This window comes from Uloborus diversus, chromosome 3 (genome assembly GCF_026930045.1).
Source record: "Uloborus diversus isolate 005 chromosome 3, Udiv.v.3.1, whole genome shotgun sequence".
Taxonomy (NCBI): domain Eukaryota; kingdom Metazoa; phylum Arthropoda; class Arachnida; order Araneae; family Uloboridae; genus Uloborus; species Uloborus diversus.
In genome coordinates, this window is record NC_072733.1 from 108088204 (window position 1) to 108160292 (window position 72089).

Consider the following 72089-nt stretch of genomic DNA (forward strand, 5'->3'; position numbering starts at 1 on the left):
TTTATGTGCACTTAAAAAGTGACAGCACAACATTTAAACACAATAAAATTGTAGCAGATATATCAATATGTAGATCAACTCACTATCAGTGCCACTCGGTAAACTACAAAAATAGATTACCTCTATTAATAACGAGGCTTGCAAACTTGTTAAACGGTGATTCTTCTAGAAGAAAGCTTGTTTTGACAATGATTGATTTGATTAGCCAGGATTAATTTCATTTTTAATTACTTTTTAAGTAGATTTGCCTACAGAAAAATTCCAACAATTGTGACATGGACTGTACTAAGAAATATATTTTCACAGGTTTCAAAAAATGGGATGTTTTGTTTCCAGTTTTCAGGTTCTTCCAGCCAATCAATCCTAAATCAAATTCTCTCTGAAGCAATAGCAAAGAACATTTTCTAATTTCTACTCCAATTTTATCCATAGCACTGTGATGCCGAAATAATTGATTAGCAAGTTACCAATATGACAGATAATTTTGTTTATTAAATCTGCCAATAATGATAAACCAGCTAGTTTTGAAAGGAACAAGTGTGATACTTGAATTAAATCTTCTGCAAAAATGACAAGAACAGAGTCGACGAAATTCTTTTTGTCCACATAGTTCTGCATTTGCTTGCCAATGCACCAGGGTCCTTTAACTTGAATACAATAACTATAAACTTTCTTGTTGTTACATCACTCTACGAGGGTCCCCTCTTTCTATCACTGAAGTGATTTCCCGATGTATGGGGCCCACGGATCTTGTTGTTACAGTGGCCGCCGCTTATATGAATCAACTTTCTTCTAAACAGCTTCAATAAAGCTGAATTTTGTTATTTTCGACAATTTGATATTATCAATGCAGTTTATTCAATTAACCGGTATACACTGTATTAGCCTTACTTTAGTCATCTTTTGAATCACAGAAAAAAACCACAACATGAAAATTTTACTATGATTAAAATATAAAGTATGTAATAATAAATATACTCTTTTGAGCTCATTTGCAACTTATAGATATCAAAAGTCTCCAACTAAGAGTACTTTTAAACCCTACAAATCTATGTACACTGAAATCTCCCTACCACAAACTTCAAGGAGCTTCACATTTTGTACATTGCACCGGGAATTTTGTTGCAATGGAATTTAAGCAATGCATTGAAACTCAGACCAGGAATCAAATTAATTTTTTTACGTTGAAAAGAATATTTCATTGAAAGTTCGTCACAACGGGATTTCATTCCCTGTATTCTTTTCAATCAAACCACTTGAGACTTTTGTAAAAAGTTTTCAATACATCACAAACTGAATACAAGGATGTAGCAATAGAGTAGAGGACATACCCCTCCCCAAAACTTAGAAATTTCCCCTTTTTTGACTAAAAACAAACCATCTATCTTTCCGTGTTTGTTTATCCAACTAAACATGCATATATGTATGGAAGTTTTTTAGAATTCAATTTTTATATCTCAAGACCATTTTTAAAACATTAATATTTCTCATAAGATATTTGGACATTGGATAATTTTTAACGTTCGATATATAAGGGGAGACAAAATTTATCTATCATGTGTAGTATTTTCAAAGTTTTTGTTTTTACCTATGCATTATCAAATGCTAAAATTAGTCTGAGACTGTTAGATGTTTGCACTTTAGTTTTACATTTCAAATACCACTCATTGAGTATAAACAAAGCCACTATCGCAATGTGTACTTCTGATAAAATTTTTAAAGAAAGTGCATGGAAATGAAGAGAAATTAACTTGAAATAAGTAAAAATGAGCAGTGAACAAAAGCGTATTGCAGTATCATTTGATTTTCAAAACATTCCGCTGTAACGAATCTCTTCTGCCAGAAAATGTTTAAAATAAAAAAAGCACAGGGGGTACAATTATCTTTTTGCAATTAAGAGATAAAAAACACTCGAAACATGCAATGCGGAGTCAAACGCTATATCAGTAACATTATAAATTCACACCGATAACGTAAACATAACAAGGAAGCTATGTTAGTACTACTTGACATTAATGACAGTTGTACAGATATTATACTACAACACTGGACGAAACTATACATAATACCCCCCTAATACTGAAATATATAAAAATACTGCACAAATAAGAGATTATTATGTAAAAAGAAATGCGAAATAGGCTAGAGCTCGCAACAAATGGGAAAATCAACAAAGCTTGCTATGTAAAATGCGATTACGGCCACGGTTAGTTACAGGTTTCGGTCCGACATTGATCATCCGGGCAACGCCCACTTTTTCTCATTGGAATCGCCAATAAAACCGCGAGTGAACCGAACTACGAAATCGAAAGAAAGACGACATTCATCCGGAAATTGACGTCATTCCTCACAGAGAAGATTTCACCGGAAGAGGGAAAATCCCATTCGGTCACGTGACTTGACTGAAGTCTCTTGGTTACGTCGTTTGTTTACATTCTGTACAATAAAAAGACGCTGTCGGCGTTTCTCATCCTTGATAAAATTATTCTAGTGTTACAAGACAAGTGCTTTCACCTTTTTGTCTACTGAATTATGAGTTCTGAATCGGAAAACAGAGTGCACCGTAAGTTAGGTTCATTCTTCAATGTTCTAAAATGTATTTTCTTTTCAACTGTGATGTTGTTTACTTGAATGGCTGACATTGGAAATGTCTCGAAGAGTATATAAATTATTAAGTGTAGCAAATATCATTCAAAATGTTATTGATGCTGATAGAAGTGATCAGAAAAATTTCAATTTATTATCTACTATTTCACTTGAAAACCAGCTATTGCATGTGTGTTAGATTGCAGACTTTGTCTTGAAATCCATCAAAGTACAATCGAACTCATTTATAACGAGTGCGAAGAACCGTGATATTGCTCGTCATAACCAAATGCTAGTAAAAAACCGGCTCGTAAATGAAATCACAAAAAATAATTTACTTGATTTGTTAGCTTTTTTATTTCTGTACAATAAGTTGGTTAATTTACTTTTAACAGTTATTGTCTCTTTCTTGTTGTATCTCGAGAAATACGCATGACCCAGAAAATATCGCCGTTTGTATCCCTGGCTTTGAAAAGTTTTAAGTTTTTCTGTACATCAAAAGCAGGGTTGGCAAAAACCCGGGTTTTTTTAAAAAAGCCCATGGACCCAGGGTTTTTTGGTTTTTTTTAAATAAAACCCAAAAAAACCCAACTAAAGCTGGGTTTTTTAAAAGAAATGTGGGTTTTTTTGTATTTTTTTAAGGAAAATGTGGGGTACTTGTAGCATATAGTAGCGTAAGTATATGGACAAAGCACAAAAAATGTCTTGGGGTAAAAAAAGCTGGAAAACTATTTAAAATTGAGCGTTTTCTGAAGATAAGTATAAAAGACGATGAAACCCAAGAATGGTGAAGTTTCAGATTTTTTTGTTTCCCTGCTTATTAACAGTTAAGGCAAAAATACTTCTTGAGTGATAAAATCTATTGTTCATTTTCAATTACTACATTTTTTTTTTTTTTTTTTTTTGCGTTTTGCTTTATTGTATTTCATTTTGTTATGCAAAACTACTGTAGAACCTCAAGCAGGGTTGGCAAAAATCCGGGTTGTTTTTAAAAAGCCCATGGATCCAGGTTATTTTTAAAAATAAAACTCAACTAAAGCTGGGTTTTTAAAAGAAATGTGGGTTTTTTGTCTTTTTTTAGGGAAAATATAGATACTTGTAACATATTGTAGCGAAAGTATATGAACAAAGCACAAAAATTGTCTTGGGGAGAAAAAAGCTCGAAAATTCAGCATTTTCTGAAAAAAGTATGAAAGACGACAAAACCCAAGAATGGTGAAGTTTCAGATTTTTTAGTTTCCATGATTATCAGCAGTTAAGGCAAAGTTACTTCTCGAGTGATAAAATCTATTGTTCGTAGTTTGTTTTTCATTACTACGCTTTTTTTTTTTTTTTGAATTCTACTTAATTGTATTTCATTTTGTTATGCAAAACTACTGTAGAACCTCAAGTAGTTTAAATCCCTTTCTACTGAATTCCCGCTTAATCAAGACATTTCTCTGAATTTTATTTGCCCGTTTTTCTATTTCTGTGTACAGAGTAAGAAATATTAAACTTTTTCGTAAGATAATGAAAATACTGTACATCCTATTCTGTTTTCTCTCCGACCGTTTGTAACACCTGTTAAAAAAATATACCTTGTTTATTCGAAATTTGTGACGTGTTGGCTTGCAGAAAAGAATTCAAATGAAAGCCTTTTAGCTAGAGTGGTTTCCTCTGTACAATCTACAAATATTGAGAAAACTAGACGTGACAGGATTTAGTCAAGATAATTTGATTTATTTATTGACCAGTTAAAGAAAAAAGTTAAATATATTTATTTAAAATTTTTGAAATATTTTTTTAATGTCATTAAGAGTTAAGAAATACTATTAAAGTTCAAAATTCATTTTTTATGTCCATTGTCTGTGGTGAAGAACAAATAAAAAAGAAGTTTAAATTGTGAAAGTATTTAAATTAATTAATTTTTTTGGAAACTTCTCGGAAAATTTAAAAAAACCCAAAAGTGGGCTAAATAATGGGTTTTTTTAAATGGGTTTTTTCAAAAAAACCCTTTGGGTCCAACCCAATTGGTCCAATCTGGCCAACCCTGATCAAAAGCCATTGATTATGTTGAGGGTGGTGCAGTTTGAAATTCTTCATTTTTGTCGTTTTCATTATTTTATTCATTTGCTTTAGCTTGAGTTTAAGCTACAATATCCTTGGAAGAAAGCAGACTCAGATAATATAGACGAACACTGGAACGCCATTTGCAGAAAAATTTTGAAGTTTACTGACAATTTTGATGTTATTGTATTTTGTAGTACAGTCGAACTCGCTTATCATGTGCAAAGGGACCACGATATTTGCTCATTATAAACAAGGCCTCATAAAGAATGGGTTTATGAAAAAAAAATCATAGTTATTTTGATATTTGTGTACAGTACCAAAGAAGTTGTTTTTTTGCTTTGAGCTGTCTGACTGTCTCTTTTTTGTTGTTTTTGAGGAACGTGTGTAGCCCGAAAAACATTGTCATTTGCGTTCGTGGCTTGAAAATAGTGTGAAGTTTTTCTGTACTTTAGAAGCCATTGTGTATGTCAAGGACTGTTGGATTGTTCACGGGATTTTTGTCTTACTTATAACTTTCAAATAAATTTAAAATGTTTATGGAATTTTTCCAAAAGTAGGACAATCTTTTCTGAGGTGGAAATCAGCGGAAATTTTATGAAATGGTTGTTATGAATGTTTTTGCTCGTTAACAGCGAGTTATGTTCCCATAGACTTAACATTAAACCAACCAAATCTGTTTAATTTCCTCGCTGAATCCGAGTTCTGATATCAGGGCTCATTATGCAAGTTTGACTGTATCCTTTTTTTTTTTTTGGCGAGCTACAAATGTTTTTTGCAAATTTTGAGTGACTCTCAATTAGTAATACTGAAAAAAGATAAAATATAATTGAACAAACATACTGATTGTGTAGTGGTACTGTGCTAGTTTATAATTTTAGTTTTACCATTGGCAGTGACATAAGACTTGGGAGAAGTACAGTAGTTTTTTGCAGAAAATTTTAAAGAAGTTATTTCAGTTCGTATACAGTTTAAATTTTATCTAGGTCTGGATGAAAGTATCTTTGAAGTGATAACACTGGCGTAAACAAATATATAATTTTCAAATCCTTCTATCTACTCTACAAAGTAGAAAAAGAGGGCTGTCATCACTTGTTCTCAGGATTTATGAATCACTACTAACTTCGGTTAACTTTGGAATGTTAAACCAGAGCTGGAAGTCAATGGAAGTTGGGTCAATAAAAGTTAGTCAATAGACTTTAGGCAGGGTGTGCTTGTTAAAAGCAAATTACACTCCATAGACTTAACATATTGTGGACCGGTGAAATATGAATGGGTGTTCTTGATGGGCAACATACTTTCACATGGTATGACACATATGAAATTCACATGCAACATACAAGACAGCCAGGTTATCACATCCAGAGACTACAACTTCATTCTTATTAGAACTCATCAGTCTGGATTAGTGAATAACCGATCTGGAGGTAGATGTCATCTCATTGAAGCTGAGAGCACCAACAAACTGGTAGATAAAGGAAATTTATCTGACCAGTGAATCTCAGCAGCATGGTCCGGTTTGACTCAAAAATTGAAGGCGAAGCTTGGGGATTTGACCCTCCTTGTAAGTTACCTCCCCTTACTAAATACTCAAGCTTCGCCTTTAATTTTCGAGTTAAGCCGCACTATGCTGCGGAAATTCACTGGTTAGATAAATTTCCTTTATCTACCAGTTTGTTGGGCCCTCTCAGCTTCAATAAGATGACATCTGCCTCCAGCTTGGTGATTCACTAATCCAGACTGATGAGTTCTATTAATAATGGAGCTGCTGTCTCTGAATATCATTACCAAGCTGTTTGGTATATTGCTTGTGGTTCTGCCTTAGCCCTGGCTTAGGGCTACATATGACTGCTACATATACTTACTGCTACATATGAAATTTTTTAGAGACGTTTAAGTCAACGGGCTATATGAGCATTTAGAACCAATAAGAAATTCCCTAAAAAATATAAGAGATGGTATAAAAATTACTGTTGTACATTGACACCTAATGATGCTCATCACTGGTCATTTTTTAAAACTAGAAAATCACAAAAATTATTGTGACCGGTTCACAATGTGTTTTGAACCAACCAAGTATTGCCGACCTCTTTGTTAAATCAGAGCGTGTTGTTTGTGAGTTCGACTGTATTTACTATTTTAAAAGTAACCTATCTCTAGGTAATGCTGTGGTATTAACATTGCATTTTGCACTACTATAGTTTTCACAGAAACACCAGCATTTTAGTCATATCAGTTTTTATAAGTTTCACTGAAAATTCCCGGAAAATAAAATGCTGAACTTAAATGTTGAGTAACAAGCTAAAAAGTTTTAAAATAAAATGGAAAACTAAGATTCAGGCTTAATAAATTTTTATTAAAATATTGTAAAACTTAGATAAATGGCAATTTAGCACTTCTTCATAATCAAAACAATGCACTTTATTTGGCAATAAGCTTTTGCGGTTTAGTCCTTGAGTGGTAATAAAATGTATACAAGTGCAAGCTGCCTTGTGGGGAGTATGGCTAATAATTAAAAAGCAGTAAACTTCAGATAATCCGCTGAATAGGATGGCATGGTAACAGCGGATAAGCTGCAAAATTGCTAAAAAAAAGTAAGACTAGCTTAAGCAACAGCTTGAAAAAATTAATAATACTGGTTTGCACTAAACTCTAGGTTAAAATAGTAACTGGGTACTGTAAAAAATATATGCAAATGCTAAAAAAGGGACTACTAATTATTTCAAATGCATTACAGACATATGCAAGCAAATTCTACAACCAGATGACCTGAAACAGATCGAGTTAGGTTATACCAAAAAGGTATAAACTAGGGGAGGGATTTTTTCAAATGAAATTGATCTGGTAATTCATTTATGCGTGTAAGTAGTGTAGATCTAAAGCAGTAATGTAGATAAAGCAGAAGATAAACAAGTGCACTAATAATGTCTTCATCAGAGGTCAAAAACTTCATCCCTCATGACCTGGATTTTCCTTTCTGTTCTATTCTAAACTTTATCATTTACTTTAAATTCAACAGACTTATACAGAAAGCGAAATGTTTTTTTTTTCTTTGTTTTATGAAAAACCTTTCCAGTGTAGAAATAGTCTGCAGACTCAAAGCTGCAATGCACATCATGGCATTGCACACAGTTTCTGCTACTGGAATTTGAATTATCACAATATATACACATCATGTATATACAATTTCAGTAAAACCTCAATTAACCGAGCTTCATTTAACATATGTTTCTGTTAACTGAATCGAAAGTAAAGTCTATTTAAAAAAAATAATGTAAATTTAATAAAATGTTGGTTTCTGTTCCAGTTTATTGTATAGCTATTAAAGCAGAAAACAACACTGGTCATAATGTTTTTAAATTTGTTTGCATACCTGTAGGGGGAGGTGGGGTACCTTGGACCGGTTTCAATTTTAATATTCTATTAATATTTTATTTTATTTTTTATGACCAACAAATAGCACCTATGGTTCTACAAATCCTTTAATGAAATCACATGGTAGGGTCAGATGGGGTAAAATGGGTATAAATAGCCTACTTTTGGATTTTGACTCAAATATTTTTGTCAAAATATTTTGTAACTAAATTTTTTTTTGTTTTATGTATACATTACATATGTTGAGAGTAGAACTAAATGATTTTCACACATAATTTGATACAAATTTATTTTTGAGAGGAGTGTTTATGACTATATGTTTTCTATACCCATTTTACCCCACGCAGGTGAAAATGGTAGCCTGTGGGGAAAATGGGTATTGAAGTCTAAGAAGTGATAAAAAAGCATACTATTTGTTCAATGCAGTGTGATAATATAGACTTAAGAGTCAGTTAACAAAATTTTACAATTTAATTTAAAAAAATAGTGCAAACAGTAACTTTGACAAAATATTAATGAGGTTTCTTTCAATGCATGATATCCATACTTGTCATTCTTTGAAAAAAGTAATGGCCTCTATTGTTAAATTGTGGCTCATTAATTATTTCTATTATTTGATGTTTTGCAATGAAATCCATGTCGTCTATATCAGGAAAAATAAGAAAAATCCCCCATCTTGGATTTTTTAAAAATATTTCATCGCATAATATTTCCCTCAACAGCCAGATATTTGCCAATAAATTCTTTCTTGCTTGTTTCCTCTAAGTATAATATTTATACCCAGGCACCTGTGGTTAAACTTTGCTTCATAAAAGCATATTTTTAGCCGTTTCTATTCAGATACTTCCTCTGAATGGGAACTTTCTTTTTCCACTATTTTTTATTTTCTTGTTTTTTAATTCATTATTTTTTTCACTTTCAACTCTTCGCCTTTCTGAAACATTTTTGTCAATACTTCCTGTATTTGCCAGCATACATTTAATTTGTTTTAAATAACTCATGCAGGTAGTTGTCAAATCTGAAGCTCTTGTTGAAATTGCGGACGATATTGCACTTTTCAAATCTATATAAGGTGACGAAATCGTGCTTTGTGACGTATAATTTTCGGATTGAAATGAGGATGTGTTCTGAGAATTTAAAGGTATATTAGAGAAATTTGTAGCATCTGATTGCAATCAAATACAACTGTGACGACCAGCAACAGGCTGGGCCCAGCATATTCTGAGGAAATAGTTATTTTGTGCGAAGTGCACGAAAACTCTAGAATAAGTATACCACTGGCTTCTTATTATTTGTTATGATGGAGCGAAGTTTATTTTATAAAGTCATGGCATTGCATACTTTTATGTTTCAATCATTTTAAATTAACCACAAATGAAATAATATTCATTTAAAGGAAAATATGCTGTTGTATCTTTTAAATCAAAAGCCTAACCATATACCCATTTTACCCCATTTTTAAAATATAAGATTAAAAATTGAAAAAAATCTTTTTTTTTCTTCCTTGTAAGTTGAAGCAGCAACAAAAATGTCCAACTAAAGATATTATGACACAGTAATAAAAATTTCTCAAAAATCAGGAGCTAGAGATAGAAGTTTAAGCAGACAACATGCGACTTGAATTTATCTACTTCAATTTAAAGAGTTACCTCTCACTAAAAAATAATCTATTGGAAAAATATATTTTGTGAAACAGAATTCAGAACAGCCAAGTATAATGTCCCCTCAAAAAAATGCAAATTTAATTTAAAATAATTTGTTTTTAAAACCATATATTTTGACTACCCATTTTACCCCACCTGACCCTACAGTTCTATTGAACAAAAATTATTCCATAAAAAGTTATTTCAGTTGTCCTGAGTAGTTTTCAAAAAACTATAACTTTATTTTTTTTAATGGTTTTCATCAAGATTGCGGAAAAAAAAATTGAACTTTTTTCTTAAAGTAAGTTCTTTTAGTTCACAATAATTGGCATTTTTTTCATTTTTTGTCAAAAAGAAAAAGCAAATTATTACATCACTTTTTTCAGACCAAGAATGTGGGGTAAGTTGGTCCGCTTTTTCTGGGTCACGTTGGACCGGACCAACTTATCCCCCCCCCCCCCATAATTTCAAAAAAAAAATTTATTATAACAATATTCTAAGTGTTTGTATATTATACATTTATTTCATTTCATGTTACACATGTTTCAAAATAATAATAATAAAATCTTAGATCAAAAAAGGCTAAGATATATTTTATAACTATTTAACACAAATTATACTAAATTAATTTTACCCAAAGGTTTATTTCATATCTGTACTTTTTTACTATTTATATTTTAAAATATACTTCTAAATTTTTGCAGACAATTGTTTTCTAGGAGTAAAATATGCGATGCATGCTATAATAAAGTTCCCATATTAAACGTTTTTTTTTTTTTTTTTTTTTTTTTGGCTACACAAGCATTCTACATTGAAACAAAATAAAACAAATTATTGATTAAAAGAATAAAAAAGTTACTTTAACTTTAGATTATCTAATTTCATTTTTTATATTTGATTTTAGAACACAAAGCTATACTTACTAAAAGCTGTCAATTTTATTGTTCATTTCCTTTGAAATATATGGTATTATTATAGCAGGATTCTTTTCTTTTTGGAGTTTTTTCATGCAATGCAATGAAGAAAAAAAGAGCTCCCCCCCTTAGCAAATATTGATGCAACTTTACATGAAAGTGACATATGACTTAGGGCCGGGCGATGTAGGAATTTCTACATCGTGATGCATCGCCAACCTTACATCGCGATGCATCACGATTCAAGGTTTCTTACTTTATTTTAAATAAACTTGTTTTTGATTTACAAAATATATGCAAGGTATAAAATTATATATCATGTCAGATACGAATTAACAGATTTCAGCACCAGAAAGAAATTCATTTTTTTTTAAATATAAAGCAGTGCTAAAAGCGCAAGTTAATGAAAAATATGGAAAACAAGTTTTGAGAATACAATGAGCCTGTTTTTTCAATGCAAAAAGATGTAAGTAAATGGATGTAAAGTCATGCATTCCATTGAAAAGCTCACATATTCTTCATTTAAAAAAGGATCCTTGTAATCAGTAACGAGATAGGAGGGCCGGACCGGGTGACACTCAAAGACGACTGTAAAAAAAAAATATAAATACTTTAATTCTGAAAATGTACACCAGTATATCTTAAATTATATTTAATCTAACAAATTTAACAAAAATAGAGTGCCCAATATTGCAGGGGGAGGAGGAGGTTTCATATAGCATCTAGGATTTTGCATAAAATGTATTCCCAAATAATATTTGTTTTCCAAACTTTTGTTGTGCCACAAAAATAGAACTGAGTTGTTATTGAAAATTATATAAATTTCATATTTACATAATACCTTTATATATATATATATATTATATATATATATATATATATATATATATATATATATATATATATATATATATATATATATATATATATATATATATATATTGGGGGGGGGGTGACGCTGCGGAGTTACCGATCCGTATGACATCTGTGCTAGGAACTCTGTTTCTTGTAACACCAAAATACATGTTGTATTTTTTGTTGCTATTTTGCTCTTTAAATTTTGTTTTTTTTTCAAGCAAGTGACTATATGATAAACTACTAATTCATCTACTTATCTTTCGTCTATAACTAACCAGGGAACTATACGACTTCAGTAATCATGGAAAAGGTTCAAAATGGTCGCATTCGAAAGAGCATATTCAGACAATTTTTTGACCCATAAATTGTGTGCCCTTGTCTCTTCGTTTTGTAGATATAGGGGCTTAAAAGTCTGCCGAAATCTCAAGAAAAGTCGCCAGATTTAAAGACTTGGCAAGAAATTTAAAACACCGCGCGATTCCATGGTCTACATCTTGCAAGGCATCTCATTTCCATTTTGGGAGATTTGCAAAGCGTGTGAAAGATGTGTTGCATTAATCCCTTACTTGTGCGTGTTAAATTAAAGGAATTACCATCAAGGCCTATGAAATGAAAAGTAGTAAGCTTTATCCAGAGGACAGGCACGTAGCTAGAACTTTGTTAAGGGAGGGGTCCAAGGTTGCACGAACTTCAAAAGAGGAGGCATGCTAAAGCAGAATTAGTAGCTGATAATTACACAAGACTAAGATGAATCCAATTAAAACTGATCATTAAAATATGATAATTAACTAAAATTAATTAAATAATTGAAATTAATAGAGTCATTAGTTAAAACTAGTTAACAAAAAGTTTATGTTAAGTGGTAAATTAATTATTATCAGTTTGTAAATTAACATTAAACTGAAAGTTATCACATACAAATTTCCAAATATGGGTGAACCTCTGTCCTCCTGAAAATAAGTGATATATTTTCTATTAATAAAAAGGGCACAATAAAAGAAAAACGGAAAACGAAAACTGTTCTAGAAATTACTTGGAAAATGCATGCGATAATTTAATAAAATATTAAAGCTTTGTAATATATTTCAACAAAATATGTACATTTGTACTTATGCCATTTTATTTGAAAACTAGAAAGTCACCCGTCAAGGCATAACGGGTGGAAATTGCTTCAACTCTTCTTCATTTGAACGAAGCAATTGCCTGTTTGGTGATATTTTGATAGTTGAAATTTTAACTCTAACACCAGTGGATTAACCCTAAACTCCAGTAGATAGCGTTCATTGTTTTCGTTTCTTCACTACTCTGATATGACACAGTCTTACCAGTATAACTGTTCAAGTTACCCGATCGAGTTCAGCCTTGTCACAATAAAGCCTTTCCTTGCATGTTTAACATTACCAAAACATATTATCGAATTACATATCATGCCGTGGTGCGAATTCATTGTTGAAACACGCGGGTTACTCGATCATCGGCATTATTTATATGAGGATAAATAAATCTATATCTATGGAGTCGAATGTATAACTATATGAATGTTACATAACGTAACTCTGTCCGATTTGAACAACATTTCAGGCAAAATCCCACAACTCTCTCAACGAAAATATTAACAAGGTTTCATTAAAAAAGCTTGAATTAGTTTTTATTTATTTACATTTATTTATAATATTCATTATTTATAATATTTATATTATAAATAATGAATTATTCATAATATTATTATTATATTTCATTTATTTATAATATTTATTTACATTTATTTATAATTATATGTAAAAGAATATTATAAAGGAATATTTTTATAATATTCTTTTGATAACACGAAATAGAATGATATTTCCAATCTTATCCGTTTTCTAAGTATCATTCCTAATCATCAATTAAAAGCTTGAACAAACTATTAAATCTTTGAGGGACGGAGGCTTCCTTTGTTGCAACCATTTTTTATATATATATTTTTTCTTTCTTCAGCCAACTGACACAGAGATTTCAGTTAGCTGAAAAAAAAGAGAAGCAAGAAATAAATGGTGTTCTCAAGTGAAGTCGCTATTCCTCAAAGGTTGAAAGCTGTTTGAAAAAATTTTAAATATCGGAAAAGGCGTATTGCCGTTTTTTATCATTATTTTTTTCTTTCTAACGGGGCTGTGTTAGAGGCTTTAGCCTTTTGTGGAACAAGTGTGAACCAACGATATGGCATTCAGTCATTCATATGCCACCATTAAGGCGCGGATGTGAATGTCACAGGAAAATTTGATGCCCAGTTTCCACCAGATGGAGACACCTGAGGTCTCTTCGATGCGAAACTGCAAAAGGAATTTAATTTTGTCAAGAGTATTCGCAGTCAAAGGATCTAAGGGATCTTTTACGTGCCGATTAATGAAATGTATACCTAATGAATTAAATTAAGCATTTGTGTAATTTTATTTTAACAACATGTTGTTAATTTTAACAACAATACATATCATATTTTACGACGCAGGTAATGATTTTTTTTCTTCAATACGATGTTAGCAAACCACTCTATTGCAAGAAATAGTAAATATCTTTAGCTTGAAGAAAATAAGTGTTTAAAAAAAGGCAATATATAAAAGAAAAGCTCAAAAACATTTACCTCGTATTCACCTTTTTTGTTTCTTTGCTTGTAACGCAGTAAATAGCGGTAATTTTCACCTAGTAATTTACACTGAAGTGACAAAATTCATGGGATAGAAATATGCAAATATACAGATGGCAGTAGCATCGCGTAGAACAGGTATAAATGCGCAGTGCTTTCATTTGTGTTCAAGTTGTTCATGTGAGGAGATTTTGACGTGATTATGACCGCACGATGGGAATTAACAGATTTTGAACGCGGAATGTTAGTTGGAGCTAGACGTATGGGTTATGCCATTTCGGATATCGTTAGGGAATTCAACATTCCCAGGTCCACTCTGTCAAGAGTGTGCCGAGAGTATCGAATTTCAGGCATAACATCCCACCATGGACAGCGCAGTGGTCGACCGCGTGCACTTAACGACCGAGACCGGCGACGTCTGCGTAGAGTTGTGAATGCTAACAGACAAGCAATACTGCGTCAAATAACCGCAGAAATCAATGTGGGACGTACGAGGGACGTGTCCGGTAGGACTGTGCGGCGAAATTTGTCTTCCTTGGGCTATGCCAGCAGACGACAGACTCGAGTGCCTTTACTGACAGCACGACATCGCTTTCAGCGACTCTCGTGGTCACGTGAGCATAACGGTTGGTCCCTAGATGAATGGAAAACCGTGGCCTGGTCCGATGAGTCACGATTTCAGTTGCTAAGAGCTGATGGTAGGGTTCGAGTGTGGCGCAGACCCCCACGAAGCCATGGACCCAAATTGTCAACAAGGCACTGTTCAAGCTGGTGGTGGCAGCATAATGATGTGGGCTGTTTTTACATGGCATGGACTTGGTCCTCTGGTGCGACTGAACCAAACAGTGACTGGAAATGCTTATGTTCAGCTACTTGGAGATCACTTGCAGCCATTCATGGACTTCATGTACCCCAACAACGATGGGATTTTTATGGATGACAACGCACCATGTCACCGGTTCACAACTGTTCGCGATTGGTTTGAAGAACATTCTGGACAATTCCAGCGAATGATCTGGCCACCTAGATCGCCCGACATGAACCCATCGAGCATTTATGGGACATCATCGAGAGGTCTGTTCGTGTCCAAAATCCTGCACCATCAACACTTTCTCAATTATGGACGTCTATAGAGACAGCATGGCTCAATATTCCTGCAGAAGACTTCCAACAACTTGTTGAGTCCATGCCACGTCGAGTTGCTGCACTTCGCCGGGCGAAAGGAGGACCTACACGATATTAAGACGTATCCCATGACTTTTGTCACTTCAGTGTATAGTTAAATGCACATGCCTGTTTTTTGTAACGTTTAATGCTACCTTCACAATTTACTAAAGATGGATGCATAGATGCTAATTAAATAACTCCTTAGTACAAAGCCAGTGAATAACAATCAGAAAATGTATTCCTATGATGCAAATACAAATATGTTTTATGGAACAACATCGAATGAGATTTTTTTTCGTCAATTAAAAACTAACTGTTTTTCTTTTGGGATCATAGAATCACAATTCAGTAAGATTTAAAAGTAATAATTTCTAATAAATTACTTATTACATGCGTTAATATGGCCGAACTTGTAATTTCATAAACTGATCACAGTAAAATATTCAAGTAATTTTGAATTTAATTTTTCTATAAAATTTTGATACCGTAAAAAGTTTGTTACATCAACTTCAAGTCTTATTTATTCATTTATTTTATTTATTTTACCTTCAAACACGATTTTTTTTGGGGGGGGGGGCATTTAATATGTTCCATGATCATGCTTAAATATTGGGGGGAAAACATCAGTAAACAATCTACGTAATTTGTTACTCAGAAAAGAGAGAGATGTTAAAAGTAATCTAAAAGTTCAAATAAAATTTTTATCAAAATATAAAATGAATCTGAAATGAACCATGCCAAAAATATAGAGTTAAAATGAAAAAAAAAATCAATAATTATTTTTCTCATCCTTAAACACACGAAATGTGTAGAATTTCTTTTTTCGCTGCTGGCTTAGAATCTAAAATTAGTTTTCAAATGGAAAAACACATTAACTCGTAAAATTGCTCGTATTATCAAGAAAACTTTAAAGGGAGCACTGCGACTTACCTAGTTTGGGTAAACTTAATTTTCTTTTGCATACAATTTTGTTCAAGATATGTTTCCTATAAGTATGACATAGATAAAAACTGCGTGTTAAAACAGAAAAGAATCGGCATTCAATTACTGATTCACCAGGAACGCACCTCACTCTGGCTGTCTTTCGTACAACATGCGTCTACGAAATCCACGAAAATTCAAAAAGAAAAGAGAAAGAAATAAAGAAAACCACGCCAATGAGACTGTGGGATACGGCGGAAGTGGCAATATGCTTGTTTTTACTTTGCCAATGGCAATTTGATGGACCAAGGAGAGGGGCTGAATTCCAAGGTCACAGGACCCAGCTGGTTTGAAAGTCGAAAGGGACATTTCCCCTTTTCGGACGGAGTAGGTGACACAGCAAAAAGCAGACGAAAATTGGGAACCTGCAGTTGTTGCACGAGGTTCTCGTGTTCTGAATTGACTCAAGCGCTGAGAAAATTGCCGATTACTGGGAATATTTAAGGGGAGAGAATGCTGCGTTTTATAAAATCATTATCTTTCGGAAAAATTTTGTTGATGCGAGCTGCAACAACTGAGAAAAAAGGAGAGGGGTCTTTCGGAAAGGGGGGGGGGTCCGGACCCCATGGACCCACCCCTTGGCTACGTCCTGTCAGATACGAATTAACAGATTTCAGCACCAGAAAGAAATTCATTTTTTTTAAATATGAAGCAGTGCTAAAAGCGCAAGTTAATGAAAAATATGGAAGACAAGTTTTGAGAATACAATGAGCCTGTTTTTTCAATGCAAAAAGATGTAAGTAAATGGATGTAAAGTCATGCATTCCATTGAAAAGCTCACATATTCTTCATTTAAAAAAGGATCCTTGTAATCAGTAACGAGATAGGAGGGCCGGACCGGGTGACATTCAAAGAGGACTGTATAAAAAATATAAATACTTTAATTCTGAAAATGTACACCAGTATATCTTAAATTATATTTAATCTAACAAATTTAACAAAAAGAGAGTGCCCAATATTGCAGGGGGAGGAGGAGGTTTCATATAGCATCTAGGATTTTGCATAAAATGTATTCCCAAATAATATTTGTTTTCCAAACTTTTGTTGTGCCACAAAAATAGAACTGAGTTGTTATTGAAAATTATATAAATTTCATATTTACATAATACCTTTATATATATATATATTTTTTTTTGGGGGGGGGGAGGTGACGCTGCGGAGTTACCGACCCGTGTGACATCTGTGCTAGGAACTCTGTTTCTTGTAACACCAAAATACATGTTGCATTTTTTGTTGCTATTTTGCTCTTTAATTTTTTTTTTTTTTCAAGCAAGTGACTATATGATAAACTACTAGTTCATCTACTTATCTTTCGTCTATAACTAACCAGGGAACTATACGACTTCAGTAATCATGGAAAAGGTTCAAAATGGTCGCATTCGAAAGAGCACATTCAGACAATTTTTTGACCCATAAATTGTGTGCCCTTGTCTCTTCTTTTTGTAGATATAGGAGCTTAAAAGTCTGCCGAAATCTCAAGAAAAGTCGCCAGATTTAAAGACTTGGCAAGAAATTTAAAACACCGCGCGATTCCATGGTCTACATCTTGCAAGGCATCTCATTTCCATTTTGGGTGATTTGCAAAGCGTGTGAAAGATGTGTTGCATTAATCCCTTACTTGTGCGTGTTGAATTAAAGGAATTACCATCAAGACCTATGAAATGAAAAGTAGTAAGCTTTATCCAGAGGACCGACAACTTTACAATGAAATTAAACATAAATTGTATCATTTGATTCGTGATAATAATAAATTTCAGAACTTTTTCTGTGTTTTAAGTGTATTTAACTTAACTAATTTGAGTGTTCATTATTATTAATGAAATATGTTGTAAGTACTTAATAATCTGGGATAATTAATATGAATAAGTACAAAAAGCAAACTAGATTAAGCTCATATACAGATAATAAAACGAATGGTCTTTGATGTTGAAACAAAATGGTCATGGATTATGGTATTAGTTTTTTTTTAAGTGATAATTAATACATAAAATTTTATTGTCTGACCACTGTGAGGAAAAAATTTAATTTTTAATTTAAAACAGAAAACAAAAGGCTAAATAGAAAACAACGGATAAAAAATGTCAACAACCTGCGCTTCAGAATTATCGATATCGGAAATTACATCATGGATGGAGGGAAATAGTTATTTTTGTTCTTAAAAACTGTTAATATAGTCGACGTTCGTTACAACAACCCCTGACGTCCGAACAAAATCTGCCACTACTGCTGAAAGTGGGTATAACGTAAATGCACAACATATTGCATGTTTTTTATTCATCTTTAAAAATGCTGGAATAACTTTTACAAGTTATGTTTCAATCAAACTACAATCACTTATTAATTTCCAGATTATTACAACCAAAATACTCGGACAAAATACTATATGCTTGGTCTAAGTCTGGGTTATTGAAAATTCGGCCACCTCCATTTTAAACAGCTTTGCAATTTTACATTTCGTTGGAGTTTGAGTGTTGAAATATCTGTACACGGCTTAAATTCATGACATGCTTCTAGTACCACAACTTTCTATCTTTTGATCATTATTTTGTTCAGTGTTATATTTGTCAGGGTCAGTAGCATATTTTTGCTTTTTCGACTGGCTTTTTTGTTTTATTATATCTCTTATTTGTATTTAACATTAATCTGCTAGATAAAATTTCTTTGCCTTAAGTATACAAATTAATTTAGTATTTCATTTTTATTTTACTTTAGCTCTTGTCTGTGTTTACATTAATCTGTTGATTAAAATTTCTAAATTAGAGGTCTTTTTAATAATTTACATTTTACTGCCCGAAGTAAACAAATTTGCTTTGCAGAAATTAATACTTATAAGAATTATAATAAGAAATACTCAAAAAAAAAAAAAAAACAATGACATTGTAATTAACACTTAAAGTACCAAAGTAAAATATACTTAAAATCTACTAAAATGCAAAAATATACTTTTATCCAGCTCGTCTATTAAAAATTTTACTGGGGAAAAGGTCAATTCTGCCGTGGAAAGTTAAAACGCAGTATGTGCAGAAATGAATTTTTGAGATATTTGAAGAAACGTGTTTTAGATCCCAAAAAGGGAAACGTTTGAATATGACGTTCTTTTCGTGCTAATTTTCAGCGGAAACCAAATAAGCAATTTTGTATACTAAAGCTAAGGCAGAGGTGCCCGACCCCCCCCCCCCCTTCTAAGGGCAAGGGCGCACTCCCTAAATATCCCGGAGACCCCCCCAAAAGCAAGAGACCCCTCCCCAAAATGAGAAAAATACCCCTCAAAACACCCCCCTTCCCTAAAAATTTTAATGGCGCAGTCTTCCCTACAACCCCCCCCCCCCATGTGGGCACCGCTGGCTAAAGTACAGAATGTGGCAAAAAAAAAAAATGCTGATAATACGCTTTGCTTTCCCACGGCAGATTTATACAAAATGCTTATCATGCCGAAAAGCAACAGAAAACACACTTATATACGCATAGCTAGAGTTGGAAATAATTTGTGTCTGGGAACTCACCTTGGGTTTTAGGGGGACTCGCCAAAAAAACGTGGTTTGAAATCATTTAACTTTATATTTGCATTGTTTTTACAAAAAAAAAAAAAAAAAAAAATCCGGTGCGCGCGCTTCCCCCTTCTCTACCATACTACACTAATGATTGTACATGTAAATTAGAGGTGGGCAATGTTCTTTTCAATGATCCGTTCATTAGAGGATTGTTCATTCTTTTGATCCGTTCATTTAACTCGTTCATTTGAATGGCTTTGTTCATTTTAAAAAGTTGCAGGTGATCTTTCTGCACGACAAACTCATGAACATTCAAAATGTTTCATTTGATCAGTAATATTCTTTGAAGGAAAACTTACTAAAATTATCCAAAAGTAAGGAAATATGTGTATGAAAAATTAATCAAAAAATTTTACTTGGGGTTAGATGTAGAATGCAATCACAATTAAACTGCTTCTTCGTCAGTGGGTGGGAGCAGCAAACACTAAAAGAAGCCTCACAGGTTTCGGAACGCTTCGCAAGTCAGCAAGTAAACGAGGCGAAAGCATTTCTTGATATACAGTCGACGCTCGATATAACGACCATCTCCGTCCCAGAGAAAAAGGTCTTTATAACGAGTGGTCGTTATAAGAAGTATAATTTTAAAAAATATACACAGTCACCATGCATGCCCCGTTGTTCCATAAAAAAAATTAGAGACGTACCGAGTAGCACTTTGGCCGAGTACCGAGTACTCGGCCTTTTACTACTCGGCCGAGTACCGAGTTACCGAGTACTCGGCCTTTCACTACTCGGCCGAGTTACCAAGTACCAATTATGTTTTATGAAGAACCACCGACACACATGTAATGAATTTTGAACATATTGGAATAGCAGTATAGACCTCCTTGTCCATATAATAGTTTTTAAAACTAAATTCTGCTGAAATTCAATTTACGCATTATATAAACAATTTTGTGTGTCAAAAATTTTACAAAAAAATTATTTTTAAAATTAAAAATAAATAAATAAAACGTATGATTAATCAAGTTGGAATTAAAACAAATTTATACCAATCAATTATAGTTTTAGTCCGCCAAACATAAATAATTTTAATACAACAAATGTGCAGGAACACTGCAGACATGTGTTTCTGACCCCCCCCCCTCCCGTTACAAGGAACGTCTTTTTCAGCGCATAACATGTGAGCTCAAGAATGTAAAGACATTCGACAAAAAAAATCTGACTTTTGTCGGATGCCTTTAAATCCACGAGCCACGAGCTCCCATGTTGTGCATTGAAAAAGGAATTCCTTGTAATGCCAAAACACGCGTCTGCAGTGTTCCTGCACTGTGCTTTTAACGTTGTTTTATTTCCTTTTATTTTTAAAGCAAAGGTATTTTCATAATTTTTTATAACTAATTTTTGTTTGTAACAAAAATCCATTTTTAATATAAAAATTCAATATTTTCTACACTTTTTTTTGCATAATTTTACATAAATAAGTTTTATCAACTTTGGGGACATTAAAATAAAGATTTAGTCCATTGAAGCATTACAAACTTCATTATTCTCAAAATTTAAAAATTGACTTATAAATTTTAATTGTAAATGATTGCAGAATATAATGCTTGCTCTTTTTTCTTTAAATTTTAGTATCTGCCTTGGACAATATTCAATTTTTTGCAATTACTCGGTATTGGCCGAGTATCTGATCAGAATTTGGCCGAGTACCGAGTACTCGGCAAATTGGCCGAGTAGGCCGAGTACCGAGTAGTTACCGAGTACTCGGTACGTCTCTAAAAAAAATGGTACTTTTCAAACATTCCAGTTAAATGCCCAAATTATTTTTATCATAGGAATTTTAAGAAAAATCGTGTGCAAAATACTATGACAGGATATTAAAGAACTTTTAAAGTAGAAAATATAGAAAGGAAAATGTTACACACTTACAAATCTGCTACCACTACACTTTCTAAAGATAAAACCAGAAACAGACGTTTGCCTTTTTAGCAGACGTGATTTTTGCAAAACATTACTTTCCGTTTCAGATATAGGTGATGAATTGTGTTTTTTTTTTTTTTTGCTTTTCAAAGAAACATTTAGGAATCTGGAAATTTCTCGATTTTTCCTCCCATTATTTTTTCTGTGCCAGTTGTGGTGAATGGTAATTCCCCCCCCCCCCTCTCAAAGTTGGATTTGACATTGAAAACTTCAGGCAGATGTCCGTAAACAATAAACAAGGTCATTTCAAGCTACAAATTTGTTTTATTGGAAAGAACACTAGAAATAGCGTCCGCTGAATTCGGTCGTTGTATTGGATTAGACGATACAGAACGGTCGTTATAACGAAGGCAAATTAACGTAGTGTTCATAGGAACAAAGTTGGGACTTTTACCACTGGTCGTTATAATGGGACGGTCTTTATAATGTGTGGTCGTTATAATGAGCGTCGACTGTATTATAAAGCCTATGTTGAAGTAAACACAGAACTAATGTTCGTTACAGAGATTCAGAATACGATTTGAAAAAAGAAAAGATGATATTAATTTGAAAAGAATTACCGTAGTTACAGCCAATTTACTGTAAACTGGTTTCAAAATTTTTTTTTTTAAAGTAAACATCTGCTTTTTAAATAAAAACTTGCGTAAGTTGTCGAAACTGACCTTTTTTGATCCCAAAACAAGCAGTTTTCAACCATAGCATCTACCCAAAAGAAAAATGTGCGTTTCATGAAATGTTTTTCCCAACCACAGCACTGTAATACATTAGGGTGGGTCATCGTCTTATGGTAAAAAAAAAAAAAGTTTTCGATTTCCAACGGGCAGGGCAAGAAAAAGGTGCCAAATGACGTTTTAAGATTATATATAAAATTTCATTCGAATAGGAGTTCATTTTCGGCCTCCGGATTGAGTTTGAAAAACCCGTATTTAGGTAAAAATAATCTATTTTCATTAAAAAACTGAAAAGGAAAATTACAAATATATATAACAACTAAAGGTTGTCCAAGTATTAATCATTAATTTACAAAAATGTTTAAATGATAATCATTAATTTTCAAAATTAAAAATATTTATCTTAAAATAGCTTGAAAGTCCTTACTATTTAGTTCTGGCATAAGTTTCCGGGACTCAAGTTGATTCTTTATTGAAGCTTCTCTTTTTGCACAATGTAGTTGAAATTTATCTCAATTTTAACTGCTCTTCCACAGGGGTGCCCATCCCCAAAGGGTGATGGCACCCCTCCCCCAATGCTGGGAATTGTCCCCCACAACGAGAGCCCTCCCCTCAAAAAATAAGATCAAAAATCATAAAATCAACCCTCTTAAAAAATTTAATGCCGCAGTCTGCGCCATAAACCCCCTGGTATGCACTCCTGCCTTTCAACAACCGGTGTGTATGGCATGGCAGGCATAGAAAACAGTGCTTTTTTTGCCTGTAACCAACAGTTGAATATCTTCTTCAGAGATTAATTTCAGTATTGGTGGATCAGACACAGTTTTCCAGCCATTGAATCAATATAAGATTCTGCATCATTGTTAACAACAAGAATGAAAAATTTGTCCTTTGGCAGTCTATTTTGCTGAACACTACAAGCTTTTAAAATCCAACGGGTTGTCAATTCACGGATGTGCTGTTCCAACTCTGTCAGCATTGCAATAAATTAATTTTTAGGACATGCGAAAATACTTTCTTTAGATTACGGGATCTATTTTGCACTTGAACTCAGTGGATCTTTTTGCAGTGATTTTGAACAACTGCCGAGTCAATCTGCACATAAAGGGTAACTTTTGATTGCTAACCAGATTGGAGCATAAACTTTGACGACTTATATTGCAAGAATTGAACAAGTTGAAAGTTTCATCACGTAAACGAAGTAACATTTATTATTATTGCAATCTTACATGGAATGTATCCTATTTGGGTAAGGAAATCGAAACTTCAAACTCAATCCGGAGGCAAAAAGACTTATCAGAATGGAATAAAATTTCACATGTCAGCTTGTGACCATTAAGCACCTTTTTAATCCCCTGCTTCTTAACATTTCGGAAAAAAAAAATTTTACCCACCCTAATATACATTATTAATAGAATATGTAAAAGAAAAAAAAATACTCACCTTAATATTAGGGAGCTTCAAACTTATTCCACAGTACCGATCAGAAGAGGAAAAAACGCAACATCTTTTTAAATGGGGCGGGGGAGAGTTAGACAGTAATAACCCAACCTTATTAAAAATCTCTGGATATTGAATGTTAAATTTAAGCCACTTGGAAGTCAACAACCAACTTGAAAATAATGGCAAATCAATACGGATAGTAGATGATAGGTAGGCTTGCCAGACGTCCAGGATTGATAGGGACACAGTGCCGGTGTTTAGACAAAATCTCGGTGTCCCGTCCGGTTTATTTCATGTCCCGGTAAAAGATAAAATTGATTGCAGATGACCAAAAAAGTGTTAAAGTAATTAATTGTGAAGGAATATTTACAAAATAATAACTTTGTCATTTCTGTACCTCAGAGCAAAACTGGTGCAAGCCCAAAGATTGCCATTTTCTGTTTATTACTGCATTGTAAGTAGTATGCCAGTCCACATCGATTAATTCACGTAATTGCAAAAAAAAAAAAAAAAACCTTTGTAATTATTTATCAGTTTTAAAAGGGCGCGCCTCCTATCCTTTGCATGCGCCAGGCAAATGTTTTTCCTATCTCCTGAAAAGCAGAGATTATGTTACTTACGTTACTCTAGCTCTGAAGTACAGATTTATAACATTGACTTGTAAAATTAATATCGGATTAGTTTGTGATGATTTTTACAACAAGATTAAAAATAAAAACTTTCTAAAAAATCCTAGCCAAAGCAAAAAATACATAAATTTTGTTCAAATTTTTATTACACAAAACGTTACTAATGGATACGTTGTAAAATTGCAAATGAACTGAAACGTTTAAATAAAAATGATGAATAAAGCAGAAAGTAAAAAGGTTAGAAATGAATATATTGTATTGCACTGAGAAAAAGAAAATTCGAGATTAATTGAGAGTTAAAAATTCAAAGATGAATGTAATTCAAAAAAAAAAAAAAAAAAAAACGATTTTATCACAAGTGCATCAATACAATGTTTAAAACTGCTCACCGTTCAAAAGAACAGTTGTTTATTTTTTATGTGAACTAACGGATCCGTTAATTTTAAAGATTCGTTCTTTTTGACCAGTTCGTTCATGAACGACACATTCCTAATGTAAATACATTTTTGCCAAAAACCAGGAGGGTCAACCTTAGCCCCTTAATCCCCCCCCCCCACGACTGTGGTGGGCCTGCTTTTATCATTAATAATAAAATAAAACTTAAGCTTAATCTTGATTTAAAGTTGTTCCTTTGGAAAAACTTTCCACTTTATAAGCTTGATAGTGGTATTTAACTTTGACGCACACAAATAAAGCAGGAGTGCCTATTTCCTCCTAGAGCGATATTGCTAAAGCTTGACCAAGAAGAGAAGGCGCGTGGACTGGAAGCGGAAATGGGACACTTCATTTTAAAATAGGTAGAGTGTGAGTGAGAGCGCACAAGCGGAGTAGGGGTTACTTGGTGAAGATGCGTTGATATTTCGCAGTTGCGAATTCACACATTTGAAGAATTGGGGAGGGGGGATTTTTAAAATCTTTAATTTATTTATTTAAATTTATTTGTTGATTTATTTTTAATGCAAACTATTTCATTTACTATTTTATTTTAATTTATTTAATTTTAACGTATTTTTTTTTATTTAATTATTTAATTATTTTGTGTGTATGTGTGTGTGTTATTGGTGTAGCACGGAACGTTTCTAACAAAACAATAATAAAAATAATAATTTAAAATAAATAAATAAATAAGTAGGGCAAAGGGGATAAGAAAAATTAGGGGGGGGGGCATATGGTATAGCAAAAGTTTTTAATACTCATACAGAATTCCTGGTAAAAATAGGATTGAAAATGCGCATAGTAGCACTGAAATAAGTTTTAGAAGGCTGTAAACCTGTGAGTTCTCTTTCGCGCGTGTGCACTTGCTCTCAATTTGATATAAATAAATTTCAAACACTTGAAAGCCCCCTTTGGTATGACCAAACAACAGGTTGCAGTGTGTGCAAGTGGGAGAAAAGGTTGGAGGTGCAATATTTCAATGCAAGTTTTAGTGGGGTTTCCAATATTTTCTGTGTCTAGAGCCCCGTGAAGTATTATTAATAATTTATATTATCTTCCTCGACCATATTTTTTCTTAAGTCCTTTCAACAAAGTATGATTAGATTGTGCTTTACCCAAAATGCTTAAAAAGTGCTCAATTTCCTTAAACAAAAGAATCTCCTTAATGCCATCATAGTAAGTTTGAAAAATATTTTCTGAGTAGTTTATGATTAGCAGAAGGAGGAATCTTCAAAAGACAAAGAGCCCGAAGAAGTTTCTATTCCATTCTCGAATTCTGCAACAAACCTTTTCCAGTTTATGTAACGTTAGGCTTCATTTTTAGTGTAAACAGTGAAACATGGTCCCATTTTATTCTAGTTAAATTGTTGTGAATGCCCCCAAATACCGCTTTAAATCAGGTGCTTTTTAGAAGCTTAGTCCCCGTTCCCCTCATGTTATTTTTTTTAAATTAATTTCATTTATAATTAACTCCTCCACCCCCCTCCAATCTTGCGCTCAGTAAAGTGCATTGAGGAAAAATAAATAGCATTTTCAACGATTTTACAACCACCATAAAAAATCCATACTGCTGGTTTTGAAGTTATTAAAAAAAATACAGAAATTTGTTTTCATAACGTTGTTTCCAAAAGTTTAAAAATATAATTTAGCTTTTGCGGAAACAAGAAATGAAAGAGATACATTTATTTTCTTTTTTTTTTTTTTTTTTTTTTTTTTTTACGTTTTGATACTGTTTTCAGATCCGTCATTTGGAAGATCAGGGGGTCATTTTAACCCCTTCCCTGGATTTTAAAACACAATGTAACCATGCATTATGTTGCTTTTTTACCTATAAAAATTGAGTATATACCCTTTGCCCCCCCCCCCAACACTTCGAAATGACGAGGCTGACTGCGTTGTCACTACCTAAGCCCCAAACTTAAACCAAGCTTTTTAAACTGAAGTGAAACTTTCTTAAAATAAGAACTGTAAAGTAATGTAGTCAGGGGCATGCACCGCCACCGGAGAGGGGGGGGGGGACCTGTCGGCCCGGGATCGAGCCTGAAAGAGCCCGAGATTTCTAAAATAAGGGGTGAAATTTTGTGGGGACGCACGGGTAAACAATTTAGAGGGGTCCCGTAAAAAACATTTGTGACAGGCCCCGAAATTTCCGTGCACGCCACTGAATGTAGTCCAAGAAAATAATGTGCAATGAAACACATAATTAGCAATGATATTTAAAAACTCTTAAGTGGTAGCAAAATTTAAATTACTTATATTATTTCACAGATGCATTCATTCCATATGCAACTGCTCACTATTTATGCTAATATCTCTCCAATATACGATGGCGAAAACATTGACTCTAAAAATTAGGGAGTGCAGAACAATCGTACAGTAAATACGCTCTGAGCATAACAAATTTTTATGAAAAGCTCGCTGAACTGTGAAAGTTAAGATTCAGAATAATATTACTGCTACAAATAATCTGAATAAAGTAGAACAGTCTGCTTCACTTGCATCAATTACATGATTTGCGCTGTTGTAAATTCGCCACTGTTTTTTTTTTCTATTTATGCAACTGCCCCCCCCCCTTTAATGGGTTCTTCTTGTCACTCTGCCTCGAGGAGCTTGTCAGGTGATAAAACTAAACTGTTCTTTTCAGAACAAAATGTCTTTAAAAGGAAAAACGTTGCATTCTAGAGAAAGGAACGTTGTTAATATTGTGAGAAGATTTTTCGAAAAAGAAGCTAAGTCTGGCGAACTTTTAATTTCAATTCATAAAGTGCAACATAGAATATCTGCCGCAACTGGAGTTTCAGTTCGGACTATCCAACGTATAAAAAAAGAATCGTTTTCGAATGACCTGTTGTTATCTCCTGGAAAACATCGCCCTCAACCTGTTGATCGGAAAGCGTTTTTGGATAGTTTTGACTTATGTGTTGTGAGGAGCACGATAAATGAATTTTATAAATCAAAAAAGATGCCTACAATACGATTAGTATTGCCAATTTTAAGAGATAAAATTAATTTCCCCTGGAAGAGGGAAACGCTAAGAAAAATCTTACACAAAATTGGATTTCGATGGAAAAAATATCAAAACAGGAGAAAAGTTCTGATTGAACGACCTGACATCATTTCATGGCGATGCAGATACTTACGAGAAATAAAAAAGCATCGTCAAAATCAAAGGAATATTGTGTTTATTGATGAAACTTGGATTGACAATACTCTTTCTTTTTCCAAATGTTGGCAAGACGGAAAAATTGGAGCTACTGTCAAAGATGGAGCAGGAAGTCGATTGATAGTAGTGCATACAAGATCTAAAGAAGGGTTTATACCCAATGCAGGTTTGGTCTTCAAAGCAGGATGTGCCAAGGGTGATTACCATGGGCAAATGAATTCCGAAAATTTCGAAAAATATATTCGAGAAACATTTTTACCAAACATCGCCCCTAACTCTGTAATAGTAATGGACAATGCTTCGTACCATACGAAGGTTGTAGACCCTGTACCATCGAAATATGCAACAAAATATGTGATGCTTCAGTATCTAGACGAACACTCAATCCCATATGACAGCAATTTGAGAAAACCGATAATTTTTGAAATAATTCAAGCAAATGCTTCACCGACAAAAAAATATCGCATGGATGAACTTATAAAACAGCATGGACACTCGGTTCTACGATTGCCCCCTTATCATTGTGATTTGAACCCGATCGAGTTAGCCTGGGTAGCTGTCAAGCGCTTTATAAGGAATAGAAACGTTGAAGCTGAGTTAAGTCTCAAAACTCTAGAAGAACTTACAACGCACGCAATTCAAAGTGTTTCCAGTGACGACTGGGAAAAATACTGCAGCCACATTGAAAAATTGGAGACGAAATATTGGGACACTGACGGAATCGTAGAAAATGTAGTTGAAACTCTAAATTTCACCGCTGAATCAGAGTCAGAAACAGATACAGCTTCCGAAACAGGTTCAATGGATTGGGAATGAGACATTTTCAGCAATTTATCCTGTTAAATATTTCATGTTTTCGCAATTCCATCCACATCTTTTAAATTTTTTCGCAATAGCTTTATTGTTTTCACATCTTAGTTTGATGACCCATTCTGTTTCGGAAATTTACAATTTTTTTTTCATTTCGAAAAAAGGCTTCAAAGATCCCCCCCCCCCTTTTTTCGCATTCTTGTCATCAATTCTCAATAACAGATTTCAAGATTTAAAAAAAAACACTTATACAAGTTCACGATTGAAGACCTGTGCTTATTTTCTGCTTTATTTTAAGGAGGGATTGGAAGAATTGCAATCCTCCAGAACCCTTGTTTTTTTGTTTTTTTTTCCTTGACATATTATCCATTCCAGTATAAACGAGGAATTTTCTATCAATGTATCGGAAATCAACCGTTTATAAGTTGCACATGTGCTTTCTTACTAATATATCAATATTTTGTAATCTAAGTAGAAAATTTTTAAGATCGGAACAATTTTCATGAATGTTTAAAAAAACGAGCTGATGTGTGAATCACATGACTTCCTTTTACTCCAATTTAATGTCATTTCCCCATTACTGGCAATTTCAATGTGATTCAATATCTTACGCTCTAAATATCACCAACAGTGACCAAATTAATACAGATTTTTAAAAAACTCGCCAAATTTATCGCCAAGTTGGCGACAAAACTTGGCGACCAAAAGTCTGGCGATATATCGCCGTGTCCGCCAAATTATAACACCACTTGATTTCACATCAAAATTAACAATGATTACCCCCCCCCCCAAAAGGGGCGGAAGATCCCTTTAGAAACACCCGAATGCAACAAAAGGGAGAGGTGCACAACTAGACCCCACTAGGAGTGTACGTACTTTCTAGGACATACCGTTCTTCAGTTATGCGACATACATACGCACATCCGCACATATATACGTACATACAGACGTCACGAGGAAACTCGTTGTAACTAACTCGGGAATCGTCAAAATGGTTATTTCTCGTGTTTATACATTCTTAGGCACTTATCTACGTGTGGTCGAGTCGAAAAAAAAAACTCAATATTCAATCGGGGGTAAGTAAAATGGAAGTTAAGGTCGATTTTTGAGTGAAAATTTTTTCGTAATACAATTTGCGCCACAAAAGAGGAATTGAAAAAAAAAAAAAAAAAAAATCGTCGCCAAGTTGGCGAAAAAACTTGGCGACCAAAAGCTTGGCGGTACGTCACCAAGTGTTTACCAAATTATAACACCACTTAAGTTTGCATTGATATTAACAATGATTTCCCCCCAAAAAGGTGCAAAAGACCCCCTTAGGAACATCCGAAAGCAACCAAAAGGGGAGGTGCACAACTAGACCCCACTACGAGTCTATGTACCAAATTTCAACTTTCTAGGACATACCATTTTTGAGTTATGCGAGATACATACGCACATACGCACATACACACATACGCACATACATACAGACGTCACGAGAAAAGTCGTTGTAATTACCTCGGTGATGGTCAAAATGGATGTTTCGCGTGTCTATACATTCTTAGGCACTTTTCCGCATGTGGTCGAATCGAAAAAAAAAATCAACATTCATTTGGGGGTGAGCAAAATGGAAATTAAGGGCGATTTTTGAGTGAAAATTTTTTCGCGAATACAATACTTCCTTTTTTGTAAAAGGAAGTAAAAATGACTACATAAGTTTAATTGCACATTCATAAGATTGGAAGGAGGGGAACAATTGTTTTTGTAAATCACTGGAAGGGATTTAGTGAAGCACAATCTGTAGAACGAAACAGTTTATCATTGTAATTCAATGTCACAAGCTTCATGCAGCAGTATCCTCTAAAATTTTTAGGAATTTACCAACAGGTGTTCTTAAAATGCATTCTTCCTATCATTTATTTTTTTTTCTTTGATATTCATAATGTTTGAATGTTGCTGATCTTGTTTAATTAATTAATGCTACCCCCATGATTCTCGCTACCATATATTTCGTACTTCCAGTAATACTTTTTCTCTCGCCCTTTTTATTTATTCATTTGTTTTGTTCTTAAGAATTATTATTTAGTTGATTAAACATCATTATTATAACCCTTGTTTTGATTTCTTATTCAACAAAATGCAAAATAATATACGTATTAACCTTCTATTTTTTATTTATAAGTATTTAATTCACATTATTTTTAAATGTGGGCGTGGAAAGGAGGGTGGGGCTCACCTTGAGACACTTTTCCTCCTTTTTTTTCTAATTTTGTTATGCAATAGTCCGTCATTGTGAAACCCACTATGCAACTTATAAAAATTTCAGGAGAAGGTTATAAGACATGTTTGTACAAAAAAAAAAAAACTCTTACCTGCTTAATCAGTGGAATCAAAGTACTAGTGTATTTGAAAATTAGAACGTTTTAAAATCTATGTGGGAAAATAGAGCTGTCCCAAGGTGTACCTTTTCCCAAAGGAAGCCTCTTTTTCCTACCATCCTTTTTTTATATTTTAAATATGCTGACCTTCTTGGGAGGCCACTGTGTAAACTACGAACACGAACGTCTTAATCATCATGGCATACGATTCGATTAGGCTAAAATGATAGTATTTATGTAAAATGTATTGCGACCCTTTTTTCTTCTTCTTTTTTTTTTTAAATTAGAATTAGTTTTGTTAAATGTATGGTTATTTTACTGTTTGGTGAAATAAAATTAAACTACGGACGTATTTTTGAATACGAAAAGCAGTATAAAGATTAAATAAAGTACAGGTCACACGCTGGGGCACCCCGAACCAAAATGTTCGGAAGGAGGAAATGAAAATTCAAATTTTACTGCATGTTAAAATACAACATGCACACATCCTACATCTGAGAAGATATAAGTATGAGAGGAAAAAACGCAATTCTCTGTACTGGTATCTTCTACTTTGCTAAATCTTTTGACAAAATGTGTCAAATAAGGACTTTTTGTGAGGCCTCAGTGAACTCCCATCGGTACCTCTCTGTTCACAGGCTTATAATTTCCTGTTTAATTCATGCAAACATAAACTGTTTTCTGTTAAATTATATATTTACTCAGAATCATTAAAATATAATGCCACAAAATTCCTCTTAATTTTAGTTTTTAAGGTATTATGATGCCAAACAAAATTTACTATAAAAAGTACTGAAATACACCAGATACAATTTACCTCATGGTAATTTAAAAATAACGAGAATATTTAAAGTTTGATTATTTGTTATCAGAAAAAAAAGTTCGAAATGCTGTGTTAAGATTGCTTTTTCAAAAGTTTAATCTGCATGCTAAGGATCAAAAAGGGGAAATCATTATTACAATGCTCAAATATAAATTTTCCTACATTTAGTACTTGGTAACACTAAATTTAATTACTAAGCACACAGTAAAAACACATAATCAATGGATCGATTACAAGTTAATTTACAAACTGCATAAAAATTCACAATCTACAAACTCCGTTTTTTTTCGGAAAAAATGAGCGAGAGAAGAAAGGCGATAAGAAGCCAAAGTAAGTAATTCTGATTTTCAGTCATTTGCTATCTACGCCAAATCGCCGTAATCGACTCGTCCAGCCACTACGTCACGCGCGCCTTCTCTTCGTGGTCTAGCTATACCCTCCCCACATACTAATACCTAAAAGACCCCACGAAAACAAAAGCCTCCCCCCCAGACGAGAAAAAAATACCCCTGAAAATAACCCCCTAAAAACTTTAATGGCGAGCGTCTCCCCTTAATAGTCACTTATGACAAAAGAATTAACTTAAAACATCTTTCACGCATTTTGGTGAAGGCCAAAAATGGCAATCAGATGTCTTGTAAAACGCAGATCTTGAATTCGTGCCGTACCTACCATTTTTGAACCGTACCTCAGCAAAATTCTACTTAGGCATTACAAGGAATTTTACTGAAATTAGTTTCTAAAACAATATTTCTTTATTGGGTACTTTATTTTTCACATATTTTTTTTTTCTTCAGCTCCTATGGGACCTCCTGATTGTCCATGGCGAGAAATGAGTCCAGATAGTCCTATTCCTGAAGATGTTGTTTATCAGAATGGAAAATTAAGTGGTGAGGATGCATACATCGGTAGAGTGTTTGATGGACAATGCTTGTATGTCGGTACTGCTTTGCCAAGTAAAAATATTTGCTTCTACTTGGATAAAAATTTAGAACTGAAGTCTTCATCGTCTTATGAGGTTTGTGTATTATTCATTTAAAATATTTTCAAATATTTGTTTGAACCTTTGAAATGGTATGCATTTAATACAAACGTAAACACGTGTTACTTATTTATATAGTATGTGTATTATTTTTCAGCATTTGCATTTTACTTTAGTAGGTGTATATAATAAATCTATGTAGTTTGCTGAAACATATTCAATTTCAGAATTTTATATCTAATAAAAATATTTTGTAAATTATGTATCATGTATTTTCCGTACTACACGAAAACCGCTCTTCCTAGCCTCCCAAAGTGGCCACGAAATCAAAATGATCGTATATTTTCCCCATAGCAATAATTTTAAGTGACGCTAGCCTTTTACTCTGATTATCAGTTTTTGGAGCAAAATACACGCTATGATCGCACTTCCAAGCTATCTCCTCAAAGCGGACACACGAAATCGAAGGAAACGTATATTTTCCCCTAAGCAATAATTTTAAATGAGACATTACGTGACGCTAGCCTTTTACTCTGATTTTATCAGCTACTAGTTCAAAAGACACGCTTTATGATCGCCCTAGCCAGCCGATTCTTTCAATTTCTAAATTCTCTTTTAAAAATTAAAATAAAATTTTCAAAGGACAAATCATCTGATAAATGGATAAAATATAAATGAAGCTTTTACTTCTTTTATATTGAAAACAAAAATTCCTTGTAACCGCGAAATACGTGTTGGCAATTCTAGTCGTTAAATGTATATTGTCCTTTGAAATTAGTTTTTTGATGTTTCGCACAAAGAGAAATTGTTTTCTCCCCCTCATATTTCGTACAAATTCATATAATTTCCCATAAGGCAACATTCAAATCATATATAAAAGCTTTCTTTTGTGTGTGCGTGTGTCTAGATTTGCATTCTGAGTGCTTTGGCGTTAGGTTTCCTTGGAACTGGGACATTGTAAAAAAGGCTTCTTAAGAGGAAAAGGGTTGAGAAACGCTAATGTTAATGACGGCGTTTTGAGGGGAAATGCAGTCGAACTTGCTTATAACGAGCCCTGATTTAACGAGAGTCCTAATTATGCGAGGAAAGCAGAAAAATTTGATTGGTACAATGTTAAGACTATGGAAACAAAATTCGCTTTTAACAAGCAAAATCCGCCTAAATTGAGCAATAATTTCGTGGTTCATAGAATTTCTGTTGACTTCCAGCTGAGCTTATCCTTTATCACATGAAATCTTTGAATTTTTTTTTCGAGTCAATCGAAAGTTAATAATGGCTCCAAAATCCTGAGAACAAGTGATTTGTTTTTATTTTATGGAGTAGAGAAGCACTTGAAAATTATGTAAAAGTTGATGCCAATGCTATTACTTCTAAGCAGCGCCGGCTCTAGTAGTTTTCCCGCCCTAGGCGAGGTCGACAAGTGCCCTCCCCCACTCCATCCATTGCTCTTTCTAAAGTAAGTTATTCAAATACAAATCAGTAATAAACAAAGAAATAAAATCCTGACTTATACCCCAGCCTTAACACTGTTTTCCGGGATCAAATACTTCAGATAGATTGGTGTTACAGTAATCCTGTAACTTAAAAACCTATCATTTTTTAAAACAATGGCCAGACGGGTTTTTGAAGCTATCTCTAAACAAATCGCAAGCAGTGGCTCAGGAACTTTGTAAAACAAGGGGGAGCAGGGGCTCATACTGGGAAGTGTCTGGGATCCAAGAGGCAGAAGCAATGGCGCAACCATAAAATAATTTTAGGGGAGAGGGGCACTTAAGATTTTCTCTTTTAAAATAGACGTCAATCATTCCATCTCTCTCTCTCTCTCTTTCCCAGCAAATTTTTCAATCATATCTAATGTATACATTGTATATGGAGTGAATGAGGTGATTAAAACTTCTGGTTTTGGAAAGGGGTCGGTCAGTACTCGAAGATGGAGCACATAGAAATAAAGGGGTCCGGGGGTAATCCCCGGGAAACATTTTCAAAATTCAAATCCTAAAAACTAAATCTTTAACTATTTATGGTAATATTAAAATGAGAAAAGGTTTTAATTCCCTCCCTGGAAATTTTTCGGAATTGATGTCGTTAAAACGCGATTACTTTCCATATTTGTGGCCGTTATGGAAAATGATATGACTCAAGAGATTGTACTTGATCGATTTTTCGATTTGATTCTCCTTTACATCATTTCGAAATCGAAGTTCCAAAAACGAGATTGTAGAATCTTCAGTGATGTCGGGGAAAAAGGAGATACTAGGGCTCCCCACTGGAAACCTTTCGAAATTGAAGTCCTAGATAGCGTGCTTCAATGATGGTATCGGAAGAGGTTCAGAGATTCCTTCCCCCTAAATTTTTCGAAATTGTAGTACTAAAAATTCAATTTTCATCGTCCTTTTGGATCCATATCAGAGAGATGAGTTTCGGGGGTGGTTAGAATTGGGGGTGGACTTTCTTATTTTCTGAGAACTATAGAGAAAGGGGAATAAATGAAAGAAGAGGGCGGAGAACCAGTAAGCCTGAAATATGTTTAAACGAAATGTTTGATGTTACATTTTTCAGATACATTTTAGTAAAAGTGTTTGATGAAAACTATAAAACATTGTTGATACTTTTTTCTACAATAATAAGTAAAAAGTAACACTTTTAATCGTAAAAATGTATATGAAAAAGTGTTTCCCAAAATCTCACAAACATTTTGTGGGGCAAAATGGCATTAAATGCCTCTTTCTACCCGAAATAATGATCCGATTTTCTTAACTTTGGGGTTATTCGGAATCCCGCGAAAAATATCCCTCAAGTTGATTTACTTCCTTCGAATATCCACAAAAAATAAAATAAAAAATAATTTGAATTTTGACATCTTGAATTCAAATTATGTTTTTCGCAATCACGAGTGTGTGAATGTAGGCGTGTGTGTTTGTGTGTGGGGGGGGGGGGCGTTGTGTGTAGGCATGTATTGTTGTGTCTGTGTGCTGGCATAAGTATGTGGGTAGTTGTGTGTATGAATGTGTGTGTGGGGGGTATGTGTATGTGTGTGTAGGCATTTGTGTTTGTGTGCAGGCATGAATGTGTGGGTAGTTGTGTGTATGTTTGTGTATGTGTAGGTGTCTGTATGGTATGCGTGTGTGTATGTGTTTGTGTGAGTGTATGTGTGTGTTTGTGTGTGTGTGTGTAGTTGTGTATGTATGCGCATGTGTGTAGGACATGGATGCAACCTGGAGACGGCTTTCGCTATAGGAGCAGCATCGTGAGGAGCCGGTCGACGGTGATGGTGCGGAGGGTGGCGGTGAGAAAATAAAATGATAGCACGCCAAAAACAGTCAAATAAAAGCAATAAGCAATCGTGATTGCTCAAAAAAAAAAAAAAAAAAAAAAAAAAAAAACAAGGCTGTAAATCACCATTAAAAGCATTTTTAAGCCAATGGAACATCCACATCAAGTCGGAAATTTATCGTTTGCCAACGAGCTCAGTTTAAATTATCGTGAATAAAATCATTTTGGATCTATTGCAATTTTTTCCTCGACTGTGAACAAACAAAATTCTTGCTTTTGCTTTGAGGTAAAAATTTCCCCCTTTTGCATATTTTTGGGCTTTTTTTTTTGTACTGCCAGCATAAGATAATCAAGGATTTTAGTTGCATTAATGGAGGGTTGCGTTTATTTTATTCAGGACTTAAATGATTAACCGTTAACAAAATTTAAGAATCATTTTTTTGACAGGAAATTTTACAGTATAGTTTTTGTTCTATTATTTGAGCCCAGTTGTTGAACACGCGTCACTTGACATAACTTTTATTTCGAGGTAGACCGTGCAAAGCCGCTAATAGATAAATAAATCAAGTAATTTGCCGCCCTTAAAATTAAAGTGAGTTTCTAATTAAATTCCAAATTGGTTTTTGCATATCCAAACACTGATACACACTTCAAACTATCTTTTTTAACATTAAAGTAGCGCATCTTGTGGCACTGAAACATGTATTAATATTTTCCAAAGACTTTTAAATCGCATAATTTGCCGCCTCTCAAATTAAACTTAATTTCTAGTTGAATTCCGAACTATGTTTTGCATATTCAAACACTGGTACACACTCTAAATTATTGTTTTTTTTTTTTAAACATTAAAGCTGCGTATCTTATTGCACTGAAACAGATATTAAAAACTTAAAAAAAAATAATAATAAAATAAATTTAATTTCGAAATTTGCGCCCATAAAATATGCCGCCCCCAGGCCACCTAGGCCGCCTACCCTTGGATCCGGGCCTGCTTTTATGATATAATTCCAAGGATAATTTAACTCAAGTTCAAGCTAATACAGATGCAAATGTACACAATTATTTAATCTCAGTAAAACCAACTGCAGGGGAGCCACATCACGTGTTTGCATCAAGCCCATTATTTTTTGCCCAAAAATATTTTGCCACTCCATAAGAGTGTTTCTTTATAAAGACTCATTAGACTTTTTTAAAGTCAACTTTTTAGTACCAAACGACAGTCGCTAATTGAGATGTGACTTTGTAGTACACTGCAATTGGTATACCGAATTCGAGATAATTACTAAATCATGTAACAAAAAGCAGTCCTTCTTAAAAAAACAACTTTTTTTAGTTGACATTAAAATTTAACTTTTAGAAAAATAAAGTCAATCTCGCGAGATCCCGGGATCTGTCACCATTTAAACATAAACTGGCTCATTGCTCTAAAAGTTTGGCCTAGAAGTCGGACTAGTACTGCCACTTTTTGAGAATTTTGCAAGATTTTTCACTTGACGTTAGCCTAGAATTTTTTTTTTTTTTTTTTTTTTTTTTTTTTTTTTGCGAGTTGCTATAGCACGGAAAAGTTGCGATTGGTGAAGACTTAAAAAACAAATAAAAAGTTTTTTTTTTTTTTTTAATCGGATAATATTTTCCGATCGCGCAACGAGCCTGAAAATTCGGAAAATGGAAAATTTTATGTGTTTTTACGGATTTTTAAAAAATTTTGTGTCAATGTTTTTTTTAATGCTTCTAAGACGGAAATATTGCGATTGGTGAAGCCTTGAGAAATGAAAAAGAAATTTTGAAATCGAATAATACCTTCTAATTCAGGAACAAGCCTAAAAAATCGGAAAACTTGAGAATTTCAGCTTTTTTCTGAAGTTTAAAAAAATGGTCAAGGGGTTTTTTTTTTCGTTTTTTTTTCGTTTTTTCTTTCGTTTTCTTTTCTTTTTTTTTTTTCTTTTCAGTATTATAGGGAAAACTCTTTTAAAAAGCACAATATTAAACAAAAACAAAAAATTTACTTCTTTATATTGAAGATATCTTTTAACCATGCAGAATTACCATTCTTTACAGTAATTAGCCATTTTCAAATAATAGAAAGTTATAAAATATTTAGAAAAAAAGCTGCCATTCAGTACACAAGTCTTATTTTTTTAAGTGTGACTGGCTGATTCGAATTAATCAGATTTTTTGGAAACTCGGATAGAATTTATTTGGATTTCAATGTTATTCTTATGTAGCCATCTCTTGATTTAAATCCGCAAACTTTAAGCGAAATTACGTGTTTTCCCCAAACTCTCGATGAGCCAAAGACATACATAGTCAATAGCATTGTTTCATATCTAAATGAACAACGAATTTCACTAGACGATTTATTAGAGACGATTTAGTACCATCGTAGATTAGAATGGTATTAAAATTTTTGCAAGGTGGAAAAGTGACTCGATTCGTCAATTCGAAATTTATATCGGACGAAAATTGCAATGGGCTATTTGTTTATTCGATTTCATCAAATTGTCTTTTATTCACCTTTTCAGCATTTGAATGGTGAAACAACCGGTTCAAGTTCATTTTTTAGACTAATAGGGGAACGTCTCAGAGGTTGTAAAAAACTACCGGTAATAGATTTTCAAGTAATTGGCTGTACAACTATATAGAAAAGAACAGAAAATGCTTGAGTAATTGATCAAACGTATCTTTTGGATCTCAAGCAATAAAGAATAACAATTGTCCAAATGATTGGTCAAGCCTTAATCCCTGGCCCACTCTCACATTCCAGATGGTCCACTTGTACAAATAGAGTTCTCAGATTTGAACCTAAATCTCATCAGATGCGTTAAAAGACATTGTTACTTTTATCATGAAATGTTACATGCCAGTCTGGTTTGAAATAAAGAACTGCAAAAACTTCACGAACGGGTCTATTCATGTTTACAAAACAGTTTAAACATCTGAATTTGCCTTAGAAGCTGAAACAAGTTGTTTTATCCTCTCATTGAAAGACACGTCTTCTTTGCGCATCCTGAAAACTTATTGATGGGCGTGGTTTATGGTGAAAAGAGGCACGTATGAGAACTATAGTTTTTAAAAGGTTTTAAAAGCCAGAGAGCCTGTTTCTAAGGCCAACACATCAGAGAAACTTTTTTATTCCAGTCCTAAATTTCGAAGCCACTGTGATTCTTACTTGAAATTCGAGAAAGTTATCTCTGTCACTTTTTTTTTCCGAAAAAGTTTCTAACGAAGACAGTAAATATTTTATCAAAACATGTACTACAACAGACTTGAATGTAAAATTATTCCCCTGCCATTGCGCTTGGCGTTAAAAGATGCGTGAAGCTAGTAGACTTCGCTTAGTGTTTGCGAATGAAAATCAAGATATGGCTACATAAGAGAAACATTGAAATCCAGATCAATTTATGCCCAAGTTTCCAAAAACTCTAATTATAAATTACGTTCAACAAGTAACACTTAAAAAAAATGAGGCTTGTGTGCTGGATGGTAGAAATTTTGCTAAATATTTTATGCCCTTCTATTATTTAAAGAATCAAGAAATAAGTTACTGTAAGTAATATAGTGCTTTATAAAAGTTTTCCCTATATTACTGAAAAAAACGAAAAAAAAAAAAAACTTTTTTTTTTTTTAATATCAAGTAAAAGCTGAAATTCTCAATTTTTTTCGATTTTTTAGGCTTGTTTCTGAGCTAGAAGGTACGATTCAATTTCAACTTAAAAAAAAAAATATCTGAAGGCTTCACCAATCGCAACATTTCCGTCTTAGAGCATTAAAAGAAATCATTGACACAAAATTTTTAAAAAAATCCATGGAAAACATAAATTTTTCCATTTTTTAGAATTTTCAGGCTCGTTGCGCGATCGGAAGATACAGTGAAACATGTGTAAGTTGACCACTTGCGGTGCAGTACTTTGGTGGTCAACTTAGACAGGTGGTCAACTTATAAAGGGGGTAATGATTTTTTTTTTATTATTATTATTGTCATTTCTTGCTCCATGTATTCATTTTTTGACTGACTGACACTTACTCTTTCTGTTCAACTCACTTTCATTGTTTAGTATTACTTTGAAACAATAATTTAAAATGTTATTCAAATGTTTTTAGAGATTATTTTCCCAGAATGACGTATAATGTGTCATGCAAATTTAAAACTTCAGTAAATTGATCAAAAAAAAAAAAAAAAAAAAATCGTATTGTTTATGAAAAGTTACTCATTTGATATTAATAGTTCCTAAAAACTCATAGCTTCTCAAAAATTACAAATTTTTCTCATATACATTTATAACCCCATGATGATCTACTTTTCAACAAAATAACTCCTTATTGAAGTTTGGCGCACCTATTAGACTAGTTTTGGAAATTCCATATGTTTCCCAGCTAATTTTCTCTGGCTTTCTCCCTTTTCAATTAATTTTAATATTTTATATTTTTTATCAATCTCAAGTTCAACTAACTTTCTTTTTGAAGCCATTTTAAGTAAAACTATAACATAAAGAGCAACAAGCTGGACTCTCATAGTTTAAAAAGGCAGTTGAAAATGAAAATGTCCTCTCTCTTAATCCCTTGCACCAGAAGTACTTCAATGCAAGTAACTTTACTCTTTAGCACAATTTCATTGTTGCCACAAAATATTGCAACTGGAAAAAAATACTTCGCACTTTTCTGTTGACACATGTTTTCATTGAACAGAGAGTACAAAAGGCAATCTCAAATATATCAACAAAAGAAAAACAAGTTTGGGGAATAAAAGGATTCTTTGTAGTTTTCCTATGTGGTTGAACTCAAAAGGAGGTTTAGTTATGCTGCTGTTTTATTTAGTTAGTAAAATGCTGGTCTGGTATCAAAAATATTCTTCGAAAGCTATAAAAAAAATAATATAATAAAATCATTTGCTAAAGAAAATTTAAAAAATTAAACCAAGTGGTCAACTTACAAAGGGTTTTTTTCAATACTCCAAACCAAATTTGGTGTTCATTAGTAGTCAAGATAGACAGGTGGTCAAGATAGAGCGGTGGTCAAGTTACAGAGGTTTTCCTTCATTATATAAGATAGGACTATTTCCGTTCCTGACAAAAGCGGTCAACATAGACAGGTGGTCAACTTACAAAGGTGGTCAACTTTACAGGTTTTACTGCATTATCCGATTCCATTTTTTTTTTTTTTTTTTTTTTTTTTTTTTAAGTCTTCACCAATCGCAACTTTTCCGCGCTATAGAAACTCGTAAAAACAAATTTCGTTTTTTTCGCTCCACCCTAATGTTCACATGTGCTCCGTGCTCACATGTGCCCCCCTTTTCCCTACTAAGTTTCATTTCGCCAATCGTAGTCAAATCTTTCATTTCAATAGTATTGGTTCTTTAGCAATGTCAAACAGAGTGCATCTTTTCCAGTTTATTTGGAGCACTCTTTCTTTCTTTTTTTTTCTTTTTTTGGAACGGGTGGGATCGAAACTACATCATATTGACATACATGCTTAATGACTCGCGACACTGAAATTTACTTATCAAGATTTGACCTTTCGAGTGGATATCGCGGATGCGCGTTTTTAGACCATCTAGTAGTTATTCAAGTAGATCATTTCTTACAAAACTAACAAATTGATCAAAATGGGTGTCTAGCAAGAACCTCGAATCATTTACTTTGATATGAAAGTAAATAAAAACTTAATTTCTTAATTTACTGAACAAGAGAGAGAGAGTGAGAGAGAGAAATCACAATCACATAATGTATTGAAAAGTTTTCAGAAAAAAAAAGAAAACAGCTCTTCAACACACGTGGGTCATGTAATTGCTAAGAATTGTTGTTGCCCTCCTTTCACCTACCTCTATACAGGAGAAGGAAATGTATGTTAATACATTGACTAAGGCACTAAGGCCATATATTTTGCCGAATCTATCGCTACTTTTTAGAAATTTAATTCTTTTGAAATCACAATAAATCGAAAACTTTTCTATTTCTCGCAGGGAAAGTTTTTTTTTCTTTTCTTATTTTATACTTAAGCATATTGTTTTCTTGAATGGTAAATCTATCGCTCCTCATAGTGTTATGTAGAATTAACAAGGAAAAAAAGACAAAATATTTTCTTTTTTACAAACAATTGAAGTTAAAATTAATTTTAAAATTCATCATCATATTTTGTATGAAGCTTAAACGCACTTTATAACAAGAATAAGCTTTACATAAAATATTCTTTGCATTGTTTGGTCTTGTAAGTTTTGTTCTTGTCGATTCAGTGATTAGAACATGCTTCGAAACTTTAAAATTTCGATGACACTGACGGTGAGCAGATTTGAGTAGTTTGAGAAAAATATTTTCTTAATGACAGTGACGCAGTATAGGTTAAAAACCGTTCAATATATAATTTATGTGCAAAATGGTACAGATTCACTCCATGGAAAAGCAAGAAAAAAAATAATAATAAATAAATAAAATTGCATAGTTTCAAAGTTGCGGGAAAGTTCTCTTCATATGAAAGATTAAGATATATCTGTGTCTCTGTATGAAATATATCCTCCTGGGACACAAGTGCATGTTTTGTGTGAAGGAATCATGCTTTGGATTTTTTTTTCGACGACACATTTAATATATATATTTGTTTCTACGGGGTGTTGCAAAACTAATGGTCCATACTGAAAGGGGTGATAGACCTTGTCAAACAAACAACTTTCACAATGCAATGTGGGGTCGGAAAGCAAACGGCAGGTTGGGAAAGGTGACATGGTTCGCACAAATGGGGAATGCAATATGTACTGGGATTTATGTAAGATTCGAATTAAAGAATTATTCAGATCAAAGAAACTGATTGAAATGAGATTGAACCAAGATTTGCGCTTACCTGAATTTATTCCCGTTTGAGACATCTTGTACCGGCCTGGAAAGGAAGTATTTGGCACATCGAATGGACTTCGAGAATGATTACACGAATTTAATTTCTTTCGAGTTTAATTGGAGATTTAAGACTACATGATTCGATTTATATCAAGACCAAGCGGTCTCAGCGTGCTTACACAGACATCAGAGAACAAATGACTCCAAGTTTATAGTCTCTCTTACGCGCTAGTTGACTTCCCCTCTATCAATGTTTTGTCCGAAACAGCTTCCGGGGGGGGGGGGGGCACAGTCACTAATCGGCAGCAGTCGTATACGTCCTACAGCTCTGGTGACCTCTCCTGTGGCGGTTCGGATGCTGACCACTCGGGTGATGTCATCCTTCCCTGGAAATATTCTGGCGATTCGACCTAGGATGAATCCTTGGGGTGAAGCTTTGTCTTCTACCAAGACCATTTGTCCCAGTTGCAGTTGACGCCCTGCTCTGGTCCACCGGGTCCTGGGTTGAAGTGACTGCAAATAATCCTTGGACCACCTTCTCCAGAACTGCTCTTTTAGCTGTAATAACAACCTCCATCTGGAATAAAAACTAAGATGATTATTAGCGGAGTCAGATTCTGGGATTTCCAATAGAGGTGACCCGATCAAAAAATGACCAGGGGTAAGCGCTTGGAAATCGTTAACGTTGGTAGATGGAGACGTCAGTGGGCGTGAATTTAGACATGCCTCTATCTGGCAGAGGAGAGTACTTAGCTCCTCGAAATTTAGAAGCGCTCCTAGAGTGATTTTTACCAGATGACGCTTTGTTAACTTGATGGAAGACTCCCATAGTCCCCCGAAGTTAGGCGCGTACGGTGGGATGAAGTGCCACGTCACGTTTCTCGAAGCACAATAGTCTTGCACAATTGGGTCTTTGACCATTCTTACGAGTTCTTTTAGGTACGACGCCGCACCTACGAAGTTCTTCCCGTTGTCCGAATGCACATGAGTTGGTAGACCCCGACGTGCCACAAACCTTCGAAAAGCTGCTAAAAATGCCTGAGCAGACAAGCTGGAGACTAACTCTAAATGAACGGCTTTGTGCTGAAGCACACAAAAAGGCATATATATGATTTGAATTCGCTCGCCTTGCGAATATGCTGACATTTTGTTATAATTGGCCCAGCGAAGTCAACTCCAGTGTTTTCGAACGCCCTTGAAGGTGTAATTCTAGATGCGGGTAAATCGCCCATTAGTTGAGTGGGCGGTCTAGCAGAATACCGGAAACATCTTATACACATACGAAGGAATTTTTTAACTGTTGATCTTCCATCTATTATCCAGAATTGTTGACGAATTAATGATAAAACCATTTCAGTTTTTCCATGCAAACTGACTTCATGAAAGTGCTCAACAACTAATTTTGTGAAGTGATGTTGCTTTGGAAGAATAATAGGGTACTTATGGTCATACGGCAGAGTAGGATGCTTTGACAGGCGACCACCAACTCGAATAAGCCCCTCGGCATCTAAGAAGACATTTAATCTCAAAAGTCGACTTGAAGTGGGAATATCCCGGTTTTTTCTCAGGCAGTTAATCTCCATATTGAAAGTCTCCTGTTGAATTTGTAGAAGAATGCACTTCAAAGACCGATCTAGCTCCGGAACAGTCAATGTCCCTGAAAGTCTTTCCTTGTGCTTCAGTTTGTAGAAATAACGTAAAATCCACCCAATAACCCTAATTGTTTTCTTATAAGAAGAATATCTTTTAAGAAGGCTCTGCTCTTCAGATGCGGTGGTTGCCAGGAAAAGATCCTCCTCAATATGTGAATCGTTCCGAACAACATCTGGAATTGTAGACGGACTTGCCCAATTTGAAGCATTTTGGAGCCAGGTTGGTCCCGTAAGCCAAGTCTTATGATCTTTCAATTGGTTAGGAAAGAGTCCCCTGCTTGCACAGTCGGCTGGGTTCTCCCGGGAAGGGATGAAATTCCAGGACTTAACATTTGACATGGATAAAATCTTTGTAACTCGATGACGAACAAATTGGTTTCCGCTTGAGGGTGGATTGGCTATCCAACTTAAAGTGATGGTTGAGTCACACCATAAAAAGGTTTTCTCATTACTGAGTAACAGTGTTTTTTTGATAGTGTTCACCAGTTCTGCGAGCAATAATGCTCCACATAACTCCAGACGGGGTAAAGTCAATGTCTGGACTGGTGCAACTCGAGTTTTTGCTGCCACGAAAGATATGCGCAGTCTCAGAAATAGCACGGATGTAAACCACTGCTGCGTACGCCTTTGTGGAAGTATCGGAGAAACCATGTAGCTCAATTGTTGTGGCTTTAGCGCATTGCAAATACCTAGGTGCAGAGATATCCTGTAAGACGAAACTTTGAGACTGAAAGGTTTGCCATTCTTCGAGCAGATAATGAGGTAAAGAATCATCCCAACCTATTTTAGTTTTCCAAATCCCTTGCAACATTATTTTCAGTTTAATGGTGGCAGGTGCGATAAGACCAAGTGGATCGTATGTTTTAGCAATAACGGAGAGTAATTGACGCTTAGAATTTACATGTTCTGTAAGGACTGTCCGAACCCGAAGACTGTCATTAGTTCCATTCCATTCAAGACCCAAGACTTTCTGATTTACGTCATTTTGAAAGGAATGGGTATCGGTAGAAGCTCTCATGTGATCAGGAAGATTCTCTATTACCTCCGGGTAATTGCATGACCATTTGCGCAGAGGGAAACCCCACTTTCCAGGAATTTTATCATTTCGGGTATTATGGATCTTGCTTCTCCAACAGATGCAGCACCACACAATAAGTCGTCGACATAAAAATGAGTACGCGATAATTCTGACGCAATTGGAAAATTTTCCTTTTCGTCGTCACATAGTTGATGGAGGGTACGTAGAGCTAAGAATGGCGCTGCTGACGTACCGTATGTCACTGTGTTAAGACGAAATATTTTTAGAGGTTTATCTTGATTATTCCTCCACACTATTCTTTGATAATCTTGATCTTCCTCAGCAATACGAATCTGACGATACATTTTGGCGATGTCAGCCACAAAAGCAACGGGATAGGAACGAAATGTTATCAAATTGCAAAATATGTGAGTCTGAAGTTTAGGTCCAGTAAGAAGAATGTCATTTAGGGAATTTTGATTAGAGGTTCTAGCTGAGGCATCGAACACTACGCGTAATTTCGTGGTGGTGCTATTTTCATTAACCACAGCATGTTGAGGCAAATAATAGTGAGGGACCTTATGGACATCTTCAGATTTTACGACACTCATATGATTAAGTTTCTCATACTCCTTCATGAATGTGACATATTGTTCCTTTAACGCGGGATTTCTATCGAGTTTCTTTTCTAGGAGATGAAACCTTTGATGCGCTTGGGTTTTGCTTTCTCCTAGATTCGAATTTACTTTTATTGGGAGCTTTACAATATATCTTCCATTTTCATCTCTTTTAACGGATTTTTTAAACAATGTTTCCGCGAGTTCATCATCTTCAGTTTGAATTTCTTGGATAGGCACAGACTCCACGGTCCAGAATTTTTGTAAAGTCTCATTTAATGACACAGTAAGGTGGGACACAGATTTCCGATCACTGTGGCAATGTCCGACTTTGCCTGCCAGCACATATCCTATTTCTGTTGACAAGGCATCTGGTGTTCCGTGCTGGCCTCGAAGAGGAGGGCCAATGATAAGACGTGTGGCTAGCTCAGCCCCTAGCAAAATGTCAATCTCTGATGTGTCATAGAATGTGGGATCAGCCAACTGAATCCCTTCCAGGTGAGGCCAAGAATGTTTTCTCAAACGGAAATTCGGAAGAGGTGAGGTTATTTGATTTACTACGAAAGCATTAATTTTCAGAATTTTTTTAGAAAAGTGTGCGGAGAATTCAAAGGTAGTCGAATGAAGAGAAGTTTCAGCTATAAGGCCATTAATCCCTATTAACTGATGAGATGTGTTCTGAAAATTTAATTGTAAGCGTTCCGCACATTTTCGAGTGATTAACGAATTTTGCGATGCATTATCAATCAATAATTTACACTGAATTACCTCTCCCGAACTACCCTTCACATTAACTAATGCTGTTGACAAAAGTACACACATTGAGTTTTGCCCCGCATTATTAGACACTGCTGATACCGAATGGACAGGCTCTAGAGCCACAGTATACCTATGCAACAAAGTATGATGGCGTAAAGCGCAACATTTACATGTGTATGAAAGTTTGCACTCCGATTGACTGTGATTATCCCTCAAACAATTTTCGCACAACTTGTAAGTTTGCACGACACCCCACCTATCCTCAAGGGGCATATTATTGAATTTTGGACATTTGAATAACTTATGATTTTGTTTGCACACAACACAGATATTTCCTTTCTCTACAATTGTACTATTTACAACTGGCTTACGGAATCGATTTGAATTGCCCATTTTATTTTCCCGATTATCCATGGGTTTACGGTTTGAAATGCTACTATCATTTCGACTTTCCCTTTTCTTTTCCAGACTTCGCGCTTCCTTTTCTATAAACGACTTAAAACTTTCTAGACTTGGTATACTGTGATTATCTAAAGTCAATTCCCATCTTTGTCTAACCAACTCATCCAATTTGGAAAGCATGAATCGAATTATCATTAAGTCACTTAGAGCGTTAGACTCCAAACCTAATGTTTTTAGATTTCTGACTGCTTCATTGCATCTATCTAACAACTCCAGTAGACCTTTCGAATTATCAACCTTTGTTATTTTAGACGAAAACAAGTTATTTATTTGAGCTAAGGCTAAAATGCGTTTGTTTTCAAATCTCTGACATAAAATATCCCAACAGTTTTTTAAGTTCTCTCCTTGGAGGGAAAAGCCACGAATTAATTTGGCTGCACTTCCACGAACAGCTGTTTGGAGATATTGTAATTTTTCTAAGTCTGTTAACTGACTGTTGTCAAGAATAGCCGATTTAAATATTTCTCTAAAACTAATCCAATCCTCTGTATCTCCATAAAAATTCATCAAAGTCATTTTCGGGAGTTTAAAGAGTTTTTGCTTCCGGATCATTTCTTACCTTCTGATCAGCGGATCCCGAGTTCTGTGATACAAAGATTTCAATTTTAGCTAATGCTTGAAGCACTTTATCTGACGTTTGAATGTATTTATCATAAAACTCCTCATTATCTTCAATTAAAAGGAATGCTGATTCCAAACCCCCTGCTAAATTATCCAATTTTGTTTTTATGCCCGTTAGAAATGCAATGTTTTCATTTTCCGAAATTAAAGTTCCGACTTTATCACAATATCTAATACATTCTTTCGACAGAAATGTGAATTTAGACACCGCTTCACTCTGATTTTGCTTCTTTGATTTCGGCACATTAATGCTCAGAATCTTCTTACTGTTGCAATATCTAACTTTTCAACACCAAATGAAAGAAAAAATATTCCGCAAGGAAAAGAATTTTCAGTTTCGCCACTCACTACTCATGCATGAAAAACCCCTAAACAATGCTAAGAATCCTAGACAGACTGTGAAACATAACACATGGCGCCAGGGGCCATGAGGGGGGACCAGATGAATCCGCTACGCACAACGAAATCAAAACGAAATGAGTTAGATTTTCGCAATTTTTTGATTTATTTCTACTTTTTAATTAGCTTAATTACCCTCGAAAGCTCTTCGGACTGCGACGGACCACAATCTGTGCTGGGATTTATGTAAGATTCGAATTAAAGAATTATTCAGATCAAAGAAACTGATTGAAATGAGATTGAACCAAGATTTGCGCTTACCTGAATTTATTCCCGTTTGAGACATCTTGTACCGGCCTGGAAAGGAAGTATTTGGCACATCGAATGGACTTCGAGAATGATTACACGAATTTAATTTCTTTCGAGTTTAATTGGAGATTTAAGACTACATGATTCGATTTATATCAAGACCAAGCGGTCTCAGCGTGCTTACACAGACATCAGAGAACACATGACTCCAAGTTTATAGTCTCTCTTACGCGCTAGTTGACTTCAGCGCCCTCTATCAATGTTTTGTCCGAAACACAATAAATACCAAGAACAACAATATAAAGACAAAGAATCTTTATTTATCACAAATTCTCAAATGAGCGCCCGCCAGCTGCAAAATAAGCTTCATATCAGCGATGCATTGAACAACGTACGTTACAATATTCATGTCATATCATAAAGGTCTGCAGCGATTTTTCGGGAAAGGTCCCCTGGTTACGCGATGGGCGTCCATTTGCTGGTATATGTTCATAAATCGGGCAACACCCTGCTGGAATAAGTTAAAGTACTTGTGTCCATCTAAATAACGTAGTTATAAAGTTATAAATAAAGGTTCTTTGGTCTTCATATTGTTGTTCTTAGTCTTTATTGCATTCCTCATTTTGGCAAACCAAGTACCCTCTACCGGCCCGCCGTTTGCTTTCCGACCCCAAATTGCATTGTGAAAGTTGTTTGTTTTGCAAGGTCTATCACCCCTTTTAGTATGGACCATTAGTTTTGCAACACCCATTATAATTACTTCGTAACAAAGTACGTAAGAATAATATGTGAAATTTCAATTTGTTTTTTTATCTAGGCTCCAGGCATCGTCCCAGAATTTATTTTGTATGCTGAAAAATAAAAGTTTTGTTTAGTAGTTTGCCACGTTTTTCTACTCTTTGTGAGCATGCACTGTCGATGCAGTTTTTCCATCCTTACTGTAGCAGTCGTAAACTTGGACATACGTAAAGTGTTTGAAGCTTACCTAAAGTGTTTATTTTATATGCCTAAAATTTGGTTACGTGGTTAGATACTTTTTTGAATTTTTCCCAACTGCAATATCTACTTGTAGCTTAATTTTAGGGCTACTTTTAAGGAATTGTTTCCACTTTGTTACTAACGAGAAATGTTTCAGAACTAAAAGTAGTCAACTGCCCTCAATTAGTGGTTATTACATGTATATTTTCGATTTGGTATTTACACATACGTCTGTTTTCATGGGACAAAACAAGGTTTTAAAGTAAAATTAAATGTTTTATATGCTTATGAAACAATTACAGGGCAATCTAGTCAAAACGAATGCCAATACTGCGAAATATTCTTTATACCGAAATAAATTTTTAGTCCCAAATTCATTACTTGACATTTCAACGAAATTTTCGTTTTAACAAACAAAAGCGGTCCCTTGGAGTTCGTTGTAATGGGTTTCCACTGTATACGAAAATAACATCAAATTCATTCCTTTAGCCTTGGTAAGTATTTCAGTTGATTATACCGCCAAGATTTTTCATTGAGAAATGTGTAATATTGAAACATTGTCTCAATGTGTATGTGCATAAACGTGGGGAAAATGATACACATGATTGAAATGCTACAAACGTGCATCAAATATACAATCAAACCTGCGCCTGTAGCAGCTTATTGATTTGTTTATTTATTTTGAAATCTTCTGCTAAGAAATTATAAGAACACATGTGTGTGAAAAGTAGCGTATTATTATCAAACGTTTACGTTATTACTTTGGGGGTAACATTACCTAGCAATACCTTACAGTGGCGGATACAAAGGGAGGGTCATGGGAGTCATGCCACCCCCCTCTAAACTGTCAAGAATAGTATCCATCGACACTGTGTTCAAACACCTTATGAATGAAATGTAAACGATTTCAGCAGTCTTTTTGATTCATTAATAATTTTTGAAAGTAAATATTTGAATTACTACATTTTTTCATTGCGCATGAAAATAATTTTTAATGTTTGTGCTCTATTAAGTGCCTTGTTCCCGGCTTATTTGGGATTTTTTTGTTGTCACCCAAGCAGGGGTGGGGGTCATTCTTCTGCATGACACCCCAACCCCTAAAATAGTTGTCTGTATCCGCCCCTGATACCTAAAAGGATAGGTTTAGGTTTGTGTGTGTTAATTTATTTGATGACGTCGAATACGAGAATGTAATAATAATAATTTGTAATCCTTAAAATGAATTCTTTCGTCTCTTGCTTTTCTCTATTCTGATTTTTGAATTTTGAATTTTCGTTTTATGCTTATTTATCGATTTCATTTTTCACATTGTATAACTTGCTTTATAAATAAAATTCCAATGCTCCTTATTTCTACTCTTTGAGCAATGAGTAATGAAACCTGTAATCTACAGCGAGTAATGACTTCATCATACTAAATACTATTTTATTTTTCGCTTTTAAACCAATTCGTTTCATTTTTTAGTATTCATATCTTAAAGTAGTGGATCATATGTTTTGAAGGGGAGACCCACATAGCTGTGAAATTGCTTTCTGATTTCCATTTGAGGATTTCACCATACTTTTTTTTACTCAAGGCTCTTAACGAAAACCTGTCCCGAAGGCACTGCAATTGGAGATTTTGAGGAGAAGTTATTAGGTATAGGTCACACTGAAAAGAAGGCAGATATCATTTTGAACCTAAAGAGGACACGGAGGAAAAGAAAACTCTCTAATTGTGCTGATCTGGAACAGCACGACTTCCGGTGACGCCCTCCAAAGAGTTGCTTTTTAGTGGCTCTGCTTGATTTGAACTGATCTCTGGCAAATAACCTCGTTGTTACTTACTCGAGAATCCGACTTCTTTTTATTCTTTTTTATGTGGGTGAAGGTAGATTTATTTTACAAACTTTCCCTTTCAGTTGTTGTCTTTCTTTTTTGAGTCGGCTTAGTTTAGGAGTTTCGTAAAACGTCGATTAATTTAAGTGCTATTAAGTATGCGTAGTTGATTCAGCAATCTTTTGTTTTCTCGAAGACATTTTAACATGTTCATAGTTATATTTTTATTAGAAGTATAATTTTTTTTTTTAATTTGAATACAACTGTACCCAAATGTAAATGTTAGGTGTGTTAATTAGAAAGATGAATACTGCCGTGCTAAGCACAGAAGTCGTATCTGCAGCTGAGCTCAAAATGAGTAATTGCTATTTAAAGTTTTACACTGCCATATATTTGATCCAGAATATACTTTTTCAGATTTTTTTTAAAAAATACTTCCCATTCACAAATGATCATAAAAAATTGCTTATAGGTAAAATATTTTATGAAGAACCACCTGGTGACCGTAACTCAATTTTGATAAAAAGTGCAGGTACGACTTTTGTTCTTAGCACGGCAGAATATTAATATGTTTTGAGTACTCAAGCTCTGAATTCTTAAAAAATAATCAAATAAGTAAAACATAACATTATTTGAAACCTTCATGTAACATATAAAATCCTTAATCGTATCGTATGTACCATATTTAAGCACCAACAAGTTCAGACATGTTACAAGTGATACTGAAGAGTTGTATTGCGCTCCTAAGAAATAAATGCGTACCTCCATGAAGTTTTATTACTGTGAACATTTTTATTTATTTCGCACCTCTTTTAAAACTAATCATCTTTCATTCTTATTGATCATCATAATTCTATTGTATATTTTTCCTATTTATAGTATGTTTATAATTACAGTGTAATCTTAATAACAGACCCATGTATACAAAATTAAGCTTAACGAGAAATTGAGAAGCGTTCTTTTTGCTTGTAAAGAAATATATAATGCTATTTTTCTTCTTCTCTTTCTATTTTTGCGAGGCTTTAGTTTTCGCGACCCCATTGTAATCGCGAAAATTAAAGCCTCGCGAAATATTTTTTCTATAAAAAATTGCTTTATGTTTTAAAATCGCGAAACTTTCAGCTCGCAAAATCGCCGATATCTTCATGTTTGCGAAAATAAGTGCTTTTAGAGTATGTCTTTTCCAAAATTACTGAATAATGGGATTCTGAAAGATTTTATATTTATGAATAAAAGAAACTGTTCCAAACACTACAGATTATTTTTGTGTCTCTTAATTTGATTGATAGTTTTTGGTATCTGATTATACTTTCAGATCTTACATTTTTGTATTAACCCATTTAAAATAAATTATAAGAAAAGATCCTTTTTGATTACCTGCCGAGAAAGTTAATATGTTTGAAAACTATATTTTGATGAGATAATATTTAAATGCGTTTATTATTTATTTATTTATTTATTTCCGAGCTCTTAAAATGACTAGAGATAGCTAGCTATGAAATAATTGGAGATTGGAAAATAATTACTTTACAGTATAATGAGATATGACGATAAAATTCCTTTATTTATGTTTAGTTTATTAATAAAGCAATTTTTTAAATTTATTTTTAAGATGTATAGGTACAGATGAGAGAGACGCTCGATTTTATGAACCTATATCTATTTTCAGATTTTGACCTGCGCTATGGGTATTCCTCTTTACTTTTCTGATCTCGATTTTGAAAACAGAAACAACTTTCCTGGAGGAAAAGATGAAGATGAGACTTTATTAATTGGGCGGCTGGTTGATGAATCAGCTGACAATACTTACTATGGTTGGGTCAAGAAATCCACCAAGTGTATGTATGTCCCAAGAGAATCCAAGATCGGACCGCAGAAAGTGGATAAAGATTATGAAATATTGATTCACAGGTTCGCTGACCGGTTGTGTATCTGCCCTCCGTGCCCTTTTCCCGGTGGTCCTCAATGAAAATAACTCAAATGTACAAAAGTTGCTGCTAACTTTCCCTCACTGTTACACTCATTGCATTCTTAATGTTTAAAAAATATCTGTAAGCTAGCATAGAGCCTATCCTATGATTTTATGTGACTATTTTTGGAAAACTATTGCTAAAGAAATATTAATAATGTGCTTTATTGATGCTATTTAGTGATGTACTTTCTAAAGTGTTTTCAATAGTTCTGCTATATTTTTTTTACGTTCTTGATGTTATAAAATTACTTATACTTTTTGACAAATTTCGGCACTTAGGTTTTGTTACTCCAATGAGTTTTTGTTACTACTGCATTCGCAGTAGCAAAGCTGCAATATTTTCTTTTAAAAATTTCAGTTACGTATTGAATGTGATAATCGGTCTTTAGTATTATTAAAAAAGAGCTTCTTACTATATTGAATTCCTAATTTTTTAGAGAATTTGTATTCAAGTTCATATTTTAGAGCTGTATTTTTAAAATATATTTTATTGAATAAAGTATTTTTGTTGCTTAGGTTTGTTAATTAGTATATCTTTACTATTAAAACTTGTATGTGTCTGGATTTTAATCCAAAAAAAAAAAAAAGCATTATTACAGAACAAAATTAAAACAGAAAAAAATGTTAAATCTTGTAAGGCATTACCAGTATGGCCCCATATAAATAAATTGATTTTTCGTAATTGTTTGGTGATTTCGAAGGTTTTCATTTTACATTTTCCAATAGAACTATTACAGTCCGATGATTAAAAATAGAAAAATTTAATATGTTGTTATAAAAATTCCGAATTATGACTTGATATTAACATAGCAGTTCTGTTTAAAAATAACTTTCCAATTATAGAAATGGGATAGCATAAATATTACTAAAAGTGATGTTGACTATTCATGTTCATTAAGTAACTGATACGCAACTCGATATGCTAATTATTTGTATTGGACGCGCGTAAGTTTCTTAGATAATTTTGAAAAATGATTTTTCGAATAAAGTTCAGAATTATCTATGTAGATTTCAATCTCTAACAAATACTAATAAATCATTTTTGGACTTAAGAATGTGTTTTATATTTATGGATTTTTTTTTTTAATAATCAATTTGTACCATGACGTTTTGGTTAATAAAACGCGATAATATGTTCCTTGCTGACAGAGTACTAGCCAGATGTGTCCTATGTTTTTCGGAAGCTGTTGAAGTTAATTGGTTCATGGAAATTTGTAAAACTGACATCGATTGAAACACAAGACAAAACATTTTTTAAAGCATTCATTTACAGTGGAAGTATCAAAAATATACATAATCACAATTATAGAAACAGTATGTATAAAAACAGGTTAGAAAAGATTTAAATAGTTACTTTGCATAACAAGGTAGAAAATATCTGTAGTTTATAAAATTCAACTTTGAGCAAGGATCATTCCCATTTAAAAAGTGTTTCTTAATATAGTTCCAAAGGCTATCTATTTTAATTTTAAAAGCACCATACCTTTTAGCTCTTAAATTTAATTTCAACTACTGTGTACCCTTTTTAAAAAATCCATGAGTAAATGCATTATTTCCGTGTAATATCGAGTGAAGCTCAAGCGATTTCCATAAAAATCTCATGTATCTTATGAGCAAATCAAATAGAAATAAAAGAAAAGAAGCAAATATGCCAGATAGTGAAGTTCAATATAATTTTCAGCATGGAAATTGTCATATCAACGTCATAAGCGATACTCATGACGAGATTTTGTAAATGAAGGTTCAAAAATAATGTTAAATTCGTTATCTTAGTAGCGTAAGAAAACCCAAGAGCTATCAAAAGCCCTTTGCTTCAGTTATTTTCATTACTATTATTATTATATTCATATTCTACTCATAAAATCCGATAAGTTTGGATATAAATAAATATACATTTTGGAAATAACAAAACGTTTCAGTACAGTATGGCAAATCTTTCTCTCAATACAATCTTTTCCAGTCATTATCAGTAAAAATTGCCATTTAGTTATATTTCCCGCTAGTTTTGAAGATTTTAATAAAACTCATCGGATACTCGTAAAATTTAGAAGATCACATTCTCGAAAAATTTTTTTTGCTTTTTATGACATTTACGTGAAGTTAAATATGAATGTTTCTTACCTGTTTCCACATCATCAGCGTAATTACAAATGATTAATAAGTGAAAAAAATCTTAAATAAAAATGTGAATGATTTTTTTTACAGTTTACGATCATTTTTCTTCCGTCTTTCGATGATCATTTGTCTCAACAGTCGCAACGTTGTTAAGCTTGCCCCAGTCCCAGATTTCACATGTCTACCACTTAAAACTCTTGATACTCGTCTTCTGTCATCTGTCGTGTTGTCGCTAAAAACACCCGAATCTGTGCTACCGCTCGATGTTGATTCACTGCCCGGAGATCCCGAACTTGGAGGAGCTGGTGTCGTTGGTATTTGAGCTGGTATTTTTGCGTTTGACACTAGCAATCCTTTAAGCACCACATCATTCGTCGTAGGTCTTACTGTCTGAGGGCAGTAAATTGGGGTAGGTCTGTCACTGATGTCATTTTGACACCTAGCATGTGTTGTTCTTTCTGGTGCCACTTTATAGCCATTTTGTCTACTTGTCCAATACTCTTCAAATCTAAGCCTTTCCTCTGATAACCCATTTCGGTAGTTTCTATCTACTTGCGGTCTTATTTGCAGCAACTCCTGCAAGTGTTTGCTTTTTGATTGTTTTTCGCTCATAGACGTTGCTAGTAAACATTTTAACGTCTTGTCTTTCTTATTGTCAAGAGTATGGTCGTTTATCGCTACACAGAGTTTCCTTTTGAGTGACTCAGGATTATTTTCTACGCGATTTACTTGTTTCAGAGGGAAAGGTCGGATGAGATCCGGAAAACTTACAGGAGCAACCAATGCAGCTCGTAGTGGGCTATTAGTTTCATTTCTGGAGATAGACAGTCTGTTTCTCAATATTGTGTAATTATCAGTGTTCGCTTTTTTGGTAGAATTAATCGCGTTTTCTGATGCTTTTGAAGCTTGCGACTGATCATAGCATCTGGAGTAAAATTTGCGATAGTTGGGTACAAATTCTTTGATTGGTTTGGGTTCATTCTCAACGTTACAGACATTTTTGACCCTACTAAAAGCACTAGAAGATCCATTATAACTTTCATACACAACAGTTAACTCTTCACCATTTGAACCCGAAGCATCCTCATTCTGGATAGTCTCTAAGTTCGTGTGCACTGCAGTAGATTGTTCCAAAAATTCATCAGTTATCTCTTTTTTTATAGTAAAATTATCCAGCGATGGTTTTGTTGTAACGTTGTAAGTAACGCTATTTACGCCGGTTAATCGTTTTTGTATTTCATTGTAATACGGAGTTTTTGATGTTAGTTGGCGATGTAGTATGTTCGATGTTTGAACAGCATCTCTGGAATTGGTTTGTAGCCTCGAACTATATTTCTGAACATCGGTTTCTAATCGCCTTGGAGTTTGATATGTGTTAACTCTCAGTAGAGTTGCTAAAAGAATACTATTCCCGGGCTTGACATCTGGCTTTTCATTGACATTTGATTTGTTTCTTTCAATGACACTTGTGATTCGTAAGTCCACTGGTTGATCATTGGCCGTTTTTTCACTTACTTCATAATTTTCTTCATTTTGCGGCGCTAGAGGCTGATGTTTCATTTCTTGTCTCATTACTACTGTTTTTAAACATGAAACTGAATTTTGTACTAGAGTTCAATAAAACAGCTTTAATTTCGTTATACATATACTTTTTTGTAACAGTAGTTGAGAACTTGCACTTGAATGCATTTTCAGTTCAATTCCTTTATCTGTATCAGTTCATTCTTGACCTTTTATGAAGAGGGTGTTGTCACAACTTCATCTTAATTTCATGAGTCTTTTCCTCTAGCCAAATAAGAATCATGATGGGGGGGGGGGGGGGGCGTCTCATAAGAACTCATCATCCAGGGGGTGGGATAACTGGAAAAAAGGAAAGAAAACGTAAGGCAGCATTAAACACTCGGTTATAAAATATATTTTGCATCATGAAATCCAACATTGATTTCAAAAAGTAAAATAACCTTTGGCTACTGTAAACTCTTTGATTCAATGAATGTTAGTTCATTATTGACATATAATTCAAAATAACAACCGATTTCTTTTATGAATGATAAAAAGAAATCCATTGCAAAAGGAAAGCAAGTTTAGTACCATTCATGGTCAGAGGAGATGGAAACTCATAAAATTACTAATTTATCTTTGTCCTTTACAATACCAAATGACAATGTTTTCGTTCGACGGAAAATTAAACATTAAAAAAGAAAAAAAAAAGCTGTAGTAAAAATGAAATGTTTGAAAACAAAATAAAATGTATAAAATGCATGGTGAGAGTGGACCCTCAAGATGGAAACTCGTAATCAAAATATTTTTGCTGTCTCTTTATGAGACCAAATCAAAACTATTCAGCGGTATTAAAAATTGAATTTTGGAAAAAAAAATCGCTTGTTCTTTCACTCTACTGTACGGCGCAAATGTTATCCAAATCAAATCATCCGATCTTATATTTAAAAAAAAAAAATTATGTTGTGATAGAATAAAATGGAAATCAACTACAGTGAAACCTCTCTGAGCGGCCACCCCTCCGTTCCGCAATATTTCGGTCGTTGAGAGGGGGTGGTCGCTTTAAAGGGTGTACGTTACAGTTACAATATAATTTCTGTAATAGATAATATAAGCACGTCTAACACATACAATGAAGTTTGAGACCTTTCTAAAAAGGAAATAGTATATTATTTAATTATTGTTTACATCTTTCGAAGAAAGGATACACATTTTGACTTAAGTTTTTACTCTGCTCCAGCAACTGTTTTCAAAATCATTTTTCAATTCCAAATGTTAATCTCTTAAGCCAATTTATTTGCCATTGCATCTGAATTTCTGATGACTTTATTATCCCCAAAATCACTTCAGTTGAAAATATAGTTTGCTGATGCTTGCAAAGCGTTTAGTAAATTGATCGCCAAAGGTAGAATTAGCGCTTCAAAGGCATAAAAAATGTTTTTATTCAAAAAACGTTAATAATGCACTCAGGGAACTGATAAGTTCATTTAAATCAATCCCAAATAAATATTAGATTTGATTAAAAAACGTTTATTTTCGCTGATTCGTCAACCAGACGACGTTTTTCTCAGTCGGCCCTGTAATTATCAAAACACTCCATTGCTGTTCCATGCTAAAAATAACTCCAAATCGCACTCTGTTAATTCTCTCGCCGATTTTCCGTGCTCTTGTTGCTCAGAATTTCAATATGTTGCTCGAGATTCATAAAAATGATATTCGACAGTGTTGTTTGATACCCAGATTACACATACACATTGACCAACTAATAAAATAAATATAAATGACATTTTTACTCCAAAATTATTGGAATTCTTTAAAAGCCAATACGACTTCTCCTTGAACTAAAAAGTTGCACAGCAGAACAGGAAGTGAATGGATTTTCCTGAGAAATTGGATGGACGCATCCTCTCGGCGGCCGTTTAGAAGGGTTGGGTGGCCGTGGCTAGGGGTGTTTTTAACATTAAGTCTATGGGCTAAAAAATCCATGCCCCCAAAAATTGGCCGTTAGGAGGGGTGGCCGCTCGAAGAGGTTTCACTGTATAAAATTAAAGAGAGCACACCTGAAATGAACGTAAAAGTTATTGATTTTGAAATAAAATTGTTTTGTTAAATTTTCGTCTAGATATTATTTTATGTAAAGTTTGAGAAAAAGAGTAAGTTGCATTGCACAGCTTGACAGATAAAAATGATTTTTCAATTAATTTTGCGAATTTATGAATCACATTAATTTGGAAACGTTTTGAGATGAATGCCTTTTAAGCTACTTCAAGAAAAAAAGGAGTTTCTCAATTCGCACACAAATAAACACCACATAAGGATTAGTTTCTATTGCCAATTACTTAAAATTTTATACGAGTTAAAAGGTTTTTATTATTATTGTTTTTTAATTTTTATTTTTAATATGGAGCATTTATTTGAAAAAAAGAGGTGAAGTTTTGTGATGGTGAGATAATACTATTTCTGAAGTACATTTACTCTAAAAAAGATGAAATAAAAGGTTTTGACAAAAAAAAAAAAAAAAAAAAAACGCGCTGATGTGTGCATCACATGACTTCCTTTTACTCCAATTTAATATCATTTCCTCATTACTGGCAATTTTAATTTTATTGAATAGTTTACTCTCTAAATATCACCAACAGTGGCCAAATTGAAAAAGATTTAAAAAAAAAAATCGCCAAGTTTGTCGACAAAACTTGGCGACCAAAAGACTGGCAATATATCGCCAAGTGTCCGCCAAATTATAACACCACTTGAGTGAGTTTACATCGAAATTAACAATGATTTCTCCCCAAAAAGGGGCAAAAGACCCTTTAGAAACACTCGAATGCAACCAAAAGCGGAAGTGCACAACTATACCCCACTACGAGTCTACATACCAAATTTCAACTTTCTAGGACTTACTGTTCTTGAGTTATGCGACATACATACGCACATACATACACCGTACATACAGACGTCACGAGAAAATTCGTTGTAATTAACTCGGGAATCGCTATAATGGATATTTCGCGTGTCTATACGTTCTGAGACACTTATCCACGTGTGGTCGAGTCGGAAAAAAACTCAATATTCATTCGGGGGTGAGTAAAATGGAAATTAAGGTCGATTTTTGAGTGAAAATTTTTTTGCGAATACAATACTCCCTTTTTTGTAAAAGGAGGTAAAAAGATCGGACTGTAAAACTACAATTGGAAATTGCTCTAAAAAGTCAAAAATAATTTTATTCTTGGAACACCATCAATATTACTTTCGTCATAATTGTTGAAGTCGACGAAAAAACAGTAGATGAATGATAGGTAACCATGATTCAATTACTAATATAAGTTTGAATGGATCCAAGTTCTTCATTAGAATTCGCATACATTACATTGAAAACAACATATTTGTACTACGGTATAAATATTTCACGCCACTTTTTGAAGTTTTTTTTTTTTTTTTGAAAAATGTAAACTGAATATGGTAGTAAGTCATTTGAACCTATCGTGTTTGCACCGACTTCAAAAAATATGCTTGAAAGTAGTATCAGTGGTGTTCTAAGAATAAAACTATTTTTTTATTTTTAGAAGAATTTCCGTCGGGTCTATTTTTTTTTTTCCAAAATTATTTTTATTTTTCTAAATATTTTGTAGAATATCAAACTTCAAATTTAACTCCCATGCACTGCGGAAATAAATCGGCTACTTTCAAGTATTCTTCAATCATAGTGAAATTTTCGTCCTTTACGACGAATCTTTTCTAGATGGTTTAGAAACTCATGCTCAGATTTACTAAAATTTTCGTCAGCTTGGCAAGATATTTTTCACGAAAACTTTTATCACGAAGCCTTCGGGACGGAAATTTCGTGAGATTTGAGAGTTGTTTCTGAGACTGTAAGTTACGTGTTTTTCTTTTCTTTTCTTTTCTTTTTTTTAATGTCTGCTCTCTAAAATCTGTTTATTCCATTAATCACATATATTTATAACACTATCGATAGAGCGAAACAAACAAAGAAGCTCACTTTCTCAAGATGGCTCCTCATGCGCTAGCGCAGCCACAAATACCTTTTGGAGGGGGAAGGTGATCAAAAATACCTGCTGGAGGGTTTTCTTTTTACTCAAAAAATCTTCGGAAGGACTTTTTCTTAAAATCAAAACAGCCCTTTCATATGCATAAACTAGTGTATTAGAATTTGCATTTACGTTAAAACCAATGCCTTTGGAGGGGGGGTCATCCCCAAACCCCCCATCCTCTGCGCCACTGTTCTCATGTATTTATTCCACCACTAGTCTTTGACTCCAAATTAGTTTAAATAATTATTTTCATCGTTATAAATAACTATTTTTTATCGAAACATTTTTTTTTTTTGTAAAAAGAAAAGTTAACTATTGTAAAAACAGTATCAAACGCTTTTCTTAAAATTATAGCTTTTAGGTTTCAGTAAATTCTAGACATCAAAGTTTTTTTTCGAAGAAAGTTTATAATATTTCTGAACACTATTTCAATATACAAGAATACGAACGTAGGACTAATAAAAAGTAAAACTGAATTGTATCCAAAGTGTCTGAATAAAAATTTGAAAAAAAAAAGGGGAATCACCAAAAGGGTAAATTAAAAGACGGAGCAACTGATTACAATATTTTATGAGTACTCGATATGAAAGAATATGTTGCTGAAATCGCATTATTTTACATCAAAATAAACGAATCATTTTGCTTTTAAATTATTTTCAAAATAATATTTTTTAAAAATTAAACTGAAATGATAAAAGATGTTTTAAAAAATAGCTGTATTAAAATAAATCGGTTGCAATGTATTTGATAATAGCACGTTCAGTAATTCACATCTTCTTTCATTAGATGCACTATATCGATTTACATTGATTTAGAAAGAGGATATTGACAAGAGAGGAGACGAATCAATCCTTTATTCGCTCACCTCATATGTTCATCAGTACTCCTTATGCTACTACTATATCACTTACTACTATATTATACTACTATATCACTTTCGCTAACTAACTTAACATTGCACTATGCTGCTATAATTGTATTATACCTTATACAACAGGAGGGGAGACAAATTTAATTAAAACAATTTTCCGTTTTAATTACATGATGCTTTTGACACATTTCTACGTACGACATGTAAATTTAACGCATTCTTGCATAGTCATTCAAAGTTAACCCGTCCAACAATATCATACTATAACGGACTAGAGTACAATAAAGGAAAAGTCAAAGGCAATAGAAATTCTACAACTGATATTATCAGCATAAAATACTAACCCAGTGTAATAAACACTTGCCAGTCCTGAAGACTTGAATTATGAATCCAATACTTCACTTGCTAAGAGCAGAAAATGCCACTTACCTCATTTGAATGTTGCTTTGAACACTGATATCTGGACTCTTACCTTATTGACCTTATTGTACATTTGTAAATATTAGGACAAAATAAAGAAACACATCCCTCCAAGCAGACCCAAGCACTCATTAAACTCTTATCAATCATTCTGTTCCTGGAACCTTGATACTTACTGAAATAGAACTGACATGTAGGTGGAAGATGTTGCAGGAGAGGGAATTGATGCTTTTGAAATATTTTTCAATTACTTCAGAAAAATAATTTCTAATGTATATAAAGTGCTGGACTAAAGTATTGCTACTTTGAGAAGTTTAACCTTTTTTTTAAGCACGAGAACCTCCCTCCTCCTCCAAATAATAATAATAATAATAATAATAAATAAATTCCAATTCAACTAATACTTTTTTATGTCAAAATGTTAAATTAGTTTAAAGACAAAATATAATTTACAAAACACAAATAATTATTGAATTTCAGTAAAAAGAAATGTTCCGGTCATCAGACAGTGGATGCATTTCGACTCCTTTCAAGTAAATTGAAATAAAGATACAATTTCAAGTTCCTCTGAACAGAAAAAATAGTAAGTAAGTAGAACAACTAACCGAAGAACGTGTTTTTTGGGCAGTTTCTCGTTTTTTTTACCTTAGCGCCGCTCTTTTAGTCATGGGAATCACGAGGTTTTGCAATACTCCTTTCGATCTTTTATGGCGTCTAACTTCATTCATTGCTTCCTTAAACTTGTTTTCAGCATTTTCACTTAACAAAAATCAAATTAATTTCAAAAATACTATTTTTGGTGTCTTGTTTTGAAAAAAAAAAGATAGGTTTCTCAAACTTGTAATACTTATGGTCAATAGTGTATATACATACACACACACACAAAATATAACGAAAAGTATCCGAACGCTTTCAAAAATTCGAAGTTTTAAGTATTTCTCGAGAAATAAGACAATAATTGCTCTATAAGTTTTGTCATACAAAGGGTATGATGCATCAGCTGATATTTTCCAGTAAAAATCAAATCATACTTAATCAATCACATTTAGAGCAGCGCTTCTCAATATTTTTCGACCCGCGAACCGGGGAAGCTTTAAAAAAAAATAGTGGGCCGTTAATGTTTTCCTTTCCTTCTTCTTTTATTTCTTCCTTTTTCTTTCCTTTTTTTCCGCAAAAAAACCCCTTGCATTTACGGGTCGTTTAAAACATTTGTATTTTGTTTCCGAACCGGTGAGGCTTTCTCCCTCTTTTCTTCTTCTTTTTTTTTTTTTTTTCTTTTTTGCAAAAGAAAAAAAGAACTTTCGATTCTAGACCGTTAAATATTCGAGAAAAATATTTGAGAATGATGGAGCCCCCCCCCCCCCCTCCCTCTTTTTTTTATAAAACATAATAAGAATAATAAAGGAATTAATATAACTTAACTTGGTGTTAAAGAACCGTTTCAAAAAATATTTAAATGTTAAAAATAAGATAATTAATTATTGTAAGAATTTTACAGAAGTAATAAATGTTGCTGAAAAATCATATAAAGGAACGAAAATTAATCATAAAATTCACTTTTTTTTTAAGTAAAGAGCACTTTTTACCATGGATGAGCAAAAATTTCTGGGGACCGGTCAAGTATTTCTGGGCACCCGATGCCGATTCGTCGAATCACTGGTTGAGAATCGTTGATTTAGTAAAACAATTGAAAATTAAAGAATCAAAAAGTTGTTTTTGATCATCCTTTATCGCGCCCTGTAAAAAAAGCCACAAAAACAAAAAAAAAAAAAAAAAAAAAACGCTCACAAGAAAACGTCTTGAAAACTGGGATCCTATTAAAGTTTCTTGTAACGATATACGAAGCTTCCTCTTGTAACGACACAGTTTCTTGATGAACTCGACGTTAGAAGGAGCTATACTGAAATGGGTGCTATATGTATGGGAAGAAGCAGTAAATTTCAGAATTCAGTTTACTTACTATGAACAATTATTCTGTAGAGTTTCGTAAAAAGATCAGCAATATTCACTCAGATGAAAGCATTTCTTTTAACAAAACCAATTTCATTCGCACAGTTTTGCGGCTCATAACATGCAGAGTTTTACTAGCGACTATCAAGTGATTACTATGTTTATATATAGTACGTGTTACACGCAAAACTTACTAAACTTTCAGAAAATTTGACTGCATAAAAAAAACATTATATACTGAAACTTAAAAGAAAAATATTAAAAATTAAATAAAACTGGAACATTTGAAGCAGTTATTTTTCATTGCGCGTGCTAAGTTTTTTGTTCAGATTTTTATAATTATATTATTAAAATAGATTTTATTTATTATTTTAAAGGTTATTAGGCAGTCGGAATGTCTATTAGTTAATGTATTAGTAATTGTTAACTGACATAGTCAAAAACAGCACTAAACACTGAAATTTAAGTGTAGTAAGTAGTGCACTTGCGTACAACACTTAAAGTTGGATCTTGAAATTTCTGATTTCTTTAGGCTTTGCGTTGTGAAATACCAAACATTGGATCCTCATGACACTAAAAAAGAGAGAAAATAATATTAACTCTGATATTTCCCCCTTTAAACCTAAGAAAGCTTATATCTTATAGTTCTATGGATCATAACCTCTTCTTTCTGAAAAAAAGCGGGAATTTAAATAACTAAATTTATTGTTTTAACAAGTTAATTTGTGAGTTTAACTGATTTTGGCAGAGAGTTCTGTACGTTTTGTTTTGGTAAACAAACAATACTCATGATCATTTTTTAAATTTAATTTTCCTTATATTAGAATGGGTAGTAGACGACGGCTGTCCGAAATCCTTCTTCTTTTTTTGTGTGTGAAAACTTGATGAATATGAATCAAGCGCGCTCGCATGTATGGTAGACCGGAGCACGTTTATGCAGGGTCCTTTTTTCAAAACGAATTATAACTGGAGAGCCAACTGTCATAGCAGACTGATGCTACTCCCTAGCGAATATTCTCACAAGGTTTTGAGCATTAGTCAAGCTTCGGTCCGGCATGCAGAAAGAATAATCTGTTTCCTACCAAGATGAGTAAGTTTTGTGTTGAACGTTTTGAAGCTTATTGAGAATAAATAATACTTAGTTAAGAAAAAACAAATGTATAAAAATTAGCAGAATTTTATCCGCTTTGGAGAATTGTATTTGTATGAACTGAAACGTTATTATTTATTTTTTTTCACGTTAAAAATAAATCCAAACTTGGCGACGGGGCAAGTTTACGCGTTGAACGTCGGATCACTTTTACAATCGTTCTTACTGTGTCTTACTTAAATGTGCCCCTGGCACTATTTTCGCTTCAAACTGTCTCAAACATTTTTAGCATTATCCGGCTATTTAGTTTTGAAAATCACATTTAATTTTTAGTTAAGTTACACATTCATATCTTATAGCTTACAATCATGTAGTGCTGTCTTCATGCCCTTTTAGCTTCAACTTTATGCACTATTCAGTCTGTAATAAATTTGCTTTATTTTAACGATGGTAAGACATTGTGTTGAAAACACTAACAGAACCACGTTAGGTTTGAAAATAAATATGCGTAAACGAGCCCCGTGTCGGGGGCATGTTTTCGCAATCGACTTGGACTCAAAAATATTTTTTTTAACGGTTAAAAACACAAGCTGAGCAACAACTGAATATACCAATTTTGACTCCATTAACTGCTTCATAAAACCGCAATGTCTAAAATTTCCTAAGTTAAAACATAAAAATTAGAAAATTCATTGAAAAAAATCCTCGTAAACGCGCCCCGATCTACCCTACTGCTCTTAAACCTTTGTGCGCATGTGTAAATTTTTTCCGTCTTTAAATAGCGTCAGTCGTTGGCCAGCAGATTTTGAATAGGATTATATGTATAGATCGTGTCAGATGTATTAAATTAAAAAAAAAAAAAATGACGGAACAGCTTGAGCAGCGCTACTGCATCAAATTTTGCCAGAAACTGCGCGACTGCCATTTGGAAGATGCAAGCTGTTTTCGCTGACGATTTTTCAGCACATTTGTCGCACTTGATTTCGACGTTTTTAGTTAAAAACTAGACACCTCTGGTTCAATAAGCTCCTTACTCTCCTAATAGATAAACCCTTTAGATATCTGACTGTTTCCCTAGTTCTGGAGGTAATTGAAAGGTTCGATATTTCAGTCAAGAAAGGACATTATAGCTGCAACGACAACCGAGCAGTAATTCATTCTAAAACAGGCCTTTTTGGACAGCTTTTAACAATTGCAGCACTACCAGGAGAATAATTAGAGTTTCTAAAAGACTATTTTGAGAGTGATTCGGATTCAAACGCTCCAGGAATGCCAGTTTTTTTTCTCTTCAGCGAAAGGTCGAATACTATTACAGCAGCCCTCGTATTTTACTTTATGCCTTAAACGGAGATGTAAGGTTTTTCCTTTTTTAAAACTAAATAAGTCTTAAATTATTTCGAGAAAGTGAAATTTTGAAGTTTTTGAACCCTATATGTGAGTGAGTATTGTATAAACCTTTCTATCTCATATTTTCAAGAGTTCTGTTAGGTTGTTTTCTTGTTTCTTCAGCAGTGATCGTTGAACCCTTTCATACTGAGCAACAATGTAGCCTATTGTTGGTGTTCTTAAACCACTTTTAGAAAATTTAGTATGCAGCAAAAAAATAAATAAATAATATAAAATAATAATAGTAGTATCAATAAAAATAAAAGGCACATTTAATGTGGAAATTTTGACCTTGTTCTTACCCTAGTGAAAAGCGCGTTGGTTCAAAGGTGCATTGCTAAACTGCAGGTTGTAATGTAAACGGGTGCTTCGGAATTTCTTTCTCTCTTCATTAAGCTGGCTAATTACATTTTCTTTTTAAGCGCTTCCATTACAGCACTTAATTAGATCTCTAGGGTTCTACGGCGATAGTTTTTCACGTGATACTATACCTACTTAATAACATGTGCACTGAGAACATCCGCAAGAGTGTTTTAAACACTCTTGTGAAAATGAAGTTTTAATCACCAGCTAAAATAAGGTCGCGATTTCAAAGACTTTTTTTTTTTTGCCCTCTCGTTGTTAAAAAATAGTTTGAAGAAGTTTAAAACTATTAGAATTAAACTTAGAGTTATATCGTGTATCAAAACACAGCAGCCAGTTGAGTACTTTGGTTCTTAGGCAGTACGGATTAGGTGTTCAGACATCTATTGCTCTACTGGCTGACAAGATATATGGGTTTATACGGTTATGTAATGAAACATTTGAAATGAGAGGCGTGCTTTGAAGCTATACACACGAAAACAACATGCCGCATTTTGCCTAATTCTTTGAAATAAAAATTTATATTAACAGTTTAATTACTTCATTAATGTAAGGGTAAACCAATAGATGTTAATTAGATTCATTTTTCACGCATACGGAAGAAACGGAATAGTTATAAGTACAAACTCAATAACGCACTTATACGCAAATAATTCAATCAAAGATCTACTTAGCTCAGAGATCTTCCTTAAGTATTGATAGCATTGATTAGGTTCGTTATATTAATTAATTCAATAAAATATTGCATTGTTCACAGATAATTACTTTCTGGTGCAATTTTATACATTTTTTTTTCTATGTTTAAAATACATTTTTCTCTTACTCTGGATGTTTTTCAGTTCTTTTATAGCTCGTTCCAGTAATTTTGATGTATTAGTTGATAACGAATAACGAATGAATACCTTTGTGCTGAAAATTAAATGAATCAATTAACCAACGTTTTGAAGTACAAAATTTGCAAATTACTGCAGACACGTGTTTCGGTGTTACAAGGAACGTCTTTTTCAATGCAAAGAAGTATGAGCTTCTGGATGAGAAGTCATCTGAGGCTTTCCTTGGATGATTTTTTATCCAGAAGCTCACTCTTCTTTGCATTGAAAAAAAATGTTAATCGTAACTATTAGAAATATCGTTCCAATAGTGATCTCTGAAGTGAACTGAAGAGGAACCTTGCTAAACGCAAACCAAAACTGTAAACTGAAACGCGAACTTTCAAATCCAAACCAAAACTTATTAATTCATTTTTGTTCCGCCTTCGCGTCCATTTTGTAAAACAGTCATTCTCTCTCTAACCGTCGTATTGTATAGATATGTGATGTAACGTTAGCTAATAAATTATTAATTTCTTTATTAGTTAAATTATTATTGAGCAGTGACTGCATAAAGCATGAAACAATGACACACCACACAATTAAAGAAACATAAATGATTAGAGAGAAGCCTCAACGTGAACAACAGATAAACAAATGAAGGTAAGCTTTTGGCTTATCTATTATCATCTTGTTTTATTTAAAATGATTTAATATAAATGGATAATTATGATTAGAATTGCCTATCGATTTATAACAGTAACACCGAAACACGTGTCTGCAGTATTTTGCAAGTTTTGTACTTCAAAAGCATTTGTTAATGTTTATAAAACTGCGTATGTATTGGAACATTTTTTTTTGCCATGGTTTCTGTTCAGACGTTGATTCGTATTCATTTATGTATTTTATTTTACTTGTTTATTTATTTATTTATTTTCATCCAGCAGAAAAATATCATGGGACTCTTTTTTATTTCAATATCAGTGCTCTTTGTTGTCTTTCCTAAAACGAAAGTTTCGCAGGTTTAAAAAATAAATCAAATTCTTGTTGCATTTTCTAACAATGCTAATATATTAATCACGTATACGATTGATCTCTCTAAAAAAACTCTTGCCAAACCTTCGGTGCCAAACTTAGTTTACATTTTTATTCATCGACAATTTTGCGAAGACTTTCGAAAAATGTTGATGATCTAAGAATGATTATTAAGCTTTTAAATTATTTTTCATTTTCTTACGCTTTGTAAGGTATCTAGGTTTGTTTTATTGCTTATTACAATGACTCAATTAAAGAAGCAGTAAAACAAACCAATCACGTTTCTAAATAGTTACCAGTAGGCGTATAAAACTCTATAATAGCGTGAATGTTTGCAAAGTTTTTCAGCTACCCTGCTTACAAACAAAATAGGGTAACCGTGGAAATCAAATAAACAGCAATACAAATAAATGAAACTCAAAAGTTGGGAGTGAAGATATTTTGTGAAGTTTAGTTCTGTGTAGTTGAGTTATCTTTATGAAAAGTTCATGCAGTTAATGTCAATAATTTTATTAAATTTTTAGCTCATTCCTGATTGCACTTAAAAATAGCATTCACTTTGCAATAGCGAAATATTTACTTTGTCCCATGATGGGGCATTTTAAGAATTAAATGTTTTGGGTACAAAACAGTTTTCTAATAAAATACTTTCCACTTGATTGTTAAAAATATTTTTATCAAATGAATGAATAACTGAATCAAAAAGAAACAATGAACAAATAAGTAAAATGATAAATGAGCAAAAATAAATGAGTGAATAAAGTAGTGAATGAATATGAAAATAAGTGAATGAATGAATAAATACATATATTAGTTAATTAATAAATGAAGGAATGTAAACGAATTATATAATGATCACACGAGTGACTTAATAGATGAATGAAGAAGTAAACGAAATGAATTATTTCTCTTTGCCCCACGTGCACTTGACTAATTTTATTGAACATTTAAAATCAAACCATTCCTAATACTAACTAAATAGCCACTGAACATAAGTAGATGTCGATTGATTCTTAAAATGCTAATTGCAAAAACTTTATTATTGTATGATAAAAGAAAATACTTTTGACAAACCGGAAAATATTACAATGTTGGTATTAAATTTTGAAAATGACTAGCATTATTATATATCATGATCTTTACAGCAGTTTATTTTTTGACTGGAATCAATTACGAGTATTTATAAAAGAACATAGTTAAAACAGTGTTAGGTAGGCGGCGCTGTGAACATATTTTACCATTTCACTTTCCCGCTATTTCACTTGACCCCACATTCCCCTACTCTTGTTATACAGGGTGTTTCAGTTAAACGTATCAGAACTTTTAAGAAAAGTAGGAACACGTTGACGATTTGGAATCAAACAGCATTAAAGGGTCGGAAATTGCTCCTTCGTGCGAAATTGGGCATTTTACGATAGTTCGAAAGGATAAACGTTTTCTCTTTGGGTACTAAATGCTTTGAAACGCTTTACATAAAAAGATAAAAACAAGGTTTTTTTTAAAAACAGAATTTCAGAATTTCTACATAGCTATGCATGCTTTGTTACCAATGAGGCATTTTCTTTTTTTTTCAATGTGGAAGTAGTTTTAAGCTTATGATGCTAAATCGACTACCATTTAAGTTATAAGTTTTCAACTCCACGAAACGTAAAAATCAACACAAAAATCTTCAAACAATTTCTGCAAAAATTTGCGATTTTTAGAAAATAAATTTGCGGATGCAGTCTTGATTTCAAAATTTTGAGCAACGGTAGGCATGTTTGCGAAAAAATAAATTCTTGCTTACGGATATTTATGATGTTCTTATAAACTTTCACAATGGAATTATTAATATTAGTTTTATAGTATCCTGGGCTTTACGAAGATTTTTTTTTTTCAATTCTGCCTCTAAAGAGATCGAAGGCATCACGGCTACGAAAATTAATCGTAACATCTGATTTTTTTTTTCCTGGAACATTTCTTCAAACTCAGACTTCACGACTTCTTATCAAATATACGGCCATTCATACCGTTACAGCAGCATCGCATATGCTATCTCTCTAATTCCTGATAATTTAATCTTCATAAAATTAAGTATTGCTCAGAACTGTTGATATTACAGCCACACATTTAACTTCAATGTAGATAAAATGATGCAGAATCCCTCTTTATTTTTAAAAAGCCTTCTGTATTTTTATTTATTTTCTCTATTTTGGCATTCAATTTTAATTCATTTTTTTTCCCTAAAGCTCGTGCTCATCTTTTAAAATACGTATTTAGACATTTCACTATTTCCCGAAACACTCGTATGTAATTTTGGGTGTGAATCTGTGATCAGTGTTTGGGTCTGAATCTCAAAATTATTTCATTTTGATTGAGTAGTAGTTTTAAAAGAGATTTACTTTAAATGAAAATGTTTTATTCCTTTGATTAGGTACAATAAATGTGATTCATTAATCTGTACCTCAGAGCCAGAAGGACGTAAGTCCAAAAATTGCGATTTTCTGTTTACAAGTGCATTGTATGTATAAGACTATCCCGCATCGAGCCTTGTGAACGTAATTCTTAAGAAAAAATCCTTTTCAAATTTTTACCAGGGTTAAAAGAGCGAGCGTCCCATCCTTTGCATGGGCAAGAAAAAAGATTTCCTCTCTTCTGTAAAATCTGTACCTCAGATCCAGACTGACGTAAGTCCAAAAATTACAATTTTCCATTTATTAGTGCATTTTACGTAAAAGCCTATTCCGCATCGAGCCATGTGAATGTAATTCTTAAAAAACAATCCTTTTCAATTTTTTACCGGGGTTAAAAGAGCGTTCGTCCCAACCCTTGCATACACCAGCAAAACGTTTTTCCTCTCCCCTGTAAAATTACCATAATGTGACTTACGTTCTTCTGGCTCTG

The 72089-nt window shown here is 33.5% G+C and overlaps 1 protein-coding gene across 1 annotated transcript; it reads left to right on the forward strand.

Moving 5' to 3' along the window:
- The first annotated feature begins 2403 nt into the window (after positions 1-2403).
- LOC129218471 (uncharacterized) lies at positions 2404-54550 on the forward strand. Its single transcript, XM_054852750.1, has 3 exons — positions 2404-2563; positions 32793-33013; positions 53316-54550. The coding sequence occupies exons 1-3, from the start codon at positions 2533-2535 to the stop codon at positions 53613-53615; spliced, it is 552 nt and encodes a 183-aa protein (XP_054708725.1). The 5' UTR covers positions 2404-2532; the 3' UTR covers positions 53616-54550.
- The last annotated feature ends 17539 nt before the right edge of the window (positions 54551-72089 follow it).

Coding starts and splice junctions, on each gene's coding strand:
- LOC129218471 (XM_054852750.1), top strand. CDS start 2,533: ATGAGTTCTGAATCGGAAAACAGAGTGCACC. Junction 2,564..32,792: donor ATCGGAAAACAGAGTGCACC/GTAAGTTAGGTT, acceptor TTTTTTCTTCAG/CTCCTATGGGACCTCCTGAT. Junction 33,014..53,315: donor AGTCTTCATCGTCTTATGAG/GTTTGTGTATTA, acceptor ATCTATTTTCAG/ATTTTGACCTGCGCTATGGG.